We start from the raw sequence: 71599 nt of genomic DNA on the forward strand, positions 1-71599 counted from the left end.
CAGTGCACACTGCTCCTACACCCGTGGCACCACCGCTCCCACAACCACAGCACACACCACTCCCACAGTGCACACGTCTCCTACGCGTGCGGCGCACACCGCTCCGACACCCGTGGCGCGGGGGGCTGCAACGTAACTCACGCTTGCGCCGGCAGCAGCAGCAGGCAGAGCTCGCTTCAGCCCTCGCTACAACAGCGGGGAGAGCAGAGAGACGGGCTCAGCCCGGGGGCACTGGCTATTGATTCCCGCGCGAGCCGCGACCGTGGGGCTGCTGGCGCGGCAGCGCAGCGGAGCTGCGAGGAAAGGCAGCTCCGGCCTTGGCAGAGCGGGTTCCCCAGGCGAAGAGCCCCCCYGGCCCGAACCTCTCGCACCTGGTGAGCCGGCCGCGGCTCCTGMCTCCTTACAGGAACACTGCCGCCGCCGCGGGCTCGTCCGCTGCACCGCGGTCGCTCGAAGAGAGGCGGCGATCGGGAGGGAGAGCCTCCGTAACCATTGCGAGTGCTTGCTTTCCCCGGCCTGCGAGCTAAAACAACAAGCAACCCGCAGTTGGCTAACTAAAATAAACCGATGCAGAAATAAAACGGAGCTAAAAACAGCAGAGCTCTGCACGGTAGCGTTAGCTGCCTGGGGACGGGCGGTCGGAGAGGGTGGGCTTACGCRTGCCGTTAGCAGGTAAAGCCCACGGCAGCCCTAGACAAGCTGTGATTCTCCTTCCCAACGGGAGTAGCGCCTCGTGCCCCCTCCCCAAGTTTTCTGCAAGGGAGCCTGATGCAGCGAGCGCCGAGGTCACCAGGAGCCGCGGCTCCGATCTCAGCTCCGACATAACCCCTAACCTTGGGGACAGAAGTCCCAGTGCCCTGTGAGACATCAGCGCCGGCGTATCCCATGGATGAAACACCGCAGCGCAAGCACACGCTCAGACTCATACGAAATATTTTAGCAACCTCCACGGAGGCTCGCACGGCTGCGGAGGCAGCRCCGGGCTTTGCGATACCCGCCGCACCGGTGCTTTGCAGCACGGGCGCACTGCGTGTTTGCTGGCAGCCGAGTAGGTCGCTTAGGGCAGCGCTCAGCTCGCCGCCGCGCGGTCTGCTGGCRCTGGGCCGCCCGGGGTGCTCTTCTCGGGGGGCTTTGGAAAGCTGCACGGTGTTTCCGACCATGATACTAACTTTTAGATGCCGTCCTTGAATTGCTCTTAGTCTTTCRTCGAGTCTAAAAATAATGATAATAATAATAATAATAACATCCACATTCAAGAACAGTGACGTGCCAGTGGGTTGCAGGTATGGGGATGGCTGCATGTAAAAGGCCTCCAGCAATCCCTTCCCGAAGTCCCCAGCAGCGTGGACTGGGCTGGCAACGGGCAGGCACACTGGCGCGGCGGCTGTCCTGCAGCAGGCGCRTTTCCAGGAGTGCCTGATTTCCACCGGGGGCCTGGGACGTCTCTAGCAAGTGGACCAAAACCCTCTCGCTGCTCTGTTGCGAGAACAGCGAGCGGCACGAAATGATTTTAAATGTTCCTGCAACATGATGTGTGGCTTTACAGATTGCATTTTCTTTCCTTTTCTGATAATGCTGGGGGATCGGCTTGCCAACGAACATGAGACCATCTGGAAAATGTCATCCAGCGCATTATTTCCTGTGCCAGAGGGATATTTATAGACAAAATAAATCATGTTGTCATGATTGAGGCAAATACGGGAGGCCCCATAGGGACAGAGTGCCTTTTCTCCCTGCTGCTCCTCTGYGGACATCCTGAGCATTCGGCTCCCGGTCCCGGGACGGGAGGGTGCCCGGCGCGGCGCTGCGAGCTGGCTGCCTCTCTGGGGAGGAAGCCAGGTCGCAGCTTCACCCACAAGCCTGGACGTGGCTGTCGGTGATGTTTATGTCTCCCACAAAACTCCGTCTGGGCCGGGACCAAGCCCATCACTGATGTTGCGTGACTCCAATGTGCCCAGTACCCAAGTGGGGTGCAGTCAGCTCCCACCAGGCAACGAGGCATGGAGCCGCAGCACGGCCAGCATCTGGAGGATGCCAACGGCTGCCCTTCCAGCTTTGGGACTGGCAAAGCCAGCACTAGAGCCCAGCAAGACACAACAAGGCCCATCATGGCCAGGAAGGATCCCTTCCTCAAAACAGAAGCCTCTCATGAAAATAAGATGCGTCACCAACCCCGAAGTTGGGCGTCCCTGCTGCAAGGCATTCCTGGTCAACAGCGAGCGGATGCAAGGTGCCATCAGCTGGAGCAGCCACAGCCACCAGCCCCCRGCCGGACCACCCCCGTGAGCACTGCCGAAGCACCGCCTGTCAGGCCAGCGCCGAGCGTCGGCACTGCGCGCCAACGAGAAGTGTGGAGGGATCCGAACTTGGTGGGAAGCAGCTGGGCAGATGTTTACCGGGAGCTGCTGCCTTGCAGAAGGAGCAATGCAAGGAAATGGGAGCATCAGACAACCTGGCTGGGTACCAAGGGGTTTTGCAGGCGGGAATAGCGAGTGAAGTGATTGTAACACCTTGAACATTGTGTCTTGCAGCTGGGAGCCAAATGGCAGAAGGCGCTAAACCAGCAGGYCAAGGCTGCCCATCTCTGAGACTCACCGCGGGTCCAGGGCTAYGTCCTGGGAGCGGATGCAAGTACCGGCATGCCAAGACAGCCCTGTTTTACGAGCAAACCATAGCATTAAACCTTCTACCCAGACCAGCCAGCAGGGTTGCACATGCCCAGCTAGGCACACTACGTACGTCATGGTCGGCAGCGGTTGCGCTGCTAATCCGAACCCAGCACCAGCGTCCTTTTTTTTTCAGGCTGGAATCAATCCACCAGCTCTGGCAGTAACCCCGCAGAAACCTGTTATCAGTATAGTGTCGCTCTACAATACGATCGCTCTCGAATTGCTCAAAACGCTGCCCCCAGCAGATGCCTTCCCAGAGTGGGGACTTTACTCAGCCCTCACCCCCAGCTCAGCAGCCAAATCTGCTGCGTTTCTAATAGTTTTGTATCAGCTGGTAACTACACAACCACGTACAGCTCGGGAGGCTGGATATTTCAGACACAAAATAAGTTGATTGCAAAGGAATTTCTCTCTAAAAGTTAAAGCCTTCCCCTCAGCTGAGCGGTTCAGGGTGCCGAGCGTTGAAACGCGACGGACTCGACCGAGCACAGCCTTCGTCTCYGGGAAAGCTCAGGGCTTCGGGGTCTGGCCGGCTGTCAGCACAGCCTTCCTAAATTTAGTYGTGGAAAAACAAATATTTGCTTTAGATAGGCAAACATTTGCGCCTCCAGATCCCCCAAACGGCATCAAGCCCTCGATTATTAAATCCCCGTCAATAAAACCGCCCGCTTGGCGCCGCCGCCCGACGGGGCCCCGAGGGGCGCTGGTCGCGGCGCGCCGGCCCCGCTCTCGCCGGTCGCCCCTCTTCCCCGAGCGGTGGCCGCTTTGCCCGGAGCCAGAGGCAGGCCGGGGGGCGCAACGCCTCGCAGCGGGCGCGGGGCCGAGCGCGGCGCTCTGCGGGGCGCGTCCTGCCNGCAGGGCTCCTCCTCCGCGGGGGCGGCCCCGGGCGGCAGGTGGCTGCTCGGCAGCAGGAAGCCGCCGCCGCCGCCGCTCTCGCCGGTCGCCCCTCTTCCCCGAGCGGCGGCCGCTTTGCCCGGAGCCAGAGGCAGGCCGGGGGGCGCAACGCCTCGCAGCGGGCGCGGGGCCGAGCGCGGCGCTCTGCGGGGCGCGTCCTGCCGAGCAAGGGAAGGTTTTGCCGGCGGACGCGGGCTAAAGCAGCTTGCCGGCGGCTCTCGTTTTCAGGAGACACGGAGCAAGCCGTCTGCCTAGGCGGCGGRCAACAGTATTTCTTGCCAGACGGCCGCCGTATCCTCCCCGGTTTCCTTCCATAGAAAGGCCACCAGCYGCGACCGCCCGCGGAGCCGGGACCGGCGCTGCCGAGGCGTTTCGGGCTCTTCGCTCGGCTGCCGGCCCCGGTGCAGCCCCGGGGATCAAATCCTGGCGCCCTCCAGCACGGGGGGGCACCCCTCTTCCAGCAGCAGCGAAGCGGGGGGACCGAGGAAGATGGGAAGCAGGCTGTAACTTGCCACGTGCCCAYAGCGAGGGAGAGGAAAAGGGGGGAGGGGGGAAGAAACCCCCCAAAACCACTGGGAGAAGCTTTCGCCAATGCAGAATATAGATCTGATGACAATAAAACCTTCTGCAGATTTCAGAGTGCCTGTGCCAAAAAACTAAATRGCGAAATGAAAGGAAAGAATCAGAAAAATCTAGATTTCTTCCGGGCATTTTTAATCAGCCGCTTTGTTTTTCAGTTAAGTGCACTTAGGAATGTCCTTCAACCCTAGCGCCTCTGACTGAATGAAAACACTGCTGGTCAGGCCGAATGAAGTATTTAGTTTGCCCCAAACCATTTTTCCTTACTTTATGTTTTTCCCCTGCTATTTGTTAATGGCTTCCCCCTCCCCRCTATTTTTTAATTGCTTTGAGTCAGAACAAAACTTCTCTCCTCTAGTTTCTCAAGGTTAATTACAAGAGGAACCTCTCYGCATGGCTCCAGATACACTGCCTGGCCTGCAGCAAAACGGACCCGCTGGTCTCCACAAGCACCTATGTTCACTAGTATTTATTGGTTTCTCCACCACAGTTTTGATGCTGCCCCAAAATCACGCACACCAGGACTCTGTTTGCTAGATATACTGAAGATATAAATATATCTAGATATATCGCAGAGAAACACCTCCCTCCCCGCAGCATTTCTGGTATTAAACCTGCAGAAGGAACGCACTGAGCACTGGAGCTTTCACTGCAGGAAAGCAGAGGTAAAAGTATTAAACTGTATTTCCACGCGGGCTACGGACGCTTGGAAAACTTCAAGAGAAAARCCAGGGTGGAGAGGGCAATGGCTGAGATGAAACAAAAAGCTGCTGCGAAAGAGTCGCTCTCGCTCGGCTGCGTCCGCTCCGCAGTCGCCAGGCGCCCCGTCGGGAGAGGGCTGCGTAGCGCCCGCGCGCCTCTGCCTCCGGCCGCTTCCCCGGGCCCCCTCGCCGTCCCGGCAGCGCTTCCAGCGAAACTCGTCCCGGTCGCCTTGCAGCTTTGCGGGCTYGGCGCCTGACGGCTTCCGGGAGCCGCCGCGGTTTTCCCCCAAAGCCGAGGGAACGGGATCCTTACACCCAGCAGCTTCTTGCCCGCTCCCGCTCAGCCAAGAAAGCTTCCGCGCCCGGCGCCGGCGCGGCGGCCCTGCGCCTTCAGCGGCGATAAAACACAGCTCGAAGGACCTCGGGCGGACGTGAGCTCCTGCGAATGTCGTAAAACAGCTGTCGGCAGGGTAGGAGAACCGCGGGCGAGGGGCCGCCCGGGCCGGAGGGAAGAGGCTGCTTTCGGCGAAACCGGGCGCAGCGAGGAGCAGCCTGGGAAGCCGCGCGCAGGGCTGCGCTCGGTCCCGCCGCCACGGCCGACAGCGGGCTAGCGCCAGGCGCCCGGGGGTTGGTTTGTTGCTTCCCAATGGAAACGTTTATTGTTCAGCACGCGAGTTAATAGCTGTGCGGGAAGAATAAAGAATCGGAGGAAAATAAGGAGTCCTGGGACCGCGTGCTGGGGGAGAAATTCCCCACTGGGAGAATTTCCAGAGGTTTTGCGGTGAGGCCTCTCTGAAGACCCAGCTAATTGAATGCAACGAAGAGCTGCCCTGGCACCCCCRCGGGTAACCGTTCAGCCCAGCCAGGGAAAGCACTCAGAAAGCCCAAGTCTTCCCAGTAAATCTGTTTCCCCACGTGAGGAGGCCAAGCAGTGCTCAGCGGAGAGGCCGTGCAGCGCGGAGCCTCCTGCCAGGGGCAGGCCGACGGCAGGAGGCCACCGAGCACAAAATACGGCCGGCGCCGGGGAGGCTCTGGCACCCGGGCACAGCTTCGGCACCTACGTTTGCACGTCGGCACAGCAGCGGTGCCCCAGCTCCCTTCGCGCTCTGGAGAGACCAGGGAAACAGGGATGGCCCAACCCAAGCACCCTGTGGCTCAGCACCCCGTGCTCCTGGGGCCTGCGAGGGTCTCCACCGGCTATAAAGCGAGCTCAGAGGCCCATCTCTGGCGCCCATCTCATACCAAATCCCACCCAGGGATCGCCTGCTCACGGCGCACGAGCGATGCCGGGAGCCAAGGCGTTCGGCGGCGGGTTATGGAGGCCTCAAGGCAACCTGCCTGGAGGCAACGCGCGGAGGAGCTGGGGCGGGCGAGCAGGGAGCAGGAATCCCGACGAGCTGGGGCAGTCCGCGCGGCCGGCTGGTACGGCGTGCCRCCGCCGCAGCGAAACGAAGAGCTGAGGGCCCAGGCGAGCGAGGGCTGGGGCTGGCACGTCCATGGCGCGAGAGGAGGCACCAGCCGCAGCCTGGATGCCTCGTCGCGCCAGGGACACGGAGGACAGGAGCACATCTCCATACCTTTGGTGATGGCGAGTTGTCACGACTAATACGGGCTGGAGGTCTCATACTGCCACCATGGAAACAGCCTTAGTATCTCTGAAAAGTTACAGATGATAGTTTTCAAAGAGAAGCTTTGCACTCGTCTGCTCGGCCTTAGAAGAAAAGGGCAGTTTAATAACACTGAAATAATTGCAAGGCAAATCACTCRATGGTAAAGGAACAAACCAGCAAAGTATGAGTGATATTTAGAAGCGCTAAGAACATGTGATTAGATGTCAAAAAAGCTGATGTGTCATAACTGGACAAATGCTTGGAGATTAACGCAAGTAGCTTCCAGGGGAGGGGGRAAAGAAGCATGTGGGGAGAGAAAGGGATATGAATAAGCATGAAAGGGAAGATAGAAATCAGAAAAGCAGTATGAGAAGCCAAGGAGACAGGGCATGGTTAATATTTGCCGTTAACAAGAATAAAGAGCTTTTAAAGTGAACAGAAAGAGCAGGGCAGTTTCAGAAGCCTGTTCTCATGCACAGCTCTGCAAAACTGGACTTTCTGTTTCCAGAGAGAAAACGGGTTCAGTCTCAGAGAGCATTTAGCCGGGCACACTTGTTCCCACCCATTTCTTCTACGGGTCTTTGCGGCCCAGCCTCTCACCCTGCAGTTTCTGCTGATTCACTCTCCCATCAGCTTCTGGCAAAAACCGGCTCGAATTCAGAGGTTATCCAGCCAGCGTTTCCCATGTGTCCTAGGGCAGGACCAGCTGGAGATGGTTACTAGAAGGGTTGCAAACAACTGCCAGAGCACAAAGTCTTAAGAAATCCTCTCTCAGCCCTGGAGAGCTTCTGCAATAAAGTCAGCCCATCTTTCAGCACGATGTGAACGTCTGCAGGGAGGGACAGAGGCAGGGGTTTTACTCGCCTGCGGGCCCAACAGCGCAGGACGATGACCCGAGGAAGTCACGGCCACGCATCCCTGCCCTACGCCCAAGGTGCCACTTCCACACACGTGCGTTCAGAAAACAACAAGCCAACGCAAAGCTGAGCAAAATGAGAGACTTCACAAAACTTGTTTCCYTCCTGGGCAACAAACACAAGACACAAAACTCGTTTCCCTCCCAGGCAATGAATGTGAGACGGGTCCTAGCAATGACGCTCAGCGCACTGCAAAGTGCCCTTGGCCAGGAAAAACATCGTGTGAGAGATGTTTTCGTTTGTGTATTCACAAAACAAAAACGGGCTTCTCTAGTCAAAGCAAAGTATCACACCTTTCAATCAAATATTTCCTGTGCCCCATCCCACCCAACTGCACCGCTTGGCATTTATTTGATAGACATGTGAATAGTTTAAAAAACACGGATAAGGTGCGTCTCCTGGGAAAAAATGCATATGCTTTCACATACTGCAACTCAAGGTCCCCCAGCCGCGTTGATAAGTAGCCTCACCAACCGTGACTCAAAAGAAATATCCTACTTATTTATATGCTTTTGACATATTTTCCTCTTTTGTAGGTAGTGCGTTCGTCAGAGCAGACTGGGCTCATGCTGATTTTCATGAATTAACGTTGCTAATAGCTCACCTAAACAACACTGAAAACACCCAAACCAAGCCCATCCCCACAACTGTGTTACCTCTGGATTTTTCTTACCCAGCTTGTCCTACCCTTGATGGCATAGAGGACAAGGAAAGAGGATGACAAAGAGCAGCTTGGGAGCAGGAGAAGAGCACGTACATGGGTTTGAAGCCAACAAAAACACCTTCAGCTCCATCGCTAGATTACTGGAGTGCCAGCAGCTGCTCTATCTTCAATAGCACTTTCAGTTCCACATCAACTGTTCCCTGTTGCAACCAGGTGTTAAAAATGAGCTCGTCCTCTATGGCTGTTTGCTGTGAAACACTGTCTCTCTARCTAGAAATGTCACTTGCAGTTTTTTCGTTTCCTTTATTTTCTGATGCCCTCATGCATCAGAGACAGAAAAGGGTGGTAACTTTCAGTATTAAATAATTTAATAGTCGTTTTCAGTTACCGAAAACAAGTAGCAGCAAATGTGGATGGGAAAATCTCTCCAGCCCAGAGCCAACCACTTCCACTTGGCCAAACTTCTGAATTGTGCATCTCGAAAACATCCCAGCATTGCTCGCATTTGTAATTGCATTAATCATGAATTATTACAGCACCAAGTAGTTTTGATATAAACAGGAAAGACCTGTCAGACAAACAGGAGACATTAAGAGCACATTATGTATTACCAGAAAGCAACGCAGAAATTGGTAGTAATCCATGTAAGGAGAAAAGAGAAAAAGCAGGTGCCTTTTTAATGGCCAGCTACTATACATACCAATCCAGCTCCAGTTCAGCTTTTATAATGATTATTATGCAGCTGAAAGTGTTTCTTTCATGCCCACATACTGTGAGGTTTGCAGGTTGCCTGTCAATAGGCTGCTCAGACAGCCAGGGACTGCCCAGAGTTCGGGGGATGAGCATCGTTCAGATAACGAAAGTGCAATCTTTCTTTGAAGAAAGCTTGGTCACTTCTACTTCTCTCCCCCTTCATTTCCAGTAACAGGCTGCAGCTCTTGCCCTGCTCTGGGCAGGTGTTTTGTCAAGCAGCTGAGCTTTACTGAGCACAGAAAAAAAAACTTCCTTTGGCGGCGCCACCGAGATGACACCGTCCCTTCTCCGCTTGCCGAACCGCTGAAGCTCTGAGTGGAGTTAAGAGCTGGAAAGGCAACGCATGCAGCGCTGTAATTTCATTCTGGTTTCTGTATTGTTTCYGAGCAAGCTGTTCAGTTAGCCAAACATTGGACTGCAGCACCCTCTTTTCTCATGCTGTATACCCATCTCACAGCCTAGGATCTCTGCATCCCCTTCACCAAACTTGCCTCCTACTTACGCCTATCGTCTGCACCTTGTCCCCTTGACACTCCTGCCGTATGTCTCCCCAAACCACCTGCCAACAACGTACGTACTTTGCCACCCTTCACCAAGCACAACCACTGCTCTTCCACACCAATCTTCCCCTTGAAAGAAAATACAGGAATCCTTGCTCTAAGTAGCAAGGCATTCGGTACAAATGGTGGGGAGATATCTATGTTGCTTAATAGAAACTAGCTACATGGGGCCCTATCCATGTGCCCATTTACAGTTTAAATGCCTTTGCATACACTATTGATGACACCGCACTACAGSAGACCCACATCATCTGCTGTGCCAGCCAGAAATTAGGCACAATACCCCAAGACTTCTCAAATGGCAACAGATGCCCATAAACAGGCAACTGATTTGTGCTCTAATTAAGATACAGAAACAGATATATTTAAAATCAAGAATCTACTCTTAGAGACAACTAAAGGGGAATAGAAAGGTCAGAAAACCACACAAAAACTGAATCTACAAATGAAGAAATTAAGTGTTGCAGAGCTGCAAGTCAAGCTGAAGGTGGGGAGAAGTTTCAAGTACTTTGTTTCATCTCCTCTTTTCTCTCCAAAAACAGGCAGGTTGTTGAGGAAGGTACACCCTCTCAGAGCTGGAGGCAGAGCTGTTCTTGCGTAGCCTGCAGGAGACGGAGAGAGCCCTCCACCTCCCCACAGAGCACCACAAGACTGGTGACCTTCGTCAGGGCTGTGCCTCTCTACTTTCACATCTGCTTGGGAAGAAAGTAATATTGCCTACCACATAAGGGGAAGCAAAAGTATCACAAAAAAAATCAAAGCATATGAAGTACCACGAGATCATATCACTTTGTCTAAGAGACTATGTGGCTAGATTGCCTTTCAAGCCTTTAAAAAACAAAAGTTAACAGTAAATTTAAATTGAGTGCCTCAATACTGGAAGTTCTCTGACAGCTGCAGCTGATTCTGCAGAAAGAGGCAGAGCTACTATTTCTCTTTGAAGCTGTGAGCACCAGGAGGGAGAATGGCTGAAATTCTTTTGCTTTACACTGCCCCAAACACCCCCAGGTCTGAGGGACACAGGTCTGGCCATTACTAATCAAAAAGAATCCAGTCTGGTGTGCCTGAGTTACATATGGGAAAAAAAAAAAGGGGGGGCTAGTTTATGTATAAGCACTCAAAACCTAAATCAAGCACACACCACTTTTGTCATGTCCAGCCTCACCCCTTGACTCTTAATAGAAGCAGAAATCTAGACAAATGTTGGATAAGAAWTTAAGCAGAAGCATCAAGCTGTCTACAATTAAGAGCAAGACAAGGGCCATGTTAGACTATCACTATCTGCACCTCAAACAGTGTTTACAAACTCCTATGCTATGTAGTTGCTCAGCCCCTTCTTGCAATGTAAAATCTTCCTAAACCAAAAGCCTTAATCAGCATCAAAATGGCTCTGGTACTGCAACGGCCACCAGTGGAATCAACTGATGTTTCAGTCCAGGCAGAGCAGAATGACAGTACTGAGCATCTCTCCTTTTGTAAAGAGAAGAAAAAACATACAGTAAAGATATTCCTCCTTCCTTCACTGTTTACTTGGCCAAGAAAGTCCAGGTCCATCAATTTAATGGTGATTCTGATGTTGTAACAACTCCCTTTAAACATTTTTCTAAACCTGTCAGTTCAAGCTACAAAGTGTTTGAAAAGTAAAGTATTAAATAATCCCTCTTCTTCTCTCATGAAGTGTAATGTCTTTATTGGACATCATCTTTAAGGAAAAARGGAAAGCTTAAACAGTTCACATTTGCTGCTGCTGCCATTCAGTTTCAGCTTTGATAAAAGCAAGATTTATRCAGGTAGTAAGAGGGGATTAAGAGAGGAAGCACTGAAATAAAATGCAACTGGTGACAAATAGCAACTTTTGCCTGAAAATTTTTTGGAAAAACAGACACAATATATGTTTTTTATCACCTACTCTAAACCTTCTTTTAGCAGCATCAGAACTGCCTGCCCCTCTGATCAGAGGCTGACAAAGGTGTTTGAAAGATAGTTATAAGAAGGTAGAAGAGGAGAGAAAGAAAGAGTATCCGTAAGAAAGCAAGAGTGCAAACTTCATTTTAGCTAAAGGTTGTATTTTTTCTCCCTTTGATCCTGTCCAATCAAATCTTGTGGGATTGGGATGATGAAGGCCCAGTGGTGCCACCTGAAATCCCAGGCACCCAGAAAGCCCAGGAGACTACAGAAGCTAAAGCTGGCTTTTCCCTGTGTACGTGGCAATCCCTTCCCACATCTGTTTGATGAAGCCCAGGGACACCTCAAGCTCTTACTGTGTTTATTAAAGACGCAAACAGGTGCCCAGCCATTACATCAAGAGAAGCCATCAGTGGTGCACAGGTTGCCATATGGAATCAGTAGCAACAAATGAAGGCACAAAATCTCTATACACAAATATATATATAAATATATACACACACACACATATATACACACACACTTTTTACAGTGATGTGGATAGTATTTTTATAAATATTGAATTGCTGTTCACTCTTAAGAGAACCTTTTGGGGATAATCCTCAGACTGCAGCAAAAAGGGAGAATTTTATACGTCTATTAGAGAATTCACATGTTTTATGGCATTTAAAATAACTTTACAGTTCTTATTTTGTGCCAAAAATACCCATTTTTCACACTTTTCCATCTGTGAGTGGTTCACTATTACAATGTTACTGAAAAAAAAAACATTTCTGTGTAGGTGATCTCAAACACTGTTATATATGAAACCCACTTAACCCTAACTTGTCCTTTCAAGGAATAACAACAGAGCATTAGTTTACAGTTCTGATATGTCTTTGTAGAAAAAATATTTTATTATACTTTACAGCCTTAAATTAAGCAACTGCATCCATATGCAAATGTCTGTATATGCAGCCAGGTTATCAGAGGACAGCTCTTTTGCAAGTCACTGGATACTGTCAGTACATAGCAACTCTGAAAATCAGATTGTTTACCACATGTAATGGATTTATTATTGAGTGTAGTCTTAACAGAAAGAGTAGTTTAAAAATTGAGAATCTCTTACTGTAATTAGAGAAAATCTAAGTTAGCCCTGACAAATAATATTTTCTTATTTAGCTATATTAGGATATCTTCTCATAGTGTAGGAAGGGAGAAAACAAAGAAAGTCTTTATAGTAAAGCTCTACGATTAAGTAGGACAAAYGCTTCAACTGTACTACTCTGAAAAAAGAAGTATCATTTTTGGATTGATAAATCTAAACACAACAGCTAGAGCAGAAAGTTACAAGAAGTGAGAAAAAAAAATCAAACACTGTTACACTAAATTAACTGTATTTTAAAGACAGCATTTCAATATGGTAGCTTATTTTCCTACCCACCATGTTTTTTTTTTTTAATCACTATAGCAACTTAATAAGAAAGCTAGCTTCACTGATTGATGATCATTGTACGGACAGAATACAAGTGACTGTATTTAGAAAGGTAGAGACTGGCGTCTTGCACATAAAAATTTAATTAAAAATCAGTTTATAACAATTGTTTTTATTAGATATCAGTTTACAAATTTGAATTAAGAAATAAAGTTACAGAACAAAGTTAGCTGAAGTTCATTTTTGCTTCTGGGTTTTCAGGGTCACAATTTTTTTTTTTTATACAAGATGTCATCAACAATAAGTCCTACACTGTCTAAAACACAGTCTCACTATATTTCCTCTTTCAGTATTTCATAGTTCATCAAAAAACTAAGATTGTTCTAAAAATTCTTAACAAACACTTAATTACTCTGTTAGGCCCTTTATATTTTTTTTTTCATTTTGTACACAATATAGATTGTTTAAATGCACTTAAGGATTCTATATTGCAATTTTTTATAATGTTCAAAATTAGGAATAAATAGATTGTTCCCATGACAAAATTAAATCCATTATTTAATATACCAGGTGTCTTGTTTCCTCTGTACTTCACATCTAAGCATAACATTTTGTAGCAGGAATATTATTTTAAAGCAGTATTTCTCCATCATTTTAATGCATATCAATTTATGAACCACAAGAGCTTCTACTTCCTGATAAGCACAGGTTTAACTCAATTCTATATTTTGCTACAGTCCACTAAATACCATCTCAGCACWAGCTTAATTTAAATTTTCTTCTCCACAGCTCATAAGACAAACAAGTTATATCTGTCAACTAAGGATTCAACTCCACAGAGGATTCTGTCAGAAAGTCTGATTTCAGTGTACACATCCATCTTTCTTTCTCCTCCCTGTCTCAGAGCCAACAACAACAATAAAATAGGACTTCCAACATATAACATTAAGGCCACTAACGGAAATGCAACACTGTAAAGGGAAAGAAAAAAGMATATATGATTTAACAAGTTACTACAAGATTTCTGCACTTTAAAGAGGAAAYAGCATTAAAAAGAGGCTGAGCCAGAAAGTTGCATGAGAAAACAAATATTCTGGAACAATTAAAAGCATCTACAAGTCTTAAGGCAACCTTCATCTGAATCAGCATTGTGACTCCTGGTGTATCTGAAGAGAAATTCTTCTTAGTGTACATAGGTTGATATGCAAGAGGCTATGAACCATATCGATCCTAGAGAAGGAGGAGGGAAAAAAAAAAAAACAGTTACATCTATGTTTACCATTGAAAGAAATTAGCTTTACCTATTTTTGTAAAAGAAATAGTAGTTTAATTCTTAAAGCCTCTGAGAAAATTGTCTATGGTTTCTAAAGAACTAGAGTTTATAATTAAACTCCAAACTAATTAGCCCTGTTTTCAGAAATGTTCCAACAGCTCCCACTGAACTGATATAGGAAACAAACTCATTGTAGCATGCCTTACACTACAGAGAACGGGATGCCTTACTTTTGTGCACAAAAACAGATTTAGCAGGTTACTGYCAAGTCAAATCAACTGACAATAAAACTGTTCAACTATTACTATTTTAATAATAAGGTAACAGTAAATAACTTCRACAATGGAATTCGCGTTCCTATTTTAAGGGGAAAAGAATTTTCTAAGGGAGAAGACCACGAAACTGAGGAAGCTRAGCCATCAGCTACAGAATTATTTTTAAAGAGATAAACACCTATTGTCTATCACGAGAAGCTTACAAAGCTTACAAATTCCCTCTTTTCTCCCTAGATACGATCCAACAGCAGGATTCATGATACTAAATCCCTACAAGATGATTTTAACTGATATTTATTCTATCATAATATTTTCACTAACCTGTATAGATGTCATGACTCCATTAGCAAGTACAGAAAGCTTTCCAGCCACTGATTTTACTCCTTGTTTAAACTGAGCCATATCAGGGGCTGAAGGCAAGACATTTGTAATATTGTAGCTTCCTAAAGGGGGAAAACAAACACACAATGGGAAGAAAACAGAATTTTGTATTAAATGCAGCCTTCCCCCCCCTCCCCCCGAAGTATTATATATTATGAGGAACACTGAAGTACATCATTACAAAACCTATCACATAGAAAACTTCAAATTCCTTAAATGCACCTTACTTTTAAATTTTTAATTTGCTCATATTTGCACCCAGCCTATCATCTTGTACACTCTGAATTACTAGCTGAGCAATTAGTGTTTGCATAATACACAATTTATTCTGYAATTCTGACCAGATGCCATGCTATTGGTCTTGTACTCTGAACAGTTGTATAGCCATTGTAATTGTTATTACAGAATTATCACATTTCATTTTAAAGATGAATGCTTTTCAGTAGCGGCTAAAGYGAATTTTCTTTGTGCACACGCATAGGTATACTTGCTGTATATACACACATATTTTGCATTACTGTACCTGAAATTTGGAAAATTCTATGGGAATTATAGTTAAGGTCATTCACATACTAAATTTTAAAATTCCAAAACAAAGCTGGTATTTCACCCTTCCTCAAAGCCCACATAAAGAAGTTTTAACAGTAATTGTTAGCTCTACTCATTGTAAGTACAGACCTAAAGATAAGAGAAACCAAAAGATGTTTCAAAATTAATTGTATGATAAATACTAACATGCTAACATAACTAGATTACAATCACCCACTCATTAGCACGAAAGAATTCTTGGCATGCCTTAATACTGCAAAGTATTTGCAAATATTCTAAGTACTCGATACGGTAAACACAGTCAAAGACACAAATGGTAGGAAAACAGCATTACAGAACTATGATCTTGGGTGTAACTGGGGTTACTGCAAGGCGGCATACCAAGAACAGACTAAGAGTTAGCCATTCCTACGCACCGCTTTTTGCAAAATGGGAAACTGCAAACTGCAGCCCCAGTCCAATCACATGCGCAGCTGATGGTCAAAGACCGGTCACGTACACAGCTGAGAACTGCGTGCCCTCGCCACACTGCGCTCAAGCCCACCCAGCCGCAGACGCCACGGTCTGCAGAATGGTAATGCCTTCTGACAGCTGCCCCTTGCAGAACATTTCTATGTACCGTAATAGCCCAGCACGACCCCCCTAAAGTACAGCTGACTTCTGCCCCCTCCTTTTTGTTTTGTTCTCCTTCCCTCCCCTCGCATGGGATATGTAGCTTGCAGCCCCTCTTTTTATGGAAAATTAAAGGTGACTTTTTTAATAGGCTGAGAAGGCATCACTGTGCCTAAGCTTATTTATTTAAGCCAAATGTCTGGTTCACAGTGAAGGATGCATGGTCATATTTGGTAAGCTTGCAGTTCTACTCTTTAAAGCCTTCTAGTAGTTGTTCCTATAATGCATGGGCCTATTCGTCTACATGTTATTTAGCAAAATGAGCATTACCATATCGATTCAAAAATTCACTATCACTGAGAGACAACCCTATTTCTGAATAGTAATTTTGACTTTCTTAGCATCTGTTCCATTTAACAAGTTCTTCTGCATTTTTTTTAATTAAAGCCAGAATAAGAGGAAACAAAAACCCTAGCTATAAATAATCTGAGCAAAGCTCTAATCAGTTCTCAACCAAAATAGTTTTCCTCGTGTTTTTCTAGTTACATATGCTTGTCTGGAAAAAATCTTGTAAATGACATTGCAAAACAATTCTTTCCTTTGTAATTTCTTTCAAACTTAGCCTCTGTGAGTTAGCCATCTAACACATCCCTCTTTTCATAAGCAATAGGTCTGAAAYCATGCTGAGTAAAAGGTTTTTTTGTAGCCCCCATGGTTCCTCTTTTTGGCAAAAAGATCCTACAGCATTCTGTATAAAAGCAAGCATCCTGAAAGCGTTTTATCCTAAAACTTCAACAGCACTCATGAGAATAACTTGAGTTTCAGAGGACATTTTATTCTGGCAAAGACCTCATAATTACAGAAGTATTTTTGTTGCCTGCTTCTAGTCCCCTGATTTTTTTAATTCTTATTTTATGGAATTGATGGTAGCCTTGACATTAATCTTACATGACAAGCTATCAAGTGTAAGAAAATTCGTCAAAGCAGGGCCATTGTCCAAAAACTGACTTGGGGCAGGGGGAGCAGAAAGGAATATCAACTGAACATAGTGTAAATTTAAAAATACTTAATTCCTAGTGTATTTTTCCTCACTACTATTTTAGCACAATACAAACCAGAGAATTTAGTGTAATCAGTTTAGTCTTCGTAATGTAACTTTAAATTTACTGTAGAACTATATAACATGATTGCCAGTCACAGTAATTAACCAATCTAGAAATTTAGGAAGACTTTTTCATTCCACTATTAGGAATTATTTGTATTCCACATGCCTAAGAACTTTTCCAAGTGGTCAACAGATTGCATGTGCAAAATTTGCATACACATATGTAAAAACTACATAATTATCAGCAGCTACTCTTGTTCAGGATACGGTGAGAATTCCAACACATGCATATATATCTGCATATGTACATAAAAGCAGTACTTTTTTATATATTTGAATATTCTTTTCTTTTAATATATTTGTACACACACACTACAGAATCCTCATACATCATATTCTGAGTAAGAATATTTACAGCCTAGTTTGATATGACACCACATAGTTGAAGTTCTAGCTGAGTTTTAACCAGTTAAACAAAATCTAAAACACTTTAAGAGAATATGACTTGCCCTATCTTCAATTTATATTTACTTGTTCCTAATTCATTCTCTTACTCATTAGTGTGTAAAAATCCCACATATTACACAAATTGAAGGGAAAGTATACTTAATTCTGTATAAAATCATTTATATGCTAAAGAAAAAAAAAGGACAAAAATACTACGCTCTATAGTATTTGTTATCATTATGCCATAGATTACGGAAAGTCTTAGATGTTACAAAGAAACAGTATTTCTTCGCTTACTCTTACACAAACCTTTTCTAAGTATGATATCATGTTACAAATATTCAACCGGTTAAACTCAGTTTTAGCAATTCATTTTTTATGCCTCATCCCTTCCTTTCCCTTCTTCCTTTTCTTTTCTTTTTTTCCCCCCAGTTTGACTAAAAAACCCAACTTAGATAACTGGTAAAATATATATATATATATATTTCTCTACCAGTCAGTATACTTGCATCAAAATTCGCATTCGGGGGATAGAAACTGAAAAACTGCATGTTTTTTTTCCTCCAACTTTTYCAAAGTAAAATCATATGCTGGGTACTGTTCGCTTTTCCAGCCTATTTATATAATTACTCACAGATTCCGAGCTGTTCAAGAAGTTCATTTTTTTTTCCATTTCTTCACCAGTTACAGAATGAAATCCAATAAAATGTTCCAGTATTTCTTTCTTTTTCAATTTGACATTATTGTACCACCCAAAACGGTTGTTAGGTATACAACAGATGAGGTTTTCAACAGCCTAAGCAGCTAAATTTCAGCAAATCTATTCCTCGCTTTTTAAGAGTCCTTCTTCCACTCTATTTTGGTAAGTATAGCCACCAACATAAGGTGTTTCAACAGATCTTTTAAACATAGACTGACCAGTTACAGAATTTTCTTAATAATTTGGCAAGACCAGTGTTAGAAGCAGATAACCTGATGAAAGGGTATAACATGTAATAGATTACATGTTATAGATTACATATGAATTTCAAGGCTGCTAACATTTTATTGATTTTTTGCTTTAGTATCATTATTACAGCTACTTTTACATACACAAAATTCTAAACTTCAGGTAACTTGATAAAAATGGTTTACACTTACAGTCAGTCTATCATTTAGGTTTTTTTTTTTTAAGAAACTGTATATTTTGTTATAAAAACCACATGAGGTCTATCAAGTAGATCTGCAACCTTACAGTTATTCATATGCAGCAAATACATCACATAATCAGTTCAAAACGTTATGCTACTTGAACTTTAAAAAAATAGCTTTCTAAAAAATAACAATTACACCTGTCATACTTATTTGAATTATTAGCAGTATTACTGCTTTTTGCACTTTGCATGCTTCTTGCAAAAAAATGTGACAGAAGCAGAGACTCAGTACCAGAGTACATGCCATGGCATGCTACAGTTTGCATCTCTGTTCAATACCTGCTGGCTGTTTTTTCTGATCTTCAAACAAGTCAGCTGAACTTATAGAGGAGCTTCCGGAAAGTCTTTCTAGTCGAGCCCTAGCTTCATACTAGGATAGAATTGAGAAGAAAAATTATCTTAATAGTATACTCCCATCCTTTGGGTTCACATCAGGTAGTTCAATAATGAGGTTACAGAACATACAAATCCAGCTGAAGATGACAATTTCAAAAGCTGTTACCTTCTAATAGTTTTCACATGACTTACAGAGTACAAGTGTGCTATCTCAACTCATTTCCAAGTTGTTCAAAGAGTGACATTTACCATTACAACACTCAATCAGTAGCCTATTTACTGTTATCTCCCCWAAAAAATTGAAATTACTGATTAGGCAGAGGAGAATGAACTATGCAGCCACTAAAAAAAAACAAATAAAAACAAACAAACAAAACCCCCCCAAAACAACAACAACAACAGAAATGCATTGGTTGGGTGGGATAAGAAAAAATGCACTGCAGTTAGCATCATATTAGCCATTCTGATCTCATGATGCTTTTAATAGAACTTCTCGCGAGTTCCTTGGGAACAGTAACACATTGCTCATACTCTTTACATTACTGATYAGATTGTTAAAAATTATTCTTCATCTCAAAAATTCACAGTATTAATCTGKTTTTGATTCTTATGCTGGTCCAATTACATGTAATTTGTTGAATAAGAGGAGAGAGTTGCTTGCTTAATAGCTTACTACAATCTGTTAATGTACTTACTAGACACTATTTTAAAACAAAGTAAGCATGCATCCACCCAACCTCAGGCTGATTCTTTTATAAATAATCATTTCTGTATCATAGTTACCACCTCTATAGGAGAACAATTACAATGGAGTTAAAGTCCTACTTACAGATGCAACTCCTTAAAAGGAAATAAACTATCAGAGTTACCAGAGACGTCTAAATTTCTGTCAAATAAATGTTTAAAATCTGAAAACTTCTCCTTACCAAATTTACTCTGATTTTACCYATTTTAATTGCTCATTGCCTATTCTTTATATCTCAAATGCCGTGTCCTATAGCCAAAAAAATATGAGCATTCAAAATTATCTACCACTGTCTTCTACTTACATCTGCATGATCTTGCCTTCCAAAATACATGTCTGATGAAATTGCTTTTACATTGCCAAATTTTTTTTGTGCCTCATCTGTGCTTAAAGATGGCTCATATTCAGGCTTACGACGAGATGCAGGCCTGAAATTAAAATAAACTACATTAGCAAGGGTAACTGTGATTTATGTCACAGCACATGCAATAAACCAAACAAGAGGCAATATTATCTTCTCTTTGTGAAGCTCAAAATTATAATTGTAATTTTTTAAAAAATGTAAAAATTAGTGTGATAACATGACAAAGAAATTCAAGTAGCTTTCACTGACATTTTATTTGCTGCTTTATCAAGTTAGAGAAAGTTTTATARGATGCAAGCCYAAATTATGTCAAGGACAGATTACTTCTACGCAGAAGAAAAAAGAAAAAGAGAACCCCATCATCAGCAAAATTCATGTTTAACCCTAACAGTYTRAAGAGGCTTACCATCCCTTGAATTGTCATTACCTTCCATTTCAGCAAACATACACATTCAAACCCAAATAAGTCACAAATAGMCATTAAACTATGGACATTAATGCATATTTTATGGATATGCAACATTGGTCCAGTCTTCAGGAAACAACAGAATATGTTTGTGTAAGTAATAAATAATAACAAATGCACACACTCCATGGTGCAGAGAAATGAAAAATAAAATTTTGTCTTTAGAAGTAGAAAACACTAGTCAAACAAAGGTCCAGATTCTTAAATTGTTCCCTTGATAAMAAAGATAAAACAAAGTTGTCAGAGAAGAAACACCAAACTTTTTGAGCAACAAGTCTATTTATTAATGTATTTATTGCGTGGTAAAATATCCTCTGCATCTTAATCCTGAGAGTTGAGTACCCCACAACTGCCTTCATTTGGCAACTTGGATCTGCTTGGTTCATTAGGCAATAAATAGAGCACGCAAAGCGGGTATCTTCTCAGAACATTCAAATGATTGAAGGTCTCTCCATATCTTGTTTTGCCTACTTTTTTTTTTGATGACATACTTTGGAAATTACCTCCACTGCATATAACATATAACACTGAGCAAAAATATACAGTGCCTAAAATGTAAATAACTAAACAAAAGAAATTCAGCCTTGAAGTCCCTTGACTGCTGATCAGAGTAATGATCAAATTCTTCCCCACTTATACCCCAAAAATCCCACTATTAGGACCAGACACAAATCACATTAAGAAGCTTGAGCTCTCTGTATAGAAGACAGTTATGTTTTCTTGGTATACCTGTCTGAATATCCTGAATTTTTTGATGTTAATATCACTTCAACATCTCTATTATTACTTTCTTTCTTCCAAAAAGAATCTGGATTGTCATCCCATTTAGAGAAATTGCTGCTCCTYAAGTCTGAAGAATCATAGTACCTAAAATAAAAGAAGAATTAAAAGCATTGAAGAAGTAATAATTACTTTATATTGTCAAATAAACTTTGCTTTTATAAGTGTTCATTTGCAAGTTTGTTTTCAGTTCATTAAGTATGCCAAAAAAAAATCCAATTCAACTGTGCAAAACTTCTAATCTGCATTAGGAAATCTGAATTATTCATTCGCAACTATCACTGTGCTGAAAAGTTTGGCCTTTCTTTAGGCTGGATATAGTCATGAATACACAGTGGACTGCCTGAAAAGTCTGGCTCCACTGAGGATAACAGAACTAAGTTCTCATTATTTCAAAGTACGCATCTTTTTTTTTAGTGTCAAGTCAGGCACTGGGAAGAACATGGTCAAAACACCTGGCTAGGACTCTGAGAACACTTCAGGATGGACTCTGTGAGCAAGGATTTGGCATCATTTTCACTCTGCAAACATAAATACAGGGCAGTCTGCTTGTAAGGCTTGGTGCTGTTGACCCTCCATTCAAGGATATCAGCTATGAATAAATCCACAACTTTCAAGACACCTTGAATACTCCAGAAATCCAAGAGCACACCTAACCCATACCCTCTGATGGTACTGGAGTTCCACATGGGGCCTAGGTTTCTAGCTAAGCAACTGCTATCACAATTCCACCAAAGTCGATACGCAAATTATGCAAGCCAAGAATCTGCTTGTATTTCACACAGCATAAACAAACGTGGTTCAGATCTGTAAGGAAAGCCTTTGCCTCTGGTTCTGTTTATTATGTTTCTGTACTATAAATACTAGTATTAAGTATCTCTGAGTTTTGTCGTATGTTTTATTGAAACAATGCTAAAGATCACATTTATTAAAAATTAGTTTATATTTTAGTAACACAATTGTTTCTCTTGCACACCAAAATTGCAACGAACACATGGCTGTTTATAAGAAAAAAAGTGTGTTCCGGTAGTACCTTATCTTGACCATTTCTCCTCCTTTGACAATCTAAATACATATGGATAACACTACAAAAAATGTAGTATTTTGATTAAAAAAAAAAAAAAGCAGCCGAGGACAGAGAATTTCCTTTAGTGATTAAATAAACTGTCCTAAAGATTCAACATGATTAGGACTGACAGCAYGATGATCAAAACAACAGGAGGCCAAGCACAATGTGATCGTTCAGCAGAAACGAGYGCAGGATATTAAACTTGGCATCTGTGCTCTGTGAAAAGCACCTTTTAAAAARCATTCTCTGTGTTTGTATCACAAATAGCCAGGATGCTGTTTTTGAAGTTTATGGGAGACATGAGAGCAGCAGCAGCAAGGTCTCCCATGACCACACACATAAAATAACAAGGACAAACTCGGGACAAACTCCTGTGACAATTCTCTCCTCTCCCTCAAGGGGCAAAGGGAAGGGTATTTAGCGCTCTGASTGAGGGAGACTCACTGCAATGGAACCTTTGTCTTCACTATCTAACCCCACAGAGTGGATGTCAGTAGAAACAACGTTCCAAAATGCAAGGCAGCAACAATAGGCAGATTTTATACCGAGCAGATTCTTGAAGGCATATTTTCCTGCTGAGAAAAATGCTTTTAACACCTCCCTCTTCTGGATATAGGTAGAAAATACAAAGGAAAAGTCACAACTATAAATTGAAACAGGAAGGTAAAGCCACTGTTTGGGACACATTACTATACCAATTCACTCTACTACTGTTCCTGKGAGTTTAGGCTGTTTTCAGTGCAATACTACATGCAAAATAAATAAAAGGAAGACAGAAACTCCCAGGAAACAGCAGTACAGTACAAGGTAGTAGCTGCTCTCCCAGATTTCCTTATTCAGCTGTCCCCCTCCCCTACATCAGCTTAGAAATATGGCAAGGCTCTATACRCTTCCCTTCCACCAGGATACTACTTCTTCAGCCTGACTTCTCAATTTCTAAGTCCTGCGTTCACGGTGCCTGAGAGAAGAACGGTATATAGCCTGCAAGGAAACTATGATGTAGCGACATTGTTATTCTTGCCCATCTAATGCAGTAACAGCAATCTTTAACAATCCCATACGGGTGTGTAATAATAAACACAGTACCTATGAAACAACCTGATCTCGTAAGTGCCAGCTAAACCACAGGGGAGAGGGGGAGGCCACAAGAGCTGATTTGAATAAGATGTTCTGTTACTTCCTGTGGTCTGTCTCTTCTCCTCAGTTCCACAACGTTGCAAAATACTTCCCCAATATTCACAAGAAATAAGTCATTTAATAAAAATTGTTATATTATTMCAGAAAAAAAAAAGAAAAATCAAATATAACAAAAAAACAAATGAAAATCCCAGGATTTTTAGAACCTTTAATCACATATCTAAATCTTGGGACATTTAGCTTTCTTGATGTAGTATGGGCTTCTGTTTTTTTTCTTTCACATTTTACTCTTAATTTACAGATACCTATCATCGCTATARCATCCAGTATAATTATTTTGCCTTTGGCTATATATTAACATGATACTAAAATTACTTTGCCTCTATTTCAAAGCCATAGCTTGGAAAAAAAAAAAATACTGCCTTATAAACTTCACCAAGACCGAGAACATGACTTTAGGCTTTCTTTAAAGAAAACGAGTTTGTATACAAAATCCAACCAGGTTCTACTGTTGCCACAGTAGAAGAACAAGAGACAAGAACAGCTAGGTCATGATTTATCTTCTAATTATTGAACTAAAACACATTTTAAAAGCCTCTTCCATAATTCATAATTTGTGTGCTACTGAACTTATGAATAATTTGGGAGCAGTAAGAGTTGTGTTCACGGAACAAACAGGGAAGCATTGAAATGATACATATTTTATTTTACAAGAGTGCTGCCAGTTTACCTGGTACCATCTTTGCATTTCTGCCACTACCGATCATGTTACAAAGCAACCACATTGATGCCTTTGTGTTTTTATTTGCCTATCTACAGGTAACTAGGTACAATCTTCCATGGTTTTTGGCAGCAGCACTTAATAAAAGCACCACCTGTTTCTACCCATCAGTCCAGAAACAGCTGTTTCATCATGATTAGTGCCTGTAGGATTAATCTTTTTTTGCTTCCCTTCCAACACTAGCATTTAATATGTATTGTATTTGTGCTCTGACAAAAAAATACTTCAATTATTTTAAAGCTAATTATTTAAATTTTATGTTCAAATATTTAAAGTCTGCAAAGTAAAAATACTGGAGGCATGCAATACATCTGACACAATATATATCAGAAAGACACAACCTTTTGTATTTGTCATGTGTCTAGCTGAAAGACTGATGCACACTGCGTTCAAACATAGTAGAAGATGGTACCACAAGAAACAAAGAAAAACAAGCCATTCTGATGAAAAATTCACTGGATTCAGTATATGATAAATTAAAATTTTAATGTCAGCTGTCTTTGTAAATAACTAGACTAGACGCATATCAGATCTGAGTAAGACAAAACCCATAAACATATAATGCAGATCACTTTCCCCTCAGACGAGATATTTTCAGAATATCTCCTCTTCTTTCTAAATGCACTTACTATTGATATACAGTCAACTATTTGAAAACTCTTCTGATTTAAATAATGTTCCCTGTAAACATAATAGATACATAGACCTGTGCAATTGCCTTTTTTGATCTTACGTTTCAAAAATACTGTGTACATTTGAGCACATACTTCCACCCCAACTCAAACAAAAAGCAGATACATTACCTTGAACTAGAAGAAAAGTATGAGTCTTCTACATCATCAGAGTACTTTTTCTTTGGTTTTGCAGTTGTAGGTGTTTCCTGTTCTATTGTCTGCATATCTGAAACAACTGAATGGGAAATGCCGCTAGAGGACAAAGAAAGTAATTATGTAGAGATGAAAAAAATTCATACTCTAAAAAAAAAAAATGAGACCCCAAATCTAGTTTCTGAGCTTGCTGATAATGCCTAAGCTATGGAAACATTTACAAAGCTGGGAAAATCAACTGCTGTTCTCTGAAGTAGTGGCAAGACTTTCAAACAGACTTCTGAGAACATTTCAGCAGTTGTAAAACATGGTAAAGTGATTTTTCAAACTCTTAGCTTGTAATAGATACACTATGCTTTGGTTTGTAGCATTCAYTGAAAACATTCCTGCCATCCTCCTTATCATCAGCTAACCGGTTCAGAAACCCAAAACACATCCTACAATTTAAGTTAGTGCCTGTCTGGCAGGGTAAAACTTAAATCCATCAGAAGCAATCCTGCTCCTTCCCCCTGACAAATACTAGATGTTTTGATGATACAGTTTCCATAACACACTTCAGTATTTTTTTTCGTTTCCTATGTAAAATCAAGAGGAACTGTACTAGAACTAAATAGAGTGTATTTAACACAATCTACAGAACCTCGCATACCTTCTGCTGCTGCCAAATCCAATGCCAAGTCTCTCTAATTCACTTTTCTTCTTATCAGATAGATTTAACTTTTCTTCTTTTGTTTTAATATCAAGATCTCTGTAGGCCAATCGTAAAGATGATACACTAAAACAAAACATACAGCTAATGTATAGTAAGTGTAAAATGCTAAATGTAATGCTCAACCCAATAATACTGGTAGAAAAATAGCAATATATATTGTAAATCTAAACTTTGTATTTTCTGTAAATACTAACTATTTTCTGAAAATACTAATAATTAAACGGGACTGAATTCCAACCATAATGACAGGAGAAAGCTAAGAGAGAAGACAGTCTAAAGAGTACTCAAGTCTGTGTATGCACAAACTATCTTTTTTAAAATGAATGTGAAATATTATACTATTAGAACTCACAATACAATTTTGCATCATCATTAAGTCAACGCAAAGGCAATCCTTAGTGCATGTGACACCAAATAACTATCAAATTACTTGACCTTGATATACTACATACTGTAKCATACAATACTATAGCAATGCAATACCAGTAATGTGTTCCTCTAATGTGTAGCTTGGCACCTGCTATGCCTGTCTCTACCTTTTGCTGTCTCCCACCCTCCTTTCATGCTTCCAGGAGCTAGTTTTATATACTTCAGATACTTCCTGAATATACCCTGAATATATAAGTATATACGAGAGGCAAGTGCTAAAGATAGACTGTATCTCCTCCTCATTGACGGTGGTCCCCCTTGTTCTCAACAAAGTGTCTGAGAAGGGAGAAGAAGGGAACCTTTGTATCCTCAATATAGAATATATTCTGGGTAAAGGAACCTATGAAGCATCCACAATTAGGGCTTTCTGCACTGTTGGCAACACATTTTGTCATCTGAAACAGCCTCATAATTCAGGTAATATAGTTTCTTGTCTTTCTGAGATGCTGCGGACTTTCCTAAACCTCAAAACAATCTTATCAATAATTATTTTTCAATAGTACCAATGTCACAGAGACAAAATGCTTTTTAATCTTGACTGTGGAATTACAAAAATACTGCTTAATTTTATCTGTTAGGTTAAAAGGGATACAAATAGTCATTTCAATGTAGAATGAAGCAATGTGTAATTCTTAAGTTATGACTGACATAAAATACAAATGAATGCTACCAGAAAAAAAGTAAGTTAGATTTAGGAAGCTGCTGGTAGTCTTTCTGCCTGAAGTAGATGAGTACTGTGGTCTTTGTAAAAACACATTTCCATTGTAACTTTCCACCCATTTCATGCAGAAGTGGAGAAGAAAACAAAATTTTTGTCCAAGGAGCATCCTACACTCTCCATTACTGAAACCAGCTCTTCCTGGCTTGCTTGCACCACGCATGCATATGTAATTTTAAATGCAAGGACAAGATGGTCCTACTACGAGAACAAGGTGTTCCCACCTTTCTGGTTAGCACACTCTTCTGGGAGATAAGAGTTGTGTGGCTGAACCCTCAGAATCAAAAGGGCAYAGAACTTAGTCTTACTTCCCAAGCAAGGGATGTAGGTACTAGCCTAGTATATAGTGTGGGACATCTCACCTTCAACTGCATTTCAAAAAGAAGGGGAGTGATCTTAATCACGTGATGTATAGGTGTCCTTTGATTGAGGCCTTCAGACTTGGACCCTTGAATCCACCAAGTCTTATGTTCAGATGCTTACAACAATAAAGGTCAAATACAAAATAGGATCTACCTGTTAAATCATTTTTGAAAACAATAAAATCAGAAAAGCTTATCTTCAAAGCACAAAACACATTCAGGGATTTTTTTCATCACTTTTTACTGTTTAGAATTGATGTTACATGGAAAATTGAAAATGGTGACTGAAGAGTCAACTTGAAGCTGCTACTAAAAAAAAAAAAAAAAAAAAAAAAAAAAAAAAAGAAAAGAAAATCTACCCAGGACTTTAAGGAGAAAGATTATGAGCTTATTTTATGAAAATTATTTTATCAACATCAGAATATTCTTATTTGCTACCACTTAAAACAAACAGAAATACAAGTAGCTCTAGTTGTCTATTCTCTTGCCAGTGCACAGGAGAAAATGAAAAAAAAACCCAAAAAACTGTGCGCCATTCAAAAATTACATTTTAAATTTAAGTCTTGGTATTGTTTTTTCTTCTAGGTACACTATACTATAAAAGCATCATTTCAATTCCAGCCATATTACAAAGTCACACTGAATTAATTCATTAAAACTTATTATTTCAGCTTTTTATAATTAAAACACGGAAATTAGTTGGAGACTAATGCAATTTTAAAAGTATTCATCCTCTTCTAATTTTGGTATATACTGCCATCTGCAGGTAAAAATCCAGGTTTATCTCTAGGAAAAAGTGTTTATCTTGCCTCTAAYGGGATAAGACCTGTAACCTGAAGTGTATGTGCACCCCTCACATTTGCAGACATTTTTGGAGGGTTCTGGCCACTGCAGTCACCCACAYTGCACACAAAGCATGATTACCCAAGACCACATGCTGAGGTATTGGGTCACATTTTACTAAAGGTTGCCTTGGACCTATAAATTGTGTACTGACACAAATGTTTCTGACCCAAAAGCAGAATCGCTATTTGGGACTTCATTCTTTAATGATGCTATTCATTTTGGAAGAATGGCAACTAATAATGAGCAATCATTACTGTTTTCACTTCGCACTACATTTCTCCTATTCAGTACACTGGTATTTTTTCAGCAGTCGTTAAGAAGCATGACTTTGTGGTAAAAATACTTAAGGAAAATGAATGATTCCCCTGTAATTAATATTTTGAAGCATACAAAACATCWATTTCTGCATAGACAACAGGCGAGCAAAAGGAACAAACCTTGGTCCACAAACCCGGAGCAATCCTGTAATTATASAGTAATTTAGAAAATTTCTTAATAGGTTATAAAACCGATGCATCTTAGCACTTAAAGGAGAGGACTAACTTTACAACACTAAAACTTTACACTAGTCAGTTCTTTGCTAGACTAATTTTGATGACAACTACTAGAACACTGGAAACAAAAACATGTATTTGAGGAAAGTAATGGAAAGAATCATGGAACAGTACACTATCAGCTTTAGGACTGAGCTAATGAAGACAAACTAACAGATTCAAGGCCTTAGACAAAAATAATCAAAAGCTTTTTTAGTGAAAATGAACACATTTCCAGCATACACCATCCAAAACTTCAGGAGGCAATATCCACCAATGCTTAAATAACTCTGTCTTCAGCAGAGAAGCTCTTACAAATATCCAATATGTGCAAAAAAAATGAGTATGTTCCCCATGCTCTTAAGAAGACTGTTTACACAGTATTCAATTCACTACATTTAAAACAAACAAAAAAGCTAAAAAGGAGTAATTAGCACTGGATGAAGAAAATTTAAGAGGCAAAATCTTTCTGGTAATACTTAACACTTACATTTTATTTCACGTTTTATTTATCAGTAGAACACCTCCTTATTTTCTGTTTTAAATAAAAATAACATTAATAACACAAAGGCTTTATTTTATTCAGTTGTATTTTTGTTTGTTTTTTTAAGACTGCACTGGGCTACTTCTACAAAAAGTCTTCAACTGCAGAAACATTTAACTTAAAAAAAAAAAAAGGGGGGGGGGGGGGAGAAAGAAAGAATAAGGCCAATGGAACAACTACTTTTTCGCTCACCTCAGACATATTACTTAAATAAAACTCCTGAAATAACTGAAGTTTTATTTGCATGACCTAGTCTTTTTCAGTATTTAAAATGCTGACAATTACTTCATTAACATGAACTCATGTRCCATGTTTTACCATTATATAGACAATTCATACTTACAGTGGCTCCTCCTTCTCAGTTCTCTTACTGATATGAAGATCCTCATGCTCCTTCATTTTATCTACAGCTTGTGCTTGTTTTTCTATCTCATTAAAGCTTTGGCTGCTCACTTTTTGTGCTCCCAAACCACCTTTTTTGGCACCAATCTTGATTTATTAAAAACAAAAAAACAAAAACAGAAGCCCAACATTATAACTGAGACAATCACTTCAGCTGACTTAGTGGTCAACTTTGAAAGCAACTGCAAATACTGCACTCATTCTGGAGAATAGACAAACAGCAATGAAGTTTTGGAGCAGAGAAAATGGTAAGGTTTTTTTATGTTTTGACTGTCTACATGCTTTTGGGAAGGGCTACTAACTCTTAGAAACGTAGTTAGCTCTGCAGTCAACTACTACAACCTAAAAATTGTAATGTTAGAAAGTGTTATAATTACAATTGATCAGAACTTGTCTTGTTCAAATAAAGGTTATATCATACAGCACAACTTTAGTTTCATAATAGYAATTTTGTTGCATAGGAATAGCAGGATAAAATTTGTTGCAACAGAACCATTTAGTGTTAGATGACTTACTTCGTAATTTAAATACAGAAATGGTAAAGATTTAAGAACTAGTTCTCATTGGCCAGTGTCATTGTTTCTAATCTTATGATGAAGGACAGCTGCATCCATATTGTTAATAAATGTGTACATTGTTATTTAATTATTTATGGCAGGAGAGCAACATCCAAGTTTTGTACATATGTAAGTATGAAAAATTCATAAACATGCAATGATTAGTCTTTGCATGTGACAAAGCATAGTAAGCGTTTTTTAGATAAACACACCAGCTGACAGGTTACAGTTTTGCACTGATTCTTTTAAAATAATTCTATTTCTATTATTCCAATAGAAGAATACATTTTCTTTCATTCTGATGATCACTGACTAAAAATACCACAAATTATAAATATGAAGAGATGCAATGATGTTGATTAGAAGTGGCACAGCATTCGGTCTCAGTTTCCCATGTTTATTCCTCACTTGCAGCATTGCAGCAATATTTATTTTCACATCATATTCATCTTAACCCACTTTAAAGTCTTCATATAAGAGCTCTGGCCTTCGTACACAGAGAACAGCACAGTCAGGCTCAACACTATAGTTCAAACTGCATATGCACCTCTGAACCCACTTAAGTGCTTCTGACTGTAAAGGAACATACCTGCATAAGCCATTTAGAATAGATCAGAAATTTTTTGCAAATTACAGCCCTCAAGTGGGAGCAAGAATTAATGGGCTTCAATTTAAATGAATCTTCTGTGCCAATAAAACTTGAAAATCTTTGCCACACAATGGCTGAGACATACAAGTAGTGAATAATAGATTGTAAGCCTAATAGCCTAATATTAGGGCTGTTTTCTTGGGAGTCAAGAGCCATATATTCAAAATTATACCAAAGAACGCATATTCTATGCAAGTACTGTAACCATGTCAATGGATATCATGCTGTAGCACAGAGGCTACTAATGCATCCATGGAATATTTCTGGGGGTATACAAGAAGAAAGAGAAGCACGCTCACCATCAGATGCAATTACCCATACAGAGGTCAGAACCTCCAATTAGTTATATTTGCAGATCCTAAAAAATGTTGAAAATTACTGCACTAAACTGTTTTTATAAAGTGAGTGCACCTATCTTTCCTTCAGCCTTGCTTTGAGTATTCCTTCAAAGAATAGATGGAAATGCCTTTTCTCAAAGAAGGGTACATGATAGGGAATTAAATAATGCAAAAGCATACCTCTGCAACACTCAGTTCTAGAGGGAAACAGCGTTTCAAACGCATCGTTGCCAGCTTTTCCTAGCTATCTTGAACAGGCATCTTACTCAGTTTTCAGGTTCCTTGAACATCATTCTAAGAAATGCAACTCTCCTCATGCTGTCTATAACAGAGACTAGATGCCTAAAAAAGGGTTCGGATTCCAWCCTGAGACAAGCCTCTAAACTTGCAAGCTCAAATAGTTAAGTCTGATATTGAATGTTCAAGTAATTTATAAATCCAACTAAATACCATACTACTGTCCTGCGTGTGAGACGAGATTTACATCAGAAATTAGGATATGAAAGTCTCAAATGCACCTTCCATCGATAAATATGCATACATGGCATAGCCTACCCAATTAAAAGAACTACTGGAACTCCCTCTGTTTTCAGGGCTTGCTACAGAGATGTCTCAATGTCAGCTACCTTAAGCTAGCACGAAAGACTGACGAAGCCCTACTGTTTAATGGTAGCCCATGTCTGTTAAGCAAGAAGAAAAGTTACAGAGCATTAGGTTGAATTGCAGGAAATCACTACTTGTGAACAGAACTGTACAAAAGTGCAATACAGGTCTTGACTTTCATACATATTTTGACATTTTTATTTTCCTTATTTTTGAAAGGTATCGCCTGCTATTCAGGTCCGGACAGCCCATAAATAAAATGATGCTCTTACATACATGTTAAAGTCAAGACAGTTCAGTAAGCTGCATACATGTATTCAAATTTAGAATTTAACTGAAGTCAGAAAACAGACCACAGATCTTAAGTACTCCTCTACATTATAACAATAAACAAAATTCATCTTAGCAACAAGCTGTTTGGTAACAGATCTATTCCATTTTACTGTCCATACCCTGTTACTGATAGAAGTGCAGTTTAGTTTTTTTTAATTTACATGCTGTATTTCCATACTGCAATCTACATAGTTCCAGAGATCTACCACACAGATATAAATAAATAAATAAATAAATAAATAAATAAATACGCATTGATTATATACACTTACCCCCTTTTTAACTTGATTTGGCTTCTTTTTTATGAAGGAGGCGTTCTCTGCAAGGATTAAATTTACATTACTTCACATAAAATTTTATTAATATCAGAGCTGCTGAAGCTAATTTCCACAATTTCAGCCTTGAAATAGAGTTTTTAGAATTTATTTTAATGTCTTATAGCATTACGTTTCTACATGAAGAGATTTAAAACTAAACAGTTTCAGGGAAGAGGGCAGTTAACAGTACCAAACAAAGGTGGGAAAGAGTTCCTGATACAGGATATGGCATCTCTTGCAAACATTAAGAAATCAATTAGGGTTCAATTTTCAGTTTGGGATACCTACTAGTAAAACAGAACAGGAATGTGGGACTTGCCAGTCTAAATCAGATTAGAGGTCAGTCAAAACCTAGAATCTTTTCCAGGATAAACTGTATCCTAGATAGAAAGATACCGACTATGTGTAACAGAAAATGATGACACAGGTAAAAGTAGCAGCACCAACAAAATCATGATTATCATCACAGGTGATAACATTCCATATCACTGAATAATCAGCCAGTTTTCTTCAATTGCCTAAATATTTCATTAGGAGTCTAACTTAACACAAACTTTGAAAATTTCAGCTTTAATGCTTTTTTAATAAATCTTCTAACATGAAAAAGAAATGAATATGCCTTCTGCTTTGCATAAAATCAGATACAACTCCTCATCTTTATGTTTTTAATAAGATACCAATAGGACTCACTACAGGAAAACTGTGGTATGCCTTACTGACATTGAGCCAGCCTATAAGYCTCCCACAATCAAATTTTCAATCAACAACAACTACTGAATGCTTGTAGTACACAAAAACTAGATCAAGATGAAATTTAGTTGAAAACAGAGGAAACAGGCAAACAGAACAGAGATTCTTGGCATAAAATAGAAGCTTGTAATGTCAACAACCAATAAAGCACTTGTTTTATGGGCATATGTGTTACAGATACACTTCACAGTTTGCTCATTTGTATGAGGATAACTATTTTTCCTATACCCTAGTAAACATCTCATAAAAATTGTGACTATAAAAGCAGCATAGACCAGGCGTTCTTGAAATATTGAGGTAGACCCAGTGATCACTTTTTTTACTAACACTGTGATGATTCATAAGATGAATCATTTTATATTATTCTATTTTCCTCAAGTCTTTTATTTACATATAGTATGATGCATTCTTCATTGTTACTTAAGATTCTAGACCTTGAAGATTTTGTAATATAAATACTGTCCTTTTCCAGCTGAAATTATACGTTTAATTTTCTAAAAGGAAAGCAAAAGCTATGTCTAGTTAAAAAAAAAATGGATCTATTAGTACAAGAGGTACATAAAGTACAAGACATGCTTGAAGTACATAGCAGGCTGTTAATCACAGCACAATGCCCTATTCCGCCTGTGCTTTAAATGTAGACTGTGAAGCAGCCTAAAAGGTGTAAAATATTAATGGTCACCTTTATTAAGTGTGATGATTGCAGCATTTAAATTGAGTCAGCTGAAATAAGAGAGAAAAAAACCCAGAACACAACCAAGTAAAATACATCGTTTAACTGAAGAAATTRTAATACAAATTGGTCTGTTTCATGCACATCAGTAGTAAAGAAAGAATTCCACACCTCGTCCCAGTCAAACATTCTCTGTAACAATGAATACTTAAGCATGCTACACTGGCTGCTATCTTCTTCTGCTTGCACTCATTACCTAATGCAGCTTTTGGTGATGCACTAAGGCAATCAACACTTGGTCCATGCTCTGGTCCACCTAAAAACATAATAAATAACAATGGCGAGAGTAACAGAAGGCTCATTAGAATACTTAAAATATCAAAACAATTCTTTATCCCCAAAGTCTTTTTTGATATGGACGTCACAATACGTTACTTCTGCCATAGCTTTACTATCTACTAACAAAGCAGCAGACATCCAAAGATTCACTCGMAATCTTCTGAATCAGATTTTAATTTGGATTTCTTATGAAACACCATTTATAGAACATTCAGTCCCCCACATTCCAGTATAATCGTTCTAGGAACTCCTTCCTTCCCGAAATTCTTAAACTATTAGTATGATTACATTCTTTAACTACTGGAGTAAGGTAAATATAAACACACTATCAGAAAATGCAATTACTGTTAAAGAATCAATCATACCTTCATGGCATTCTGGAATATTTTCTGAAGTTTTCTGCTTCAGAGAAATTGGCTCTGATGATCCCAATTCTGAATTATTTGCCTTGAAAAAAATTATAAAAATCAAAGTACACACAAAATACAAATACGAATAGTGTTCTCATGGACTGCTATAATCATGACTGATTAGTTAACATTAGATTCTTATGACTACTGCTTCTAGGTTTAAAATAGGTTCTTGGGAGGGGCAGTCATTAATAGTTACAGAAATGCCTGCCTTTATTAAGAGCTGCCATTTTGAAAAACACTGCTGACCATCTGTAATTCCATCTGAGGAATTTCTGAGCGTTTGGCACCCAAAATAGTAATAATCATTTTAGTAACGTTTTAGATTTATCTATTGCATGTTGCCTTTTTTTTTTTTTTTTAATCTGTAACAATAATACAGTATAGAAAATCTGGATTATTTACTTACATAAAACACCAACTGTTTTCCCCACGCTAGCTCTTATGTTCTAACTTTCCAATTTTCAATGCTGTGCTGTCTTCCTGAAGAGTCCGGCCACCTCCCTTAGACACATCTGCTCAGCAGGCAGGCTTGCAACCTGGCCTCTAAAACACCTGGCTGGTATCATCTTTCCCACCTCYTGCTTCAAGGTATGCAGAACACTTTTCTTTAACTCCCCCTTCCTTCAAGGCTAAGTAAAAACTCCACTGTGGAAATTTATTTATTTTTAGCTATAAATTATTTTATTTCATTTTAAAAATTCTTTTATGGGGTTTTGTATCAAGTTCCCACTTCTCATCCAGGCCACAAAAACATTTACGTTTCTCTACTTAAACTACTTTCTCGCTTGCCTCAGTTTTCTTTCATGCTTCTCCYCCTCTCACTTTCAAGCCTTTTGCAAACAGAAATATTCCATTTATTTTTCTACTATCAGGGCAGATGGTCCCCTTGATGAAGAACAACACTCAAATTCACAATAATGGTGTTATTTTTTGCTTTGCAAAAGCATTTCTGTGTAGTAGAGTGACCTGTCCAATCTGCAAAATAGAAACACTCCTTCTGTGTTTCAAAGATGGTGAAAGGTATTTTTATAAATCTCATTTTTCATCTAAATTACAACTGGTATTTCCCTCCTTAAACTTCYCAGCTACATCTGGTCACCAAGAAGTCATGTCATTTTTCCTGTGTTCTTCACACAGTTTAAGATGCAAGCAACTTGCACAGGCTTTTATTATTTGTTACTGATGTACATGATCAACGACGCTGTTACGGTAGGGAAATGGATATGAAAATAAACTGGTGAAGAGGTCCCACAACAAAGTATTTGAGCTCTTAATTCTTCTCTATCCCAAAATATGCCTCATGATGACATTTGCACTTAGGAGTCCACAGACTGCAACTAAATGAGAAAGCAATTATACTATAATACTTAGTATTGTTGCAACTTTTTAGAAATACTAGATGTAGTAATAACTTAATTGCTCAAAGTTTAAGATCGCAACTGCTAAAGCTGTTTTCACTATAGATCTGCATTTTTCAAATATCAGACTCTCCTGAGTCTCCAGAGATCAAATTTCTGCAATAAACACAGCATCTATCATTACAAGGCACCAGGGCAGAAGTGGGATCAAATAAATCAGAACTAAGGTAGCAACAGCCTTCAGAATGTTACTACAGCTTTTAAAAGATGATGCAAGTATTTTGGAGGAAGAAAAAGCTTTTGCCTAGCAAATGTTTCAAGAACTACTAAACTTTATTGATTAAAAACCAARCTAAATGTTACTGCAAATTTAGATCAGGGCATCTCCAAGTCAGCAATCATGAGTCTAAATGAGATTGTAAGCCTCAGGAAAAAAAAATCATTCCACATTTAGCTACTATTTGGGTCATTTTAAATTATTGTCTTATAAAGTGGTTCACATCCAGGAAGAATTTTGAGATACACAGAAGGAAAAGCAGACAAATGCTAACTCACTGACCTATCCTTTCTCCTTAACATTTTATTTCAGCGTTTAATCTTCATCATAGAGCACATAGTTTATGTAAGTGTTTTAGAAAACTAACAAGAATTAAATACAAGTAATCTGTACCTTGGGAGAAACATGAGATGCAAAAAAGTCTTCCTCTTTGTGTTGAGGTGACACAGGTGGCATTCCACATCCATCTGTCCAGAGCTAGAATTAAAAAGGAAGAAAAGAGTTCCTTTTTTTTTTAATTTTGCAAGACAATTGTCGCATTTTAAATGCATTAATCTTTAAACTTTTTTCCCCACATTAAACATTTATTGATTTTTGATGTTAAGTATTTTTCCCCTACAAACATATTTGAGCTTCAGTAAGTGATATCCTGTTTTTTGATTGGGCATGTCTGTGAAGTCTTCCTTTACATTACCCGTTTCCTTCCTAGTAAAACGCTCAGTAGGAACTCTGCTGCAGTAATACTGCCACCAGTAGAACTTCATAATAGGTAAGTTCTTCATATTCACATAGAAGTTTTCTCCAATATTCTTATTTTGCACAGAACAGAAAAATCTATGAACACAATATTAGCAGTTTTTGGAAACAATTTTATGAATTGTCTCAGTGTAGTTTGATACTCTGATAAATCTTCCACCTAGTCTCCTAGTTCCCAAAACCTCCTCCACAGTCAAAGCACAGTTTTTCAAGATGCTAAAAATTTTGAGCTATGTATGATATCAAGGAAGGCTAAAAGACTCGCAATGCTGCAAGCTGCTGTTAGAATCCTAAATGTCAAGACTTCATCTGTGATTTGCAGTCCAAGATCGTTCATATGCAAACCATTTCTAATGGCTATCTGTACCACATGCAAAAGATGCACAACCAAAAATAGTAACCTCTTTCAAAAAAAGTTACTGAACATGTAACAAGCTTACTTCATTATTAAGCAACCAACTGAACCAGTAATTTAGAGATTTTTCTTTTTTTAGCATGACTWGAGAGGCAGATTAGTACTAGAATTAATGCTTTAAAATAACTTCTCTGAATAATTTACTACAGCAATTTAGACAGCACAATCATTTACGCTTGCAGAATACAACTTAAAAACATGGACGTCTTATTTTAAAATTTTTAGTAAACATGATTAACATCAAGCTATATTTGGATGGAATCTGTAGTTGAATTAAGACAATCATGGTTCTTCAAAATATTTTGGGGGGAACTTAGGCACTTACAGCCTATTTAAATATATAYGGTGTATTAAAAGTTTATGAATATGCTTTAATCTAATGTTGTTAAATTAGTCACAAAAACCATTTTCTTAAGTTAGCAATTTGAGCCATATTATAACATTTATAATATTGTAATCTATTAAATTTCACACCACTATCTGATGCACAGAGTAGGGAAAAGAATTGCAAAAAAGCTTGTTTATTTAAATTCCCACTCAGCTTATCAACTTGAAATGAATTAGTCATGGACTTGAACAAGCTGAATTAACCAGCCAGAACATTCTTTCTCCAGATGCAGGAGAGTTGTCCAACTCTTATTTAACACCTTAGCAAACTAATTCCACATACTTTACTAATAACTTCCTACTGTCAGTGACCTAACTTTCTTCAAGGTTTTGACAGCATGCATGAACAGCTTCAACATCTTTAATGTAAAGCAGCAAGTTCAGGGCATAACAGAATTTGCTGATTTTTCAAATATATTTTTTGAAAATATTTTAAGAAGATTACCTGCTCAGATGAAAATTCCATTTAAATTGCATATATTTTGTATTTAATCCTATTATAATTTTTACTTTTTACATGCTATAATTCTCAAACAATAATTCATTTCCAAAAAGGTCAAAATAAAAAACACTATATAGTTCACAGAGAAGTACTAGTATTTTTATTATGCAGATACCACTAATACAATTTTGAAGTGCACTTGGGAAATGAAATAGTTCACATTTTAAAGAAGATCTGAGTTTCTGCCTATAACTCATAACAGTTACTGCAAGTGTTATAATCACTGTTCGAGTAACCCAGAAGTGAACCTGAAATACGAAGTTGAGCTTTAATGTCATTATTCTTCCAAACAAAAAAAGATAAGCTGCAATAGTTTACTTCCCAACTTTACCTGTTCATTGAAATGTGTACCCATACCTCCAAAAGAGGGACAGTCTTTTGTATTACTAATTAGAAACTTAAAATGACTCTTGGCAGGGGGGGAAGCTTTTTAGAAATCAAAACGACCTAGGACCCACATTACTCACATCAGTACCATGCTTTCTTGTTGCTTGTGTTGCAAGAGATTTTATCTTCTCCTTGTAAAGCTGAGCACCACGACTGTTATACTTTGCATTGGTGTCATTTGTTGTGCATCCATGTTGATGGAAAAAAGCAGACTATGAAGCAAAACAGAAAAAATGCTATGAGAAACACGTTTAAAAACTAATACATTTAACATGAAAGAATTACTGCAATGCAGCAAAATATTCCCCTCCCCTGTTTAAATCTGACTGGTGTATAAACAAAAAAAAACAGAAAGCCCAAACACATTAGCAAGCTTTCTAAAAACATACACAAGCTTCTAATCACTTATAGAGAACCAAAGTTCTAAAACTAGCTGTAAAAAGGAAGAGGTAATTGATTCCCAATACTTGTGCTACAAAGAACATTCCTGATATTCTAAAAGTCATCGCCTTACTTCATTTCTGGCACACTGAAGAGAACACTGCATGTTCAATAACATCTGAATAACTGCAAATAGGTCTGCCTTAAAATGGGTATACATGCACATCCACATAAGTGAAATGTACTTATTTCAGATTTAGAGTCTTAAAGTAAAAGCAAATCAGTATGCTTAAAATAGAGTTTCACAAAGCAGAAAAAAGTTGCTTAAAAGATTAAAACATGGAAAAGCTAGGCATTTTTTTAGTACCTAGAACTGACTAGCAAGTCATCAGAAACATACTTGCACAGACGTACTTGTCAAACTATTATAGCAAAACATAATAAAATATTTTCTAATAGGGTCAACGTATCAAGATAACCTAACATTATGACCTCTTYTGCTGCAATTACGAAGCGCATATCTAGTATACAAGTACTAGATATTGTAAACAGTTTAAGCAACAATCATGCAGAAGGGATGTAATGCCAGCGAACTAACTTTCATGACTAATGCAGTCTAAAGTGTCACATGTCGAAAATGTGTGTATTTTTTCATTTAAATATATACTTAACATTCAGACCTCAGTTTTGTCCTAATCATARTCACAGTAGAGATCTATTCTGAAGGTAAAAGGGTCTCTGAACACTTTAGATTTTCTAGCTCTCTGATACACAGCTAAGATGCTCATGAATCCTGTTTTCCAAAATTCAAACTCAACAGACTGATGTTCAATGTTAATCTGATAATATTTCTAAATAGTCACTATGAAAAATAGAATGTAGCATTTATTAAGAAGTAAAATTAACATCTTTCCTCTAATTGTGTTAAACAGCAATTACTTTTTTGTTTAGGTAGCTTACTAAACTGGTCTTTAAAACATGAATCTTGCTGCATAATCCAAAATATGCATTATGAATTTGAGATATACATATTAACTATTCAGCCTCTTAGGACAATGCATGATAGGAAAGAGCAACAATCAAGCAAAAAGGCAAAAAAGCAAAAAACTAAATAAATCAGATTTGCTGGTGATCTTCCAGGAATACCCTTCCTGAAATTAACCAAAGTGCTTTTCAAACCTTGTCATCTCTTCCTTCTGACTGCCTTAAATCCTTTGGCTAGAAAAGAATTTTTTTTTCATGCAAAAYTGCTCTGCTGATTAGCACATAAAAATCACAGTTTTGACTAAGTGGCATAACAGAAACTAAGTGAGATAATTCACATATTGAGCAATATTGAAATAGAAAGTACAACTTAAAAGAGATAACAAGAAAGGAAGAGAAAAGATATTGCTTTATTTCTCAAGAAGGTATGCTTTATTTCTCAAGAAGGTATGCAACTACTCAGACCCTTAAATCAAGGAGACTGACCAGCTGAATACCTAATAAAAAGGATTAACTGAAAACTGCAGAAGTAGAAGATAACTTGAATAAAAATAATCCCGAATTAACAATTCTTTGTACGGAAAGAGACAAGAAAAAAAACACGGACACAACATGAAAGCAATGGACTCAAGGACAGCAGATAAAGTAAGCTCAAAATTAAGTAAAAACCTAAGGGGAGCCAAAATAGCCCAGGGCAGCTTGAAACATCATTAAGGACAAAGCACAAATTAGAACCATAGAATCAGTAAGGTTAGAAGGGACCTCTGGAGATCATCTAGTCCAACCCCCCTGCTCAAGCWGGGTCACCTAGAGCATGTTAGGCAGGGTTGCATCCAGGTGGGCCTTGAAGATCTCCAGAGAAGGAGASTCCACAACCYCYCTGGGCAACCTGGTCCAGGGCTCYGTCACTCTCACAGGGAAGAAATTCCCCCTCACGTTCAGGCGGAACTTCCTGTGGTTCAGTTTCTGCCCATTGCCTCTTGTCCTGTTGCATGGGACAACTGAAAAGAGTTTGGCCCTGTCCCCTTAATTAGGAWACTAGGAAAGACATAGGTTAAGCATTTGGGGGATAATTAGAAAAATAAAAATTGTTTGTGGAAGTTGCATGTTTCCAAATAAGGTGACTATTTATGGAAGCAATCTCTTATCAGTGATTACCTTCCCTCTTCCCCCYCATCTCCCCCCMAAAAAAGTGGGAAAAAAGACAAGATTCCAGAAAAATTGACAAAGGAAAACATTCTTTTTTCAAAAGGAGGTTGAGAACAATACAGTAGCCAACATAACTTCAAATTACAAAAAAATCATGGAACAAATTTATTTCTTAGTACCTAGAAAATTAAGTAGTAAGTAATAGCCAATACACACTTGCCAAAACCAAAACACTGCTATTTCTCGTCTCTGACGGTGCAGCATGTCCTACGTTGACTTCAATTGTATCAGTAGGTATTGGTCATATCTTGACTTCAGTGAGACTTTTGACAGTGACATGATTTTTGGCATGATATTTTCATATGGCAGGTGAGGAAATATGGTCATGAGAAAAAGCTTCTGAGCTAGGTCTGAAAAAACTCTAGAAAAACAGCCTTCAATGTTTCAGTGTTAAACCAGACATGTATTGAACAGGTCTGTATGGTCTTTTCAGTGATTTTATTAATGACTTGTATGAAAAAAGAAAACATCTTCAGATTATACCAAGATGGAAAGGTTGCAAGAAGCTTGGAGAAAAAGAGGGAAGTATAGGGAGGGAGTGGGGGTCGGAGATGGACGACAAAGAGAGAGCTAGCAATGGTCTGGAAAAATAAAAATATCCCAGGATGAAAGTCAATAAGAATAAACAATAGCTTCTAAGCCTAAGAAGCTTCGGTGTGCAAAGCAAATACTTAGCAGCAGAATATAGTTCCTAGGATGTACTTACAGCATTTGCATTTCCTCCAACTTGCATGCATCTCAGTTGAAACCAAGACCAATTAGAATCCAGTTCTGTAGATCTAAGCAGAGAGAAATAAATGTTATCTTGAAAGCCATTTGAAAKTTCTCTCCCTTTCTTTTTTTGTAAATTGAAAAATATATACGACTATAAAAAAAAAAATCTGCAACAGTACACAATATGTAGAACAAATTAACATCATCACGCACATAAACTTTAAGAAAATCCACCCTTTGATGAGTAGATTTTCCCCTTTAAAAAGCACCATTAAGATTTATTTTCAGGAACCATATCTGAACTCTTTGTAAACAGCAAAWGACAATCACATGTAAGGACCAAAGTGGTGATTCATATCACACCAAAAATCTGGGGCTCAGTGAATATCAGGATGATTAAGACTGTGATCATCAGGGATGGTTTCTTAAGAGTCCTTTTGTAATTCTCCTGCACAATGAAAACGAGCAGAGGAAGAATATTGATTTAATTGATGAGCAATGGCTGCTCTTATTTGCAAGTCATTCTTAGATGCATTGCTCTTGCTTACTTTAAGCAACCTCCTATTTCAAATATGTAATTATTTATTAGGCCAAAAAGAGACATATTCTACAGACCATGTGTTAGAACACTCACCAGAAACGCGAGAAGCTCGGGCTGCAGTTTTACAGTATGACTGAGACAACTCAATAGTTGCCATTAAAGGAGGTAGCCCTTCACACRCAATCCCTCTCTCCTTTGCCAAGTCCTAGCATCCTGGTGACACCACAGTGAGTTACTTCAGGGAGCAAGACTGGCAAAAGGCTATTTAGTTCTCTGAACTGGCTTGCTGTATGATTAAATKACCACTTAAGACCAGCATACTGTAACAGTGCAGAAGACTAAAAAAATTTGCTGCAGATTTGATTRGGAAAAAATATAAAATATTTCAACACTACAGTTACTCAGATCTTCATTTTCATCATCTTCAGTGCAGAAACAAGTGTGCACTACTAATGCAACAAGCAAGCAATGTGAATGGGTGCATGGTACAAATTCTACTGAACGCCATCTATTTACCTAATTCCCAAGGAGCTATCAAATAAGTCATAGCCAATGCAAACTTCAGAAAGTCAGAATCAGAAGTGAATAGAAGAATRTCTTTTTACCTCTAAACAGTAATCAGAATAACAACAAAAAAAGTTAAAGGTTGCAACAAAAATCTTGCCATTTTTACTATAAAAGTAAATAAACTACTTACCGAATGAAACTCAAATGAACACCAAGTGATCGATGGGTCCCTGAACAATCAATACAGAGGAAAACTCCATATGTTATGCTTGCCCAGCTAGGGTTTTTCGCTCCACAGTCAAAACATACCTTAAAGGAAATAGAGATCAGTAACTGGATTTAAGCATAACCACTCTTTATAATTATATTAGGCTACCCTTAGATTGATTGAAAATCAACTAATTCATCCTTACAGTATCTGTTGACTTGACACCTTCATATTATCCAAACTGCATAGGTATGAACAGAGAAGTTAAACAATTTGCCTAAGCTTGTATGTCTGCCATAACAGACAGGACTAGGCTTCATGCATTTCTGGTTTCTGTCCATGATCACAGCACACATGGATCCCAGGATGAGAAACAGTGGATTGAAGAACCCATATCAATCTACCTCAAGCACATATTTAACACAATACTTCCTACACTACTGAAATGTAAAGCTTTGAAGAAATATTTTCACAAGAGCAAGCTCTGTTCATGATATCATTGAATCTACTCTTTTCACAGTATGTACATGCAACTTCTGTATCAGCAGTACTAATGACATTATATATATTATCCTTACTATAGAGTCCTTGATCCTTACAGCAAGCCAATGAAATTCCTCTGCTTGAAGAAATTGTCTGTGTACTGCACAGCCTAGCTCTCTGTGGTTCCAGGGATGACTATTCACATGATATACCACTCATATATCAATATACCAACCTTTTGACTGTCCATAACACAGGTTGGTCAAAAAGCCCAGTTGCCCATAAGTACTGCACAGACAAAAAGATTTTCTTCCTCTCTGCCACCACATTAGTCAACATCTATTATTCTTTGCAGACAGATTACAGCTTTCAGATCCTGTTTCTGTAATTCTGAATTATTTTTTGGTCAAGCAAAGTAAGAACAAAATAATTTATCTGATACAAATCAATTTTCAAATGCAAGGAAGAACATGAATTTGAACAGAAACAGCTATTCCTAGCTATTCTATGTGCATACATCTATTCCTATATTAAAGCATTTCATTATTCGGTTAATGCTCTTTCAGTGGGAGAAAGACTGCAAAGAAGTATTTTTACTGTGAAATTAAAGCATCCACCTATAGATGGATGCTCAGAGAGATGTATTAAGAAACATCTCCATGGACAGACAAGCTTCTACACTGAAATCAACGGAGCTTCAATCTGTAACCTTAACCTCTAACATCCTATAGATCTAATACGTTCTCAGATACCAAGGAAAGTTCTAGCTGCATCTAGGAAGGAAAAAAAAAAAAAAAAAAAAAAAGTTCCTCCTGGTGTGGGGACATATGGAATGCCCTAAAAGCCAGCACTTCCTTGTTGGGGGGGGGGGAGAAAGAGAAATAAAAAGAAAAAAGAAAAGAAAAAGATGAGGAAAAAAAAAAGAGTTAAGAACTCTCCTTGCTAGACACTCCATTCACAAAACCAAAGAGAGATTTTTGTCTGCATGCCCACTCAACCAGGACCAGAGTTTATCCTCAGTTCAGCTTACCCATACAAATTAATTTCAAGTTCATGCCCAGGAGCTGTCTGAGGCTAATCTCTTCATGTTAGCGTGTGTCTGCTTAGCTTATACAGTTCAAATTTATAAGCCACAAGCAAAGTTCACTAGCCGACACAACATCAGCTCTTCCTAAACATGAACACTAAGTCTGAGCTTCAGTCAGGTTAATAATCTGTGACACAAACAGAAAGCATGGAGGTCACARACTCTGTGTGCAAAGTCTATCCCTCCTCTTCGACATAACCTTAAACAGAGCACTTCCAGAAAGAGAATGAAGAACATCTACGTATCTCACAAGGGTATATAGGAATGAAGACATTCACTGACATATGAAAGAAGAGAGAAGAAGAAAAAGAAAAGCTACACAGAATGAGTAAGGAAAAAATAGGGGGTTAGAGGGACTCCCTGAAATAAGCATAGATGGCAGAATGACATACACAGCATTTGTCAGGGAAAAAGAAAAAAAGAAGGTAACTCTTCATTAATACTATACTGTAAAAACATTCAAACATTCTCTGAGTGTGTCTATAGGTGGATGCTTTTATGTGAAATTAAAGTACTTCTTCGCAGTCTTTCTCCCACTGAAAAAGCATTAACTAGATTAATGAAATGCTTTGATATAGGAATAGATGTATTCACATAGAATAGCTAGGAATAGCTGTTTCTGTTCAAATTCATGTTCTTCCTTGCATTTGAAAATTGACTTGTATCRGATAAATTTTTTGTTCTTGCTTTCCTTGGCCAAAAAATAATTCACAGAACATTMACAGAACTCATTCTCCTTTCCCTTCAGTAAGATGATTCCCTCCATTATTTGAAATAGTTCCTTAAATAATCACTTTAAACATTAGCTTAATCTTTATTTTAGATTGGTTATTTTTCAGGGCTTTTCTTATAAGGCCAAAAGGAGGATGGGGATAGGAAAGTAAGAGAAGATTCTGTTTAGGAAAACTGTAATGTAACAGCCCTGGTCTTGTCTCTAACATAAGAAAGTAAAATAGACTTACAATACTACCTTGAGTAACAGAATTTCTCCAGAGCTCAAACGGGAAAAAGAATCTTAAGTATTAAAGACATTAAAAAAAAGTTTAAAAAGTTCAATAATAAACATCCTTAAAAATTCTTTTCTCCTCCCTGTTCAATCATAACCACCACTTAATTGTATCACCTTTAAAACTAACTGCTACAAAGCAGTATATAGCTCAGTGTCTCCACTTACACTGAATTAACTCTATTTAACCAGATACCTGGGGAAGTTATTCACATACATAAACTGTTAGCTTTTAAAATTGTGATATAAGTAGACAAATGTCTTATTCTCTTGTGAAAATAATATAAGAACTGTCATTTCCATGCAATAGAAATAAAAGATGTTTCCTTAATATTTGCACTCATTTTGCTTATCCTTCCTTGTGGGTCTTGTGCTTTTTATCACACAAATTGTAACAGGAATGGAAACTAGAATTAAATCAGGTTTCAGAGCCATCTTATGAAATTGTTTCAATTTTAAAAACAGAGAAACTGTAACTTCTGTTTTACCTAAATCACTACAGAAAATAWCAAACTAGTTATAGAATCAACTTGAAAGATAAATAATGGATTGTTTTTAAAATATACTTGTATTATTTTTGTTTATTTTGTGTCAAGTCATTTCAGGACAACCTGRCATCAGTTACAGTCACTTTGAAAAAAAGAGTAAAAGGCATAATCAACATGGTTGTATCACAGCAAGCACAAAGACCCAGATATAATCTCCAGTAAGCAGTCATTAAATCAGCAACATCCACCTCATACAAGATACCTATGTTAACAAAGAAATAAATACATAATATCTATTGTTGTTAGATATGAAAATGTACTAATACACAGCATACAGACACRTTGATTTTGGCACTTCAGAAGAGGCAAGCAGGTTCAGTATGTTCACCTAATGCAAAACTTATCCCTCAGGTCATGGCTACGTAGACACTTTTAACCTAGCACACACTGGGGCTGTTGCCAAAAGGGCATCTCCTCGTGTTCGCCATGCCCTCTGTGTGGGACCACCATAACGCTGTGTGAATACTAAACTAGTCAATGTGTAGTAATGTGTTTCACAACTGGTCAAAGGTGATCTAAACCCAAGCAGCTACTGCCTTAGTTACCAACCACTGGATCCAGATATGCCTCCTTGCCCTGTTTCTTGCATCAGCAGTAATAATCACACTTGTTGATCCTACTGGAAACTAGTACTGAAAAATTGCTTTGAATCAGAGCAAAGGTAGGTCCAACTCATTACCCAGCCACATGATCGGTAATGCCAATATAAGGGAGAGAACAGGAATGTTTACCAGAGGAAGAAGGCTGGACTGCCTGTTTTAGAAGCACTGAAGTCTTAAATTGACCTAAATCAGTCAGGGTATACTATATTCCACATTGACCAAAACAAAACAAACTAAACTGCAATAAAGCTTCAACACAACACACACAAACAGCTGCRTTTCAGTCAGTTCAAATCCTTTATCTGGCTCCCCAACCAGGCATACCATGACTATCACCACCAAGAGAAAAGTAAGAGAACTAGAGAGAAAGAAATCCAAAACTGTTTCTTTTTCAGAGTTATACATCCATGCCAGATTAAAAGAGACTGTATAGTCACAGTATCAGTGTGCAAGTCTTCAGAAYAGTCTTTACAAACATTTCAATCAACAAAAATGGGTAGCTTGATGTCTGTGAACATTTTTAGAGTACAAAATTCATCCTATTTAATAATTGTAATATTTTTGTTAAATATTGTCATGTAGTTCYATACTACATAATACAAAAAGAACAAAAACTCCAAAAAGTTATTTCTTTCTATAAAAAAAAAAGCAAACTAAAGTCAAGTTATACGTATGTTAATCTCAAGATAGTCATTCACATAGCAATTTAATACACACACATCCACAAATTAAACTGCACATTTATTTAAATCAGAACTTTTCCTAAGCACATTTGTACTAAGAATTACCGCAGAGCGCCTAACACAGTGTAAATACATATGTCTGCTTAGTARGTAAATAATAAGCCCAGCTGTTGCACTGAAGAGATTCTAGTTCTTCCCAAACTGTATAAATAAACAACACAACACAACTAAGGAATTTAAGCAGCCTTTAATAGGGAATCTTTCCAATATTTGCATTTCTTTCCCATGTTAGCAAGAAAGTCCTAAAAATAAAGAATGCAACAGAATCAGAAGAATATACCAGGAGAAAGAACAAAATAAGACATAATCAAACATGAGAAGATAAAATGATGGCTGCTACAACTTTTAATTAAGAAGACTGCTTGGATACGTGGACACAGGAAATTTGTGGGACATAAGCTGTTGATCTTACTCTCCCTCTTTCCTTCCTGTCTTTTGAGATCAAGACGACAGGACTTCGTTGCAGAGTTAATATGAATAATCTGCATCTGAGCTACTTTTTTCAAACTGACCTAACCTGAATAGAAGAAAACTCTGTGCCAGTATTACTTTGTCAACATTGGCACTGAGAAATACAGTGCTTGATATGTCTGCAAGGTCAGACAGGTATGCCTGAGCAGCCACGGGTCAAATCTAGCATGGTAACAATTAGTTCAGTACAGGAGAACTACTCAAGGAACTTGATTGCCAGATTTCCCATCCTTGACAGCAAAATCTTTTGATTCTCTCACGATATCAACTGCAAAAAAGCATCACGATAATATTTCAATACTATTCAATCTCTTAGACAAAATGCTTGTGACTTTCAGGAGCTTGTAGAAAATTTTCTTCCTGACTTTCCTTGTTGAGTCTACACTTCCTTGACCAACCTCTCACTCTACCGTAAAGGCAAGCTGTAAGAAAGCTTGTGTTAGAAACTGACTCATGTGTTTTCATCTCTGATCTTCACTTCCTGAGGACAGAYGCATGCACAGAGCCAGTATATTAAGGGTTTGTGTTCAAAGCGTAGCAGTAAATTTGGCACCAAAGACCTCCAGTTTGTGTTTCCAGCATATAAAAATAAGGTGTTTCTTCACAATATCAGACCAAAGGTAAAGCGTTTAATTTGGATCAACTCATCAGTATGTTCACTGCACATCATAATGCCAGCATAACCAAGGAACTAGCATTAAAAGGCAGCATAGGAGCACAGAACTGCTCCTCAACAGTTTGTCATGGCACTTTACAGTCTGAAACACATTCGAGTTCATAACTGGCCACTGAATACCTTAACAGATAATTATAATAATAAAAAAGGCTTTACAACACTAAAAAGTTAAAAACCTTACTAGATGTAGTGAGTGCGGTGTGATAAGAAAACATCAAACTTTATTGTCACAGAAAGTGACTGCGCTATAACCAACCGATTTGATGGAAAAAAAATTACATTTAGCACTCTACCGTCTCACCACTGTTTTCGAACTTGCTTTAAAAAAAAAAAAAAAATCTAAGATAGTCCTCTCTCTAGCAATTCCTAGATCTCCGGTACCTGAAAGGAGTTCACTCCCCTAGTTAAAAGCTTAACCCTAACGAACAGGGCAACACGTCACTCCAGCTTGCGGCGCCAGCAACGCGCAACACCGTCCAGAGGAAAGGCGAAGAGGGCTTTCCTCCCCTTCCGGCACAGCCGCAGCGGGGTGCCGCTGCCTGAGGGAGGCGAGCAGAGCCGCGGGGGGCCACACGGCGCCACTCACGGAGGCGCTTTCAACGTGACACCGTCCCCCGGGGCTCCCCTTCGTGCCGCGGGGCGCCGCCGCGGACGGCGAAGTTCGGCCGTTGCCTTCCCCATCCACAAACACACACCGGCCCCACAACGCCCCGTCCCGCCGCCGCCGCCGCCGTTACCTTGTTGGTGGGGACGGAGCGGAGCCGCTTGAAGATGGCGGCGATGTCCTGCTTGCTGGGCTCGCACATCGCGCCGGAGGGCAGGTGCGGGGCAGGCTGGAGAGCAGAGCACAGCAGACGAGACGAGAGGAGAACCGGCCGCGCCGCCTCCCCGCCCGCCCGCCGGCCACGCAACGCGCGCGCGCGCGGCGCTGGGTGTGGGGGGGGGGGAGCTGCGCGCGCCTTCACCGCGGGGGGCGGGGCGGGGGCGCGGCCTGCGGCAGCCACAGGGGGAAGCGGCGGCGCGAGGCGGGGGGGGCTTTTCCCCCTCCCGCCTCCTTTTCGGGTTGCCCTGGAGACGCGCGGCTCTGCTGCGTCRGCACCTTCCGTTGGTGACCCCAACCGTCGCGGAGCGGGGGGGGAGGAGAAGGGGGGCCCTCGGGCTACCTCGGCGCGGGTTTGTGCCCCATCCGAGCCCTSTCACGGGGAAGCAACCGGCCCAGGGGGGCGATCGCCGCGGGGCCCTAATGGCGCGTGCGGCGTGGGGGCTCTCCCGTTTTACACCCCTGGCTGTAAAACATCCTGAAGAAACGGCACAGGCTCCTTTCGCTGCTTTGGGAAACAGGTGGTAATGTATGCTGTTACCCCTCTGCCTACGCTTTTTTCTGCTCTTAGACTCCATCACATAGGTTTCAAGCACTCTAAAAATTTCAGTAAAACTGTTGTTCTGTTTCTTCACCAGCATTAAAGTCCAGAACTGGGGACAAACGAGTCAGTGCAACCCCTCCCCCCCCGAAATTTGGCAGATTTTAATTGCTGCTTTCAAAAGCAGCTTGTTCAGATAAATATGAAGAACTCTCAAAGCAGGAAACAGGGAATAACAGAAATATGTCAAGAACTTTAATATATTGGTATCTCTACTTCAAAAAAAATCTARTGCCTTAAACTGCTTATGCAGGAATGAATTAGGTTGCGTACGGCTGTGGCCAGCAATGAGCTCAAGGCAGTGTGTGCTTAAGAGTGGCCCTGGTAGAGCAATGCAGAGACAACTTTGTGTCTCTACAGAGCTCAGCTCAGTTGTGCACTGCGGTAAGATGAACTGTGGCAGGGTCTTCAGAGTCTGGCGTGTTGGCACTCTTCTTCTGAGACCATGAAGGCTGTATCCCTTTCTCCCCTTACTCTAATGGCATATATGAGCTAGGTCCGGTCCAGACCATTTCCTAGTCACTTCCTGGTAAGACTACATAGTTTTGCATATCTGGAACAACCAGAGTAAGGCAATTTCTGCAGGAAAATCATAGAATTACAGAAAAGTCTAGATTGGAAGGGGCCTCTGGAGGGGCCTCATCTGATCCAAACTTCTCATGAAAGCAGGGCCTTAGATTAAGTTATCCAGGATTCAAAATAGYCATGTTCAAGGCTTGACATAAGAATCTAGCTCTACCCCTCCGCCTCAAAACTACATCAGCCTCATCAGCCTCAATGCCTAAAAACAAGAGGTTCACCGTTTCCTCATAGAAGCTAATAGCCCCCCAGTTCTTACCAGTAGGCCAGGTACTAATTCAGGTTGCTCAAATCTGTTATCATCTTTGTTCTGGCCATAGTGCACATTGGTGGCCCTGCAATGCCATCTTCAGTCAAGTGTGAGCTGAGGGTGTACAGCTGGAACATATGCTGCATGCTGTTCCTCTGCACTGGGCCTTTAGCTCTGTGAATCGAAAAAGTACACCCTGAACCTCTAGAGCATTGCAAGAAGTTGCTCACAAGCTGATCACAGCTACAGCAACTCAATACATGAGCATTTCACTCTTACTTTCAGAATATGGACACCTGCCACTGGCAGCAGGACAGCAATCTCTTTACTTTAGATCAACTTTGTTCTGTCTGGCTCTACCACAGGGAATGGGCCTGACCTCAGTATAGAATAGTAGTCCAAGAAACCATCTGTATGCATATAGCCAAATGACATTAAGACTGGAATTAAAACTTACGAGTCTGCGGAGGCATAAGGTGTTGGCTATTCCATACCAACGAATATAATCACCCCCAGCACCTGGCTGTAGCACCTGTAGCCTCAAGCCAGTGAGTACAATCACTTTGAGTGAGAAGTGCTTAATGAGAACTCTGCAAGTGAGGTTTCCGTTTCAGGAAGACATTGCCTGTGTAGTGTCAGGTGCTCCTTACAACACACTCCCCTCCGGAGATGATTGCCAGATCCAACGTGACTGCAGGAGGATTACCAACTCAGCCTACAGCCACTGGCCTCATGGGGGTAAAAGCTGCTAAGATATTTCCTCAAATGAAAATAGGGAGCTTTACTTCAGCTTTTTATTTTCTAACAAAGAAGCTGGAGAGATACAATCTTGCCAGTTGGACCAATTAACAACAACAAAATAGGGTCATTCTGAAAACTGATCCACCTGCCTGGCATGGTCTTAGAAAAAAAGAGGACTTTATCTATTGCCCCATATCCTCCTTCCCTTGGTACATACCAAGTATGTGCTCAAACTCTCCCCAGCAACACCACTGGCTCCCCAAGCACACAAGCGCAGCTGGCTCCTGCCTAGTTTCAACGAGGGGGCTGCTAGTGCAGCAGACCCAGGGATCTGAGGTGCACCTTGGGGAGCACAGGCAAGTAAGTAACTCYGTAAGACTGCTGATTCTTCTGTCTTTTGCTGGCCTCCAGTTCCAGGAAATGTCCCTGAGTCAGGATGTCAAAAGGTAGTTCAGACACAGAACCCATGAGTCTCCATCCAGGAAAACACAGGAAACATGTCAGTCCTTGATAGTGTTCAGAAATGTAAATTGTATTGTTCCTACTCAGTCTCACAGCAGCTCTATCCCAAGGCTATGCTTTGCAATTTAACTGTGTGAATGTGCAGGTTAGATAGATTCTTTCTGTGGACCGCAAGCTCAGCTGATTGCTAGTTGAGTTTAGACAAGATGGAAGAAAAGCATTTAGCACAAGCTAATGAATTTGAGAGAGAGAAAAGGGTCCTGGAGGCAATCCTAGAGCAGCCTCTAGATTTTGAAAGAAAAGTGATATGGCAAATGCAAGAAACAGTAGAAGGAAGGGAAGAGCTAGTCCATCTCTGATAGTGAAAAGGCAGTGTTCATAACTCACCTGCTACTTTGCACATTGAGTAGCTAAAAAGCCTTGTAGCTTTCAAAGGTAGCTCCAGAATAGATTGGGCATTGGGGTACTCTTTATTTTACTCTGCAGCTGTTACAGGCAGTAYAAGTCCTTACTCAGTAGTAGACCAGCACTGTGAGAAGACTGACTCCCCCAGTCTGATGTTGCCACTGTCCTCAACCCCCAGCAGATTTTCATCTTGACAAGCAGTAAGAAAAACTGTCCAAGGCCTRAAGTCTAGAAGCAGTGGTTCTTCTCTGTCCCCATCATCCAGAATGTATTGTGCAGCCATTTTCTTTATCCATGGAAGAAAAAGGCTGTTCAAAATATTTTGGAAATATCCCTCATATCCTACTCTCCCTTAACGGTGACCTTGCCCATTCCCAGGCAGAACCAAACTAGAGTCTAAATAAGGAAAATCATCAGTCCGGAGAGGTGGTAAGTGTTTGAGTGTTTCTAGGGGACAGGTGAGACTCTTCTACTTAAGCAAGTTTTTGGCTTAAGTGGGTTGCAGGAAGAAGGAAAGCACAGAAAGAGAGAGAGTGAAAGAGAGAGAGAGAGAGAGAGAATGGCAGCAGTAGTGGGAAAGGGGACCACAACTGCTGCTTTGTCAGTTATGCCTCAGCATAACACTGTCAAGTCTTGCCAATGATTTCCAATAATGCCCCAAATACAGGTATTTATATTCCCATTGCACACAAAACAATTTAAAAACTGCTTCCATGCAAGCTAGTCTAACAAAGATACACGTGGAGAAAGGCTGTTACAAGTGTACTGTCAAAACCAAATGCCTGGCAACTATAGCACTCCCTGGGAGGACTCTGTGCATTATGCACCCTCTAATCAGGTGTAAATGCAGTGCAATTGATTATCATCACACCAGAACGTGACACTGGTTATTGCTAGTTTGCATATCAAAAACAAGGGCTCTTATTCTTGCTAATGACCCAGAAAACAGGTTCTCAACTTGACATATAGAAAAAGAAGAAATCACCATGATGATACTCAAACATTGAATTAGATTGCCTACAGAAACTGTGAGTCTCTATCCTTGGAGGTTTTCAAGACCCAACAGGACAAAGCCCTGAGCAACCTGGCCCTAGTTCAGTGTTGACTTAGCTCTGAGGAGGAAGTTGGACTAGAGACATCCTAAAGCCCCCTCCTCTCTATGCTAGTACCTCCTCCATATACCCAGGGAACGGATGGGTTCTCCRTATTATGTTCTGTTGATACCAAAACTTTGGTTGCCAGAGCTGCTCTGTGAGCTAAATAATCTTGCATAGGAAATGTCTTTATGCTTTTTTTCCTTTTCCTACCTATACCAATATTGCAGAAAGAGTTTCAGGCTCCTGGACCTTGCTACACAGTTTCTCTAGGAACTGTTAAGACAGAGAAGGGAGGATAACTTTTTAGAATAATCCCCCAAGAACTGCCTCCTTCTGGCTCTTTGGCTTGATGTCCAAGGATAGGCACTAGCATCCGTGCTGCATCCAGCTATGACTGCATAGAATTGTCTTTATCTCATCTCTACAAGAGAATGAGAAAGATCCAGCATCAAATGACTACTCCYACAATATGGAAATGAAATTTAATAATGTTGAACTAGATTAAAAACTGGTTAAAACCAGTTCAACACATCAATAATATACTTTTATTTAGTGCTAACACGTTGTTTGTACTGATAACATCAAGAAGCATCACCACAGAAGTGAGCTTTTTTGGAGCTTTCCATTCTTGAAAGTAACCTGCATTTCAACAGCATGGCATTTTAACACAGAACAAAGCCAAGAAGTTGCGATATTAGTACTTACAAACAACCCCTCCACAAACTCTCTTCTTAGCTGCACTTCGGTAAAGCCCTTTGTATTAACAACGCAAGGGACTCACAAAGCTATGGCTAGAAGTATCATCTCATTGCAAAACCTRCATATATTTGCCACATGATACAGTTTCATCAATGCCAGGGCAATCAGATTACTTCAAGAGCACTTCRCTGGCTCATGGTGAACTTGTCCACCAGGTCTCCCAGGTCCTTCTCTGCAGAACTGTTCTCCAGCAGGTCAGCCCCCAGCCTGTACTGGTGCATGTGGTTATTCCTCCCTAGGTGCAGGACTCTGCCCTTACCCTTGTTGAACCTCATGAGGTTCCTCTCCACGCAGCTCTCCAGCCTGTCCAGGTCTCTCTGAATGGCAGCACAGCCCTCAGGTGTATCAGCCACTCCTCTCAGCTTGGTATCATCAGCAAACTTGCCGAGGCAGCACTCTGTCCCTTCATCCAGGTCATTGATAAATAAATTGAACAAGACTGGAATCTGCCACCTCACTAAGTGGAGCATGAGTGTCTTTGCCAACAGGTTGGTCAGCCTGGTAAACAGGGCTTTAAACTAGGAGAGATGGGAAAGGGGAGAGTTATAGAGACAGGGTAGTCAAGAAAACACACCTCAAGTCAGGAGGCCTCCAGTGGGTGCATGCAGCCAGGGAAGTGCGTATGGGACGTGACTATGGAGGATCCTCTTACACCCCTGCTAGGRAACATCCATGCACRATTACCTCTATGAAATGCCTGTACACCGAYGCACGCAGCRTGGGGAATAAACAGAAAGAGATCTGTGTGCGGTCGCAGGGCCATGATCTTATTGCAGTTACAGAGACATGGTGGGATAGCTCGCATGACTGGAATGCTGTCACGGATGGCTACGTGCTTTCTAGGAAAGACAGGCCAGGAGGGCAAGGTGGTGGAGTTGCTCTTTATGTGAGAGAGCAACTGCAGTGTACCAAGCTCTGCTGAGGGGTGGATAAAGAGCAAGTAGAGAGCTTATGGGTAAGGATTAAAAGGCAGGCTAGCATGGCTGACACTGTTGTGGGTGTCTACCACAGGCCACAGGGTCAGGAAGTCCATGYGGCCGCCTGTAGATAGCTGGAAGTAGCCTCACAATCACAGTCCCTGGTTCTCATGGGGACTTCAGCCACCCTGGTATCTGCTGGAAGGACAACACAGCTAGGCACAAACAGTCCAGGAAGCTCCTACAGAGCATCAGTGATAACTTTTTGACACGGATGGTGGAGGAGCCAACCAGGAGAGGTGTCCTGCTGGACCTTGTCCTAACCAACTAAGGAGGACTGGTTGGAGATGTGAAGGCTAGGAGCAGTCTTGGCTGCAGAGACCATGAGATGGTGGAGTTCAGCATCCTGTGTGGAAGAAGCAAGCCAATAACCAGGATTACAGCCCTGGACTTCAGGAGAGCAGACTTTGAGCTCTTCAGAGACCTACTAGGAGGAGGAGTCTCATGGGTTAAGGCCCTAGAAGGATGGAGGGGTCCAAGAGCACTGTTTAATATTCAGGCATCACTTCCTCCAAGCTCAAGAGCAGTGCATCCCAAGGAGAAAGAAATCCAGCAAAGGGGGCAGGAGACCTGCATGGATGAGCAAGGAGCTCCTGACAAAACCCAGACAGAAGAGGAAAGTACACAGAATGCAGAAGAAGGGAGAGGCCACTTGGGAGGAATACAGGAACATTGTCAGATTACACAGGGATGTGATGAGGAAGGCTAAGGCCCCTTTGGAATTAAGGCTGGCAAGGGATGTCAAGGACAAGAAGGGCTTCTTCAAATACATCAGTAGCAAAAGGAAAACAGGGGAAAATGTGGGCCCACTGCTGAATGGGCTGGGGGCCCCAGAGACAGAGGATACAGAGAAGACAGAGTTACTGAATGCCGCCTTTGCTTCATCTTTACTGCTAAGAGTGGCCCTCAGGAATCCCAGAGCCTGGAGGCAAGGGAGAAAGTCTGGAGAAAGGAAGACTTTTCCTTGGTTGAGGATTAGGTTAGAGATCATTTAGGCAAACCTGACACCCACAAATCCATGGGCCCTGATGGGATGCACCTGTGAGTACCAGGGGAGCTGGCAGATGTTAAATAATAGCAGGCTGAAAGTGATGCATACTGAGTATTAGCAGGTAAACTGCTAGATGTGTCAAACATCCTGAAGGTACTGTTTACTGCAGTAACTACCACACCACTTCTCTTAGGTTCTGAGCTTGCAATTTTTATTTTAGTTCAAGCAAAATGAGAAAGTAGAAGTATACCAGTTTATCTAGGATACCTTGTATTTTCTCATTTCAGGGTCAGAATCTGCAGCTCTCTCCAAATTGACCATTAGGTATACTTTTAGTCAGGATTGGAAAGCTCCCTGATGTTTTGAGGTGATTAAGCATCTTTCTGCCAAACCAAAAATAGTAGTCAGTTGCAGCAAAAGCAGTTTTAATACATCATACCGACTTCACAAACATTTCAGCAACAGAAAATAGCAACAGAAGTGTTTGTTATACTGCAAAAGTAAAGCAGATAATACAACTGCACTAAGGTGTAGCTTTGCTTTTAGACTCTTATGTGTATAGCAATTTTTTTTTCTTACACAGATTGTAGCCTGCAAGTAAATTAAGAGGCAGTTTGGGGGAAAAAAATGTTTAAGATACTGTTGTCGAGCTCTCAAAGCCTCAGAGGCAGAAAGTTAAAAGAGAAATTTTTTATTACTGTGGACTGTGCATCAGAAGTCACTTCCTTTTCTAAACAAAGAGTTTATAATTTTTATGGAAGATTAACTACCCTGAATTAACTAGACAAATTCATCAATGTATCAGTGACTAGAAATAAACACTGATATTAGACTAAAAAGTTAGAACAGTCTAATTTGTCCTGTGATCCCTGTAAATAGCCAGATGACCCCCCCCCCATTCTGATACAATGCACTGCATATTTTGAAAGCATTCAAGGAATGCTATGCCAAAGGCAAGTAATTGCATGCTATAAGGTTGAAAAGTGTTTAAGGGTACAGCAACGTTCAGGTAGCTCAAACAATACAAGCAAAAATACACTAGAGAGTCTTGAGACATGCTCCATCCCCATCATGTTCAGAATTTGGAAGGAAAAAGGGAGAAGTGGTTAGGAAGAAATGATATCCCAATCTTCATATTCTCTGTTTGCACCTTATAAATTTAATCCTCAGAAAGTAAACTATAGCTGCTTAGACCTAGGATGAACTTATAAAGGAAATTTCTCTACTGTTGCTCAATAGGCTTTATTACTTACTGACCATAAACTGTAGTAAGGCTTTTGACAGTCTCCCACAGCATTCTTATGGCCAAAGCCATGAGATGTGGATTGAATAAATGGACTAAATGGATACTGACTTGGCTTAACTGGTGGGCTCAAAGGCTTGTGACTGGTTATATATAGAAAATACAATTGAAATTACTTAGAGGTGGGCATTAGGAACAGTAGTGCTTAGTATCTTTATAACATCTTGAATCATGGGACAGAGCACGCTCAGCAAGTCCACAAATGATAGACCAACTTGGGAGGAGCAGGACTGCTGTTCAGAGGGACCTTGACTACCCAGAGAAATAGGCTGACAGGAACCTCATGAGCTTTGACAGAAAATGCAGCATCCTACACCTGCATGGAGTTATTCCATCCCAACAGGACAGGCTGGCTGCCAACAGGATAAAAAGCAACTTTGCAGAAAGTGACCTGGGATTCGCAGTGAATAACATGAGTCAACAGTGCATACTTGTAGGAAAAAGGCCAACTGCACAGCTGGCTGTATTACCAGGAGTGTAGTCAGCATGCCAACAGAAGTAATTCTTCCTTTTTATTCAGCACTTGTGTGACAGCACAAGTATTGTGCCCACTCCCATCCCCTCACCCCTGTATAAGACAGGAATCAACAGAGTGGAACAAAATCCAGCAGGGGATCACAAGATGATGTTAGAGGGCTGGAACACATGAGATGTGAGAAGAGGACAAGATAACTGGGTTTGCTCAGCCTGGAGAAGAGAAAGTTCAGGAGAGACCTTAATGCTATTTACAGTTACCGTGATGGAAAAGTGCAGAGAATATAGAGCCATGCTCCTCTTAATGAGGCACAAGGGAAGGATAAGAGGCAAAAATCAGTAATATTTGATTACACATAAATATACAAAGATTCCTCACTACAAGAGCAAATACCTACTAAAACAGAATGGCAGAGGCTGTGGCCTCTCTGGGCATCCTTGGAGATGTTCACAGCCCAAATGGACAAGCCCTGAGTGAGCTGCTCTAATTGGACCTGCTTTGAGCAGGGTTTGCTGGCTGGCTCCAGAGGTCCCTTCTAATCTAAATTCTTCTACAAAGAATTTAAACTCCGTAAATTTCATGCTGTGCTCCCAGAGCAAAAAAGCTCAAAACTGAATCAGCCTGTGTAAGGCAAATGTGTGTCAGTTCAAGATGAGGATAAAATTAGTCATTTCCACTTGACTTAACAGGTCTCTATTGCCCAAATTTCTCATTAAAGTGGATGGAACATAGGGGTTTCGAGCACTTAGAATGTCCTATTGGTTACACTTGTTAGTAGATAAATAACTTCTTAAAATACTTTATTAATTTTAAAATGTTTGATAAATATGAAGTTTGCCTTTATCTTCTGCCATTCTGTATTCTGGAACACCATGTCCAGTTTTGGACACCACACTACCAGCACCAAATGGCTCCTGAGGGCCTAATAGCAGCTTCCCGGTACCTACAAGATGACAGTCAGGCTCCATCCAAGCACGGCAGGAGAACAAGAGATAATGGTCACAGACTGAAATAGGCAAGTTCTAACTGGATATAAAGGAGAAAAAAAATTATAAAGATAACTAAGCTTTAGAAAGGGTTGCACGGAAAGGTTATGAAATCTGTTTTTGGAAGTTTTCCAGACCAGATCAAAGCCCCTGAGAAACTTGGTCTGAGTGCAGTTGACCATGCTTTAAAACAGAAGCTTGGACCACAAATCTCCTGTACTCTGAAGGGTTCTGTTGTCCTTTCACCAGATCAGCCAGCAAATTATTGCTATAGCAAATTATCTTTTAATCCAAATAAAGTATTAATCTGTTCATGCGGGAGAAAAGTTCAAGCTTTCAGCTACTCCAAGTACTACTTTAATCACTATCAGTGAACAAGAAAAACCTTTTCCCCACAAGGTAGACAAGATTCAGGTTTTATATTTAAACACAAAAAAACTTCACTCACCCAAGCTGTATCAGACTTAACTACACCATAGAAAGCAGCATCATAGATTTCACATACCCCACAGAATACAATATGGAAGTCTCCCCTTCTTCCACAAACATTTTCTTGAAATGTCTTACCAAGAGCCCCAGTGCACTGCACCTTCCCTCTCACTAACAGCACAATGTTACTATGGCACGGTGTCCTTTATAGTTCTTTCAGACAATGCAGATTTTGTCACCTTGAATTGCAATGAAATGCATGGATTATTTGCTTCAGAAAAATGTTTTTATACACGCTGAATTAGTAAGAGGTACATTTTGGCTACTTGAGATTAACAGATTTTATTGTTTTCTAAAATATTTTACAATACAGAGACCCAAAACAATAATTCCTGACAATTTTAGTAACCATTTTGTGGATGAACAATTATGCTGGTAAGTTTTCCTTAATGGACACATACATACTTCAACTTTTTAAGCTTGCACATTTTGAATCATTGAAAACGAGTAAATATTCTATAACCTCAAAAAGCAAACAACTCTGAGCCTATCAACAGTGTTTGTTATCTCAAAATAGGTTTAACTTCATTACAGTGTAGCTTCCTAAAGTAGCACATCTACTCACCTGATACTTAATTTTTTAAGGACAAAACTGCTGCAATTGACAGCCCAGTTTTATATGTCACAAATGCATACTATTTGACACTACTACATGACTGACCTGTAATTGCAAACAAATGTAGTTTTTACAGTGTTCTGCTACAATAATCCATGTAAGGACTAATGCTAGTTTAGATTTTGACCCACAAATTTATTCACAAATACAGATTTTGAGTATATTAGTGTATTTACTGTATTTCTGAAAAACTAAAAAACTAATCACAGAATACTTGGTCTATGGTACAGTAATGAATATGATATGAAAGTAGATTTAAATATACCTATAATTTAAACTCTTAAAGAGTCTAAATCTAATCCACATCAAAAGGCTTGATAACTAATAGCCATGCTCCTTATATTTTGAATATCAAATTATATGTACATATACACAGCATATAGAACCTCTCATAAAAAGCATTTTAGTCTATTTTACAATCTTCTGTTTGAAAAAAAATAGTCTTCACACATTTAACATTTCAAATCACCAAAAATCATTTAAAGGAGAAAACTTTTTCCTGCAAAAGTGAAATAACTAGTATCCTGGGGCTTATATTTGATTTATCTTTTTGTTTTTAGAGTACTACTTAAAATCTAGCTGGGAAAACTCACTGAAGCATCAAAATGCATAAACAGTATTCACAATACGATCCCAACCCATAACACCTGCAGATCTCTGCTACAAATAGTGTTCTGTAACAGATATTTATTAAATACAACATTTGTTTTACAACTTCAAGCCATGCTGACAACAGATTATTACAACATGGAAAGAGTTTTCATTCAGTCAACTGCTGACTAAATCTATATCATAATTTAAGTATTAATTGGTAAATCTGAGCATACAAAAAGGTGCTTAGCTACATAGCATTTAAATAAAAAAATACTGCATCTTTCAGACATTGCTAAGAACAAATAGAAAACCAACTGTAATAATCTTAAAAATTCAAGTTGGAAGTTACTGAAGGTCACTTAAAATAACTGATTAAACAAAAGTGAACATAAGCCACATACCCAAGGAGGCTGAGGCACAAACATAGGAAATGCAATGTTCAGGAGTCACAACAACAGAACATGTGGTAAGAGAAAGCTTAAAAATTATTTTCCCTATCATACTATTTTTTCAACCTAGCCCCTTTATTTTGCATTGTATAGAAGTTGTGAAAACAATCTCAAATTCTTAGTTCTATCTTTTGTCCTTAAATCACCATGATTTCAATATCAAGCTCTCTTCATTAAAATATATACACTCTATACATCATTCAATTTCCCATCACTGTAAATATATACTGTACAGGCCTACAGAGCTTTTGTAGCACTTCTGTATTAAGTTTCTCCTTTATCACTGGATTGGTTCTACGTAGTTTGCTGGGTATAAACCAACTTGTCCATTGTCCAGACGTCCTTTGCACCAACCCTGTTCATCTTCATTCTCCATTTTAGTTAACTCATCCCCTGAAAAATAAGTAATATTTAACAAAAACTGTAGCCTTTTAGTGACAACAGGAAGGTAACACAGCATCAGTCATCTGCATAGTCACCTTTCTTCTCTGCCCATGCCAAGCCCCAGTAGAGAGCTTCCCTTTCTTCACATCAAAAGCAGGAAGACTAGAATGCCACTTACAGATTTATGTATGGGATGAAAGGCTTGCAATAGGCATTAAGGTAACAGGAGGAAAGAAGCTACTTTGAAACTAAAACATTACACTAATGGCATTTCAAGAAGGTGTTTGTTTTTTATCACAATGAAAGATGCAAACTTTAAAGTTTTGCATGATGTCATTTAAAATCAGACTCTCTTATATCTAAAGAGTGTGAACAGTAAAAGACAGTATAACTACTGCTAAACAAACAGAATAATCTTAGATTTGCAGCTTTCAACACACTGTCAGTGCAAATGCTAGGCTTACTGTCAATATACACTCAAGAATTCCTGGGACGTAAGGGGAAAAATACTACATAATTAAAACACAGCAATGAAATCCTTTTGAATTATAGTTACATTTTTTTCATACATTACTAAGTTGTGATATAGAAAGATTAAAAAGAATCTTGTACCTTATACCATCATTTTTTTTTTTTTTAAATAGGGATTAGAATTTAACTTTCCCTTTTATTGCTCCACCTTTACATGGCTATAAAATTATGTACAGCTGTAGCTCCAAAGTCTGACAGCTCGGAGTTTGTTTCCTAATTTACAAAAGTGCCAACTTTAAAGAAAACAACCCCCCCAAGAACTAAAAGATCCCTTTAACCTAATCAAACTTTATATATATATATATATATATATATATATATATATATATATATATATATATATATATTTTATTATTTTTATTTATTTTTTTTTGCTGTCCTGTGCGTATGTTCTTCTGCATCCTCAGGAAATATTTTGGCTTCAGAAAGTCTGTAGGCTTCAAGATGCTATACATGAACAAGCAAATGACCATCTCAAACAAGCAAAAACTGCCACCCCAAGTAAGGATTACGTCCCTACATACAACTGATTTGTATTCGATCTTAATTAATATCATCAGCATTTATTCTCTGTTGCTAACCACTTAACACAGTCTTTGTGTTAAGTGCAACAGCTGTAAATCTACAAAGTATTGCAGAAGTCTTGATGTAACTTAGAAGAACAAGAGCTAGCTTAGCAACTATATATTCTTGGTAGAAATGGACAAGCTTCATATTAAGTCTTTTCAGATTTGTCTCTTTGGCAGTTACTCTTACCTCAAAAAAATTAAGGTCTCATCTCCTCTAGTTTACGAGTTTACCAGATAACTAATAAAGGAGCACAGCAAACATGTGACATTGTGGATTGACTTTGCTTGGATACTTTTTGTAGAACTTCCCACCATCGCTAGCTCTGTAGCATGGGCAAGAGTACAACTTCGAGCTACCATGCTATTTCTGTGAAGAGTGTTTTAATACCATGAACATTGACTTTCAAAGCCACAATGCTTCAACAATAAATACCAATGGAACTGCACCTGTGTGAACAGCTGGGACTTGGAAGGTCTATGAAAATATTACTTGAATGTCATCTGCACAACAGAAGTTGCAACAGAACCCACTGTCTTTTACAACTGTGATAAAGACAGCATATACAATAACAAGTTTTGTCCAACATCACATGGTCTGTATTTACTAAAGCTACTTATTCTCATGGCATTAGGGTAAGCTAGACATGGTACATGGTTATGTCCCATCCAGCTACACAAACATAAAACCTTCTGTAAAAACACAGATGAACAGTTATTCTTCCTCTCTGGAAGCTTACAATACTTGTTTCCCAAGCAGAAAAAGACTCCCGCAGTTGCATAAAGTATTTCACTAATTAAGGACAAGAGAATTTCACGTAACAAAGTACGTTTGATGGACACTACACAGAACATATCATATGCTATGCCATGGGCCTGGCAATGATCACAAGGGCTTTATAAGCAAATACTTTGAATACCCAAGGAAATCCTGTCTGAAAATATCCATGTACATTTACTTAAACAGATCTCCAAAGTACATTAATGCTCTGCTGACAGTTGCTTAGGAGTCTAGGCATACTCAACATAAGTGAGCACATTTTCAACTGGCTCCTGCATGACCCAGTATTCTCCCCCCTTTCCTTAGTCTTTTGTATGGTTGGTGTAAGCCTACTCACACTAATACTTTTGCATAAAAACTTTCTCACGGCAGTCATTTTATCATTCAGGTTTTGTCAGGGTATTCACAGCCTAGCATACAATCCCTTTCCCCTCTATAAGTTGACACAAATATATAATTCAGTCTTATAGCATGTTTCTATGACCCTCCTTTAAGAATATTAAACTATCTTTAGGTGAAGCCAACACACCTCTTGAAGTTCATACTTGCTGTACTTCATTTCAAAGACCTCATACTGAGAAACACATGGTTCAAATTGTTTAGCTTACAAGTCATGCAACCACTAACAAAGTACAGAATGCCTAACTTCCAATTTAACCGTTACATCTCAGTATATAAACACTGCATAGTTTTGTCACAGCATCCATTACTGTAAAACCCTGGAATGCCACACCTGTAACTTGACAGGCACAAAGCATATATTTCAAGAGGATTATTTTATTGCCATCCCCTGCTAAGAAAAAAAAGGAGCAGTTAAAGTCTACTGAATGAAGGATAAATTTTAGCTCCTGTGCATTCCAGTGAAAACTTCAGGTATTTTGTTACTACTGTCCTACTATCAGGGTACAATTTAACAGAGTTAACGAACCATCTCATTCCTCTTCCTCTCAGAAAAACTACAATACTTGTCTGCCAAGAAGGGAGTGGGGAAGGGGAGGGGAAAACAGCTGTAAAGAATTTAACTAATGCAAAAGCAGATAAGTAATTAAATAAAGGGGGAAGCACCCCTGACTGGAGTTTCAGTTATTGCCTGAAAGATTAACACCAGGCTCTTTCTGCAGATGGCATTTAGAATATCATCTGGAAATAAGTATCTGACAGCCACCTTCCTCCATAAGCAGTATGGAATACTAACAGTCACTCACTAGCTATCATCAACTTGTTTATGATATTAACTTTTAGCCCTAATATCCATCTAACRCTCACTGTAGAGGTGTAATGAAGTAGTATACTTCTTATGAGCCTCAGCTGAAGCAAAAGTGGAATTAAAATTGTCTCAAGCTTCCTTTTAACACCTGAATTGTTTGTTCCCTGACTTGGAGCAAGTCAGTATGAAAGAAGGGACTGAACCATGAACAAAGGGGAGAAGAGACTAGATGGATAAGATTGCCAGTCTTGTTCCCACAAACTGTTCTGTTTGGACTCGCACAATCTTGCAAGTGACAAATGTTACTTCTGGAATTCCTGTTGAGTCAACTGTGAATGCACAGCTTTGAGCAAGACAGTATTCACAGTCACCTGGAATTAAGAGCTGGAAAGGCAYAGTCAAGGTGCAGGTTTCATCTTCTGTCACTAGAGGGTGCGGTGTCCGGGCTGCCCAGACTAATGAATTCGAAGTCTCCTGCTCTGGAGCTCAGCAAGATACCCAAGCGCTGGCTCATTCATGACAGCTGGTAGAGGCAGCCCAGACAAACTGGAGATAGCAACAGCTCATCAGCATGTAGCCATTATACCGTTGTATCAAGCCTGTCTGGATGGAAATGTGCTACAGCAAGTGCTTCTCCTTTCAGTTGYCTCTATTCTCTTGTCTCAGCTCCTACAGCAATGAGGTAAAGTGCAAAGGAGCAGGTTTAAAGACTCAAAGGAAAAAAAGCCTCAAAAAGGGAGGTGTCTAGTCAGCGTACCCCAAATATAACATAAAAAACAGAACCAGGTAAAGACAGAAGAGTTACTATGCTTAGAGATGCAGGGAGCACACAGGGAGAGAGAGAAAGAATTCTGTGTTGGTCCATGAGTAATTTTTCAACTTAAAAAGTTAACACTGCAGGGAATTGGAGGCCAAAAAAGGGACACTTCCAGTTTAGACGGAAAGTATCAACTGACTGGAAATTGAAAGATTAGTTAGTCTTTTATTTATTTTTAAAATTCTGTAGAACTGGTATTTCTAGATAGCTAAGAGCAGCAGCTGTTACTGTCGCCAAATGAACAAGGGAGGAAAGGAGACAGGATTATCAATTCTGTAGCTCCTCATTTTGCTTAATACAAGATGGTAAGAAAAAAATACATCCCAGACAGATTAGCCATCAGTACTTCCAACCAGGGGATACCAAGAAGCACTGCCACGAGGGGTGGGGGACAAGCCAAGATGGATCATACGTTAGATAGGCTTCCGTAAGTGGGGCTGTACATTCAGAGACACAAGCAACTTAAGAAAATAAAATGAATGCTGAAGAGAAAACACTCCTTCACTTATTTCCTTCCATTTTTCCTTTTGGTAAGTATTTTAAGCGAATGTTGTAAACTTACCAGCTTTAAAGCTGAGTTCATCTTGTTCTTGGCCCTCATAGTCATAGAGGGCACGTACTCTGACTTCCATTGCAGGAGAGGTATCTTCATCAAATGGATTGGTATCTCCATTTGCATCAGTGGAAGAAAAGGGATTGTTGGACTCTTCATCAGACCAATCTGTAGGATAGCTTTGGTTTTTTTCACAGCTGCTAACACTAAAAACAAATTTAAAGTTATTCTTGCATGCTTCTAAACTAGAAGACTAGAAATACCACTAAGATATCAATTCCCTTAGTTAAGCTTAAGCTCATTTTTACGCCCATTTTGGAAATTTTACTTCTGATACTGGCCAAGTCTTATTCAAAAGAAATCAGTCTTGCAACACAAAGTTAAAGAAAAAGGCAAGAGAAAGAACAAGGATAACTTCCCCCACAAACTCTAGAATTTCTATAATAAGAAACCTGTATAGTCCATGAGTGAGCTCTCAGAATTTGACAGATTATTTATTCTAGGGAAGGTAAAAGGACAGAGGTAGTAGATGAGAACAATTACCTGTTTTTAAGATGAGACATTAAATTGCTAGGCAGAGCTTCCCTCCCACCTCTCTAGGTATACAATAGCGCCTTTTTTTTTTTTTTTTTTAACATCTTTTGTACATTACAATTCACCAGTAAAGAAACCTCATTCTAGAGCAACAACCATTTCATTTAAAGTTCCCTACTGAGCATGCACATGCCAGTCAAGACAACAGTACGACATCCCTTAGTGGGTATACTAAAGCAACAGGCAGCTGCATGAGAAGGTCCTAAATCAAAAGAAAGCAATAGTAAAAGCAGACTTATTCAGGGAGAACATAGAGCAGCAAAGCTCCAGCAGCAGTTCCACTAGAAAAAAAAAAAGTCAGTTTTTACTTCTGATAGAACTGGTAAAGGGCGGGGGGTGGGAAGCAACAGCAATTCTGTTAGCAACTGCCAATAAACTCCAGCAGTTTCAAAGAAGATAAGGCAACAGATATGGCATCTGTTAGAAAAGACAAGTGTGGTTACAGAGTTTCTTACATAACCTCTCAAAAGGATTTCATGCACTGACCAGCATAGTGTTACAGAAACTGAAAATTGAAAACCCTGGATAGAAAAAGTGCAAGTGTGAAAACAATTAAAAAAACAACATTTCACCAACTTTTTCATTTTATTGTCCTCCTTTTCACTGACAGTACTCCCAGTATCTTCTTCATCTTCAAATGGATTGTAACTTGATTGTACTGATTGCATTGTGTTACTCGGGACACTAAGACTGCTAATTTGGAAAAGAAAGAGCATTATGGTGACCCTATCTGTTTAGAGTCAAAAAACACTGTCATTAGTGTCCCACTAAGCAAGTTTCTTAGCAGACCCCCTTTCCAGTCAAAAAAATCCATCAAGTGTAGCATAAGATCCAAAAAAGTTCTGCAAATCACATGAGCATGATACATTCCTCCAAAATTAAAATCTCCTAATGTTTTGTGGATCTTAATCTTCCCTACTCCCCACAATAAAAGGTGGTGCTATTTTTTCCACACAATTTTATTCCTTTCCAAAGAAGCTGATATCAATGATCTTGTGTTAATGGCATCCAGAATTCTCAAGTGACCAAACATTTTGAAAACTGAAATTTCAACGTATAACTGTCATTTCTAGATATAGGAAGATAGCAACAGACTAACCACCAAATTAACTAAAGAAAGTTCAGTTTCTCATAAAGTTTGGCTTCTTGTAGTTCCCAGATGAAAGGAAAATATAAAAGGAAGAGTAACTCCCCAAATAATTTTGTGAGCTGCAGGAACAAATCATTTCCAAAATGCTCACCGATAAGCAAAATGGAGTTGGATAGTGACTTTTTGATCCCATATAGCTTAGGGCACTTGAAGCTAAAAATCCAATCCTTTCAGTCTTTTCAGATATGAAAAAATACCTGCTATGTTTGTTAGGCTGTGAAACTTGATCTCCTGTCTGATTAATACCAGTCAGAGTCACTCCATCAGAAGCCTTCTTCTTTTCTCTTCTGCTGAGGGTGCGATTCAGATCTGCAGACCACTCCTATAAACGAATGCAAAAGTAAATGAAGAGTTTAATTAAATATTTGATTTTCATATTTGATTTTCAGATTGAGTTGTGGAACATGCATTTAAACATACAACTACATAAATCGTTAGAAAAAAGTTATTCTATATGTTTTCCTTACAGTTATCATCTATTTCCTATTCTAGCAATGCAAAGGGATGTCTGTGCTACTCATGGACTCTGAAGGACACCAGTACTTCCCTGGTTAGTATTCCAAACACCTTGAAAAGCCTTAATACCAGACATCTAGCAGGCAACTGGAGAAATCAAAGGAATCAGCCAGTACAGCTCTACACTGAAAAAGTTTACTGTTTCAAATAATGCAAAACCAGCACACCTGTCTTTAAAAAGTAAACTTTACATTTAGTTTAAAAAGGTTTGACAATCTACTTACTCCTCAGCAAGTGCTCCAAGAACGACTATGAAGGCGCTCATTTGTTAAAGTCATTGTACGTTACCTTTCTTGCCCCTGAAATTTGAGCCCCTAAGGGTACTGCCTTCTAGATTGAACAGATTTGTTGTCCCTAAAAGCCATCCAGAAGAGATGAGGCTCAAGTCAACACAACTGACAGGACTTATGACAYCATTTTTGAAGTATCCATTCCCTGATGCTCTGAGTTAGTCAGAAGTTACAGCAGGCAGATGGACACACATGCTTATGAGAGCTAAACACAATTGATAGAGTCAAACTAACTACATACTGATATAAAGCAGGAACCAATAGAGGACAAGTTGGATGCAATCAAATATCCCGAGTCAAGACACACTTAAATCTCAGAAGCCTTAATAAAGATTAAAAAAAAAGATAAGATACCACACACCAAAAGATGCTTTGCTATACAAAAACTAAAGAAAATACTACTTGAGATAGGTATTTAAAAAAGATTTTGAAAGCTGGTATTACACCTGGTTTACACATGTAGCATGGTCAGACTAAGTGATTTCTGATTAACTTTCAGAGGTACCCTATTATTTTAACTTTGTACAAATATATATTGGATTTCTGAGTTAGCATAATTTAAAGACCACTGACCTAAGCATATTTGCAGTTTATAATGCAATTTCAGATTCATTTGATCATGACATTTTTACTTACGTCAACCTTGTAGCATGTAAGGGAAAGAGATCCTTGATTAGAAGAATAGCAACAACAAAACTTCATTTGTATTCTAATACTCATGTAAAAGGATGACATTTCCCACACAGAAGTAACTTTGGTTCAGTGCTTCAGGCAGAGAAACTCAACAGCATTATTGTTTATCTTATGATTTTTTCCCCCCAATCCTTCAAATCTAACTACGTAGGTCAAAAAACAAGTTCTTCACCATTAAGCAGGTGATATTTTCCATTAAGCTAATAAGGGAGTACTGAAGACTCCATAAGTGATATTCCTATTCCATTAATTAATGCCTAGAACTAAACTAAAATTTCAACTAAACCAATTATTCTGGTGAGACAAACTCATCCCAGTTCTAGCCATACAATATTCTACCAGTATTAGCAGCACTGGCACACTGTGGTACTTGCTTCGTGTAGGCTACTGAAATTAAAGAACAACTCTCTCTCCCTCTCTCTCAAAAAACAAAAACAAGAAATACCACACCTACCCTCCCACAAGCCCGCTCTTTGTTTTGAATACAGAAAATAGTCTTCAGAAACAAAATTATCCACTGGTTAAAGGTAGAACTTGCAACTTCCTTATATAGTCATACTGAAAAAAAATAGTTGGGACTTCTAGAGTATCGTTTTTAGGACTGAAGTATTCAGTTAAACCTTTTCAGTCTTTTCTACAACACAATTTGAATCTCCTTGCTGTTAGCAGGTATTTAAATCTGACATCAAAATACAGAAGTAAAACATGCAACGTATCATACATAGGGGTCAGAAGTGTATCAACTAAAGCATATCTTTAAAACTATAATAGTCACTAGAAAGCATTTTGTTTTAATAGGTGCTTGATATAATCTCCTCCAAAAATTGAGAGTAGGGGGAGCCTAATGGAAATCAACAGAAGATAACTAATACAGCTTGTAAAAACAAAACAAAAAAACCCCACTGCTAATAGCCTGAATCTGAAAGTTGTGCCAGCAAGGAATATGACAAAAAGAGAAAGCAAACAAGGAAAACAGGTCTGGGATTTATGCACTATGTCCTCACCTCAAACTGAGGCCAATTCATTGACATCCCGGGACCTTGATTAGCTCTAAACCACCGCAAATCTTCAACAGCATCTGCTGTTTTGATGTTCTGTTCCAGTTCACGGTAGATATTTTTGTAACTACAAAGAAAATTTGTCTTCCAATTAGAAACACGGTAAATCCACTAGTCAGATTAACACACTGAATATTTACACCGCACACGCTGAAAATTCACAACAGGATTAAAAAAAATTGCAGCAAAACAGACCATATGCATTTCTGTACAAGACACCTGTTAACGCCTTGTAGGAAAGGAAGAGTAGACCAACAGTTCTTTTAAACTCCAGAAACTTCAAGATTGGCATTCAGAAATTTAAATTAGGTCATATGTAAATCCTACATTTAATGACAGCTTATTAAGCTACTTCACATACTAATCACAATGCTAAAATCTCTTATATTTTAGTTTTAATAATTCCCAGCAAGCTTGTCTATGAGACAGTAGGAACTATTTTCATGAGAAGTTTACAGCATTCTGAGAAACTCATGTCTTAACATGATAAATACTATGTGATGAATTATAAGTATTCATTCATGAAAATATACTTAACTGTACTTCAGGTATGAGTTGTATGTTAAGAATTTTCTTCAACAGACATAATACCTGCTAACTGCTTTTACTCTTTTAGGTATTCTGTAATGTTATTGACTATACTACTTACAGAAAATATAAAATATAAAAAAGAATCTTATTGCTTTTAATTATCTTTTAGCCTAATTGCTGTTGTTTGAATTTTGTCAAATATGGATAGAGAAGCCATGCTGCAGATATCACCTTGACCGCCTCATTCTAGACCATGCACGTGATATTTTCCCCTCTACAGACTGCGACCACAAACCCAACTGTTTGATACCAAAAGGACCAACATAGTAACTGGGAACCCAGAATTCCCAGAGGTCTTAACACAACAGCCATTAGACCTGAAAACACAGAACTGCTACTCTATCTTCTACCTAGTAAATGCTGGGAAACTCTTCTAGACCAAGTTACACCAGATTTGGAATTAGAATTCACTAGTGCTACACCATGAATGAGTCAAACTATTTCTCAAAATACACCTTCAAATTTATCATTTTTTAATATACTTTCAACCATTTTATCACACTTTTTT

At 39.7% G+C, this 71599-nt stretch overlaps 3 protein-coding genes across 9 annotated transcripts in view; all 3 read right to left on the reverse strand.

Annotated features, from left to right (window-relative positions):
• Positions 1-497, reverse strand: part of A4GALT (alpha 1,4-galactosyltransferase (P1PK blood group)) — a 19947-nt gene extending 19450 nt beyond the window's left edge. The window contains exon 1 of the mRNA XM_085324468.1: positions 372-497. The gene's annotated coding sequence lies outside the window, so the exon portion shown is untranslated. The remainder of the gene's footprint in view (positions 1-371) is intronic.
• A 12321-nt stretch (positions 498-12818) lies between these two features.
• ARFGAP3 (ARF GTPase activating protein 3) lies at positions 12819-49696 on the reverse strand. Its single transcript, XM_085324476.1, has 16 exons — positions 49504-49696; positions 43133-43251; positions 41887-41959; positions 38687-38818; positions 36553-36636; positions 34477-34558; positions 34029-34088; positions 32305-32351; positions 29494-29639; positions 25656-25781; positions 24983-25105; positions 21142-21279; positions 19887-20010; positions 18781-18871; positions 14536-14657; positions 12819-13896 (listed from the first exon to the last, which is right to left on the reverse strand). The coding sequence occupies exons 1-16, from the start codon at positions 49570-49572 to the stop codon at positions 13879-13881; spliced, it is 1554 nt and encodes a 517-aa protein (XP_085180602.1). The 5' UTR covers positions 49573-49696; the 3' UTR covers positions 12819-13878.
• Positions 49697-59964: 10268 nt separating this feature from the next.
• The window catches only part of PACSIN2 (protein kinase C and casein kinase substrate in neurons 2), a 67708-nt gene continuing 56073 nt past the window's right edge, over positions 59965-71599 (reverse strand). For 6 of the 7 annotated variants that reach the window (XM_085324478.1, XM_085324479.1, XM_085324480.1 and 3 more), the window contains 5 exons: positions 70447-70567; positions 68141-68265; positions 67370-67486; positions 66209-66405; positions 59965-61753 (listed from right to left, as the gene is read on the reverse strand). In XM_085324478.1, coding sequence (XP_085180604.1) covers positions 61641-61753; positions 66209-66405; positions 67370-67486; positions 68141-68265; positions 70447-70567 — 673 coding nt within the window. In that variant the 3' untranslated portion in view covers positions 59965-61640. The remainder of the gene's footprint in view (positions 61754-66208; positions 66406-67369; positions 67487-68140; positions 68266-70446; positions 70568-71599) is intronic. The other variant, XM_085324484.1, reaches the window with a different exon arrangement.

The sequence above is a fragment of the Rhea americana genome, unplaced genomic scaffold (genome assembly GCF_003343005.1).
Source record: "Rhea americana isolate MKP2758 unplaced genomic scaffold, rheAme1 scaffold_91, whole genome shotgun sequence".
NCBI lineage: Eukaryota > Metazoa > Chordata > Aves > Rheiformes > Rheidae > Rhea > Rhea americana.